The sequence below is a fragment of the Scardinius erythrophthalmus genome, assembly GCF_964197995.2.
Source record: "Scardinius erythrophthalmus genome assembly, chromosome: 1".
Taxonomy (NCBI): Eukaryota; Metazoa; Chordata; class Actinopteri; order Cypriniformes; family Leuciscidae; genus Scardinius; species Scardinius erythrophthalmus.
Genome location: NC_138221.1, coordinates 79,736,425 through 79,808,513, shown reverse-complemented (window position 1 = coordinate 79,808,513; position 72,089 = coordinate 79,736,425).

The following is a 72,089-nucleotide window of genomic DNA, read 5'->3' as shown; positions in this document are numbered from 1 at the left end:
GCCTCCATGAAGACTGAAAGAAACCGTTCTGGGTCTCTGGTTGGAGGGGGTGTATGTGTAGTTACTGCTGAAATATGATCTGGTATGTTGGTACTCAGGGCGTTGTGGGCGAGGAAAGTCATCCTCGTTCTGGGTCTCTGGACCTACCTGAAAATAATCACACCGAGCGCGTTTATGTGCTACCATACCACCCTGGTAGGGACGTGATTCTCTAACTTTCCTCTTTCCCTCTGTGTTCTGACCAGGAGGCCTGTGTGGGCCTGCAACTGCTCCAACATGATCCTTATGATAGGGAGATCTGTATGGATCTACTACCTTGTCGTAACGGTCATTTTGTGGAGCAGGGAAGTGTTGGGAGGGTCCAGGCCTGGACACCGCCCTGTAAGTGGCTCTATTAAACTCCCTGTTTTGATGTCTCTGCATGTTTGTGTTCCTCTGTTTAACAGGGCGGAAGTGTGGAGCTGCATTCCTCTGTCTCCTGTCTGGGAAACTCTGCTCCTTATCACGGGGGCGTGCTGAAGTGTTACTCGCTGTGACATTAAAATATCTGTAATCTGGTGTAACACTTGTGTGTCTAATTTTTGGACGTGGTGTGGTTCTCTGTCTTGGTCTACCATGGGAATTGTCCATGATGCCAGAAGTGTGTGTGTGTATATTTGTTTGAAACTTTTTTTTTTTAATGATTTTTTTTTTTTTGTTAACTTATGGATTTTTTTTTATGAACAAAAACTGACCAAGAAATAACAAAAGAAATGGTAAAAAGTTCAAAAAATGGTTCAAGTCCTTCGCGACGTTTCGGTAAATAATATTACCTTCTTCAGGCTGACTTGAACTTTAAGGAAAAAACTTTTTAAGGAACAGTAGAAAAATATCAATAAACTATAATATGTATAGAGTACAATATATGTATATTTATATATAGAGATATATCTTCTACAATGAGATTAACAAGGTAAATGAGCTCTTTGTTAAGACGTGGAGGAGCGAAAAGGCTGCGACCAGTTGCTGTCTGATGAGAACATGAGATGAGAGAGCGCGCTTGAATGCGCGCCCCCTTATATAGTCTAGCTCTAGAAAAAAGACTAGTTTTCAATATGTGGATTTACAGTCCTTCTCAGTGAAATAGCTTCAAAACTGGACAGCGAAAGGTAAGTAGAAGTTCATATAGTAAAGTGTATAGTTGTGTTAGTATGTTTATTTCCTGATTTAAGTAAGAAATTAGTTAGTTTCGTTCGTGCGTGTGCGTCGATCCCTGATGACGTCACGCCCACTGAGAATGGTAAGAAACTATAAACCTGTTAAATATAGTCTTAGATATGAGTAAAAATTCCGTAAATGAAAATTTATGACTAAAATATAAAGTTGAAAACTTTCATAAAAAGAGTTGGGACAGAAAATGCTGTTAAGTATGTGTTTGGGATTTGTTTACACGACGACATCGTTTCGCCCGGGACGACATCGTTTTATCCACAAAGCGTTTTTAAGGTAAAATAATGCGTTTTAATTTTACCCATATGTGAATTTAATCCCAATACATCTCAAATGGTATAGGAAAAATATAAGTTGAGGCAGAAAATGCCGTTTGATATGTGTTTGGGAATTATTCCCGCGACGACATCGTTTTGTCAGGGACGACATCGTTTTGTGTTTTTAAGGTAAAATAAATGAATTTGAATATTTTCCATATGTATATATGGTCCTATTACATCCCAAAGGGTATCAGAAAAATATATAAAGATTAACTATGCATTTGCAAATTATAAAATAGGTGTATAAACATACCTATGTATATATCCATTATTTATCTTTTTCACTATCCAATATAGGGCTCTTAAATCCCAATGCTCTTCCAATAGGATAAAATATCCATAAGTGTCCATATATAATGTTTGGTGCATTATTTCATAAGGTTGATCAAATAGGGACATAAGAGACAAAAGACACACGTAACGACCCCCATCTCAACCCAGGGCTATCCAAAAGCTCAGAGTCAGTGGCTCGGGCTCGGTTAGGGGAATGAAATGATCCAAGATCCAGGACCCTAAGGTCCCAGAAATGGCTATGCACTGGCCCACTTTCTGCTGACCACTAACGGTCACCCAAGGTCAAGAGGGGAACGATACCATGCTCCAACGTCCCATAACCATGTCCACTTGATGATGAACGTAGATATGTATATAATAATCTCAGTGATAATAATAATAATAATAATAATGTTGACACCAATAATCCGTCTCATAACATCTGTTTTATATGTAGTGAATTGAATGACTGCTATTGTTTGTTTTTTATTACAATTTTCTTCCAGGGGTCGACCAGAGAGGGCTGTCCACGGCCGGGGTGCACCAAGGAGGGCTGTCCAGACCGGATTAAAGAGCATCTTGCAGGTTAGAAGACCCAACAAGTCAATGTATAGAAAAATAATGTAGGAACTAGATTTTCTTTAAAAAAAAATTATAAATACGCTACAGTGGCTTCTGGAGTCGTTTTTGTGAGAAAATTTTACTTCTGCATCTGAAAATGGGCGTGACGGGCGTGACGTAGCACGAGGGAGAGCGGTCGATTCAAACAACAGGGAAAAATGGTTCGCAATGACGTTTCGGACACTGAGGAAATTGTTGACGGACCACAGCCATACAATTATGAGCCTGCTAGGCTGCCCAGAGAGCAGGGACAGGCCAGGATCAATGTTAGACAGAACATATTGGAACTTACAATAACAGAAACTAAGCTTTGATCAGGCGTTTGTCATGCTCATTAATATCCGCCCAGACTAACGTTACGTGATATAACTTAGCGGTTTCTCATCGAGAGACAGAGAGATATTTATTCCTGATACATATTTTGTTCCATAGGTGCTTGTGTGGGAAATGCGAGGCAATGTTTACAGCTGAGGAAAGTCAGTGTTGCAGGGAGGTGGATGCATACTGGGCATACTTAGTGGAAAATGCCAAACTTCCATGGTTGCAGTTAGTGTTACTACAGTAGAGCCATGGTGAATGTTGCTGATCTGTGGACACTGGATAGTTCGTTCATTCATTGCACAATGTTTATTCCTGGTTTCCACGTCAGCGCTGTTTGATCCGTTAATAACGGAGAAATGTGAATATTTCTCACTAGATCTCGCAGCGATGTTATTACTTCAGTGGCGAATACAAATGCTTTATTTACTGGATCTCGCAGTTACAGTGTTGCTTGATCAGGCTCGCGCTGCACTGGTCCAAACTGATAAACAGTCCACACAAACACAATAACGAGTAGCTCAGTTTCGTTCCGCTTACATTGCGTTTGCCAGTAGATGTTGTGCTCGCGCCTACATCCGGCGGGAGAACCCGAAGATGCGTGCACTGAAGGAACCGCACCAGCTCTGAGTCTCACCCGGTTCTTACTTCGGTATCCCATGTTGAGCTCCATCATATCGCCGGGACGATAATCCTCCGATCTGAAGTGAACGCTACACACGACCGCGTTTTCCGAAGCCGACGCGGAAGAGAAATCCCGTCTCTTCACCTGCACAACCCGCACCCAGGCACGAAAGATAGCACCGTCCTTTTTCTTGTTAGGAAACCGGTGGACTCGATGTCCTGACAGGCTGGAGTTATTGCAAGCTCCACAAACACATACATTTACCATGACGATGATAAACTGAAATACAAAAACTACTGAAAACACACTGACTCACGACCGCTCTTATGAATACCAGCCTACTCTGCACTGAGCTGCGGCAGAGCACAGCACACGTCTCCCTCGTGTGACGTAACATGAGGCGATGTTGAAAAAAAGCGGTTTGTACGAGCAGGCAAAGAAACGCTCACTTTATCTACTAAATTGGTGTCCTTATGTCGTTTTAAAACATTTTAAATCCTGCATTATCTTTTCATATGGTATTTTCATACACGGTTATATATTCATTTAGATTTTTTTTTTACATGCAAGATGCTCTTTAAAGGGGCCTCTCCTACATCCCCACCCCATCGAGCTGCAGAAAAAAAGAGTTGTTAGCAGACATGCAGGCATACCACCGCAGACTCAAACTAGAGACATTCTTTGAGGACAAGAAAAAACTAAAAACCAAAGTACCGCTCACTCACCCCTCTGACTGGGAGCACGCGTTATCTAGCTTGCCTAAAGAAATTGACAAAATCATCAGAGCTGACAATTTTGCCTTAGTGCAGCAGATTAGTCAAAAAATCGTTCACTTTGGTATAGAAGCATGAAATTTGGCACAGATACTCTCTAAGGGCCACTATTTTGGAAAAAGGCGTTGGCCACTCAAAAATTCAATATGGCGGCCATTTTTCAAAATGGCCGCCATTGCTATTCAATGCTTATTATATCAATTATTCAAACAGTGATCCAAGCATAAAATTTGATACAAATATACTCTCTAAAGGACATGTTAATAGAAAAAGATGCTTGTCCCTCAAAAATTCAAGATGGCCGCCATTTTTAAAGATGGCCACTGTTCCTGTCGAATATTAAGGTGAGACATGGCAGGCAAAAACATTGTTTGTTTTTTTTACTGGTCAATTTTGAGATTTTTGGATATTTGTCTTCAATAACATGTCTTCTTTCAGACTGTGGTGAAAAAAAGTCCAAAAAACACATTTATATCTTTATTTTACTACACTTTGTCTGTTTGCGTCTGTACATTTCGCGTAAATTCAACAAAAGTTGTCGTTGTAAATCCTCCCGCCGATCCGCGATCTCTGTCTGCTCTCTGTCTTCACAGGCACCGCTGGAAAGCTCTCTCTTCACTGTACAATGCTGTCGGATCCAAATATGGTCATTTCCTTTTTATCAGCAACCAATCGCGAAAGTAAAAGGGCTGAATGCGCGATCTCATTGGCTGATGATAAATCTTTAAAACCCGTTTTCTCAAAATGACCTTTCTCTCATACTCCAAGTCTGAAATCTCCACTTCAGTAGCACCTATAGACACCAATCTTTCCAGTCTTGTACCTAGTTATATTATGAAGACATTTACAGAGGGATCTGTAAATATATTATTCCTAGCCTGATTTATATAACATTTTATTCCAAAAAACATGGCGAAAATCATTTTTAAGGCTATTGACAGTATATTATGATTTACAGGATAACAAAAGTAGATATCCATAAATGCCTCTGTATTTTTTCCCCATCTAATATGTGAACACAATGAAAAAATAATTTTTAATCTGGCTTTATCCAATACTCAGATTTCGTTTTTTTAAATATATACAAATTAGCGCATATTTAATTAGATATTGCCTAATTTGCTAATTTAAACATTAAATTACAGAAAACTTTTAATACATTTTTTTCTCATCTTAATGTAGGTAATCAACTGGGAAAGTTTCATGGTGATATCTGCTAGTTTTTTTATTTTTACCCTATTCACCCGTAGTGTCTCGCCTTAATTATTTAAATTGTTAAAATGGTGATGCAAGCATACAATTAGGCAGAAATACTCTTCAAGGAACACTCTTTTGGAAAAAGGTATGTGCCACTCAAAAATTCAGGATGGCCACCATTTTCAAGATGGCCACCATTTCTGTCAAATAGTTATAATGTCTGCTTTGTCTGCCTCCTCTTCTTTGACCTGTCCAGCTTAGTTAAACTTGCCAGGGATATAAAATCCCCGCCGGCATAGCTCTCAGGTTCATTGGAGTTCATACACAAGCCTCTCCACCACGGCAAGGTGTAGTCCACAGAGAGGAAGGGCCACTGTTAGAAAAAAGGATACGCTACTGGTACAGGTTGCACATACAATGGGGAGAACAAGTATTGGATACACTGCTGATTTTGAAGGTTTTCCTACTTACAAAGCCTGTAGAGGTCTGTAATTTTTATCATAGGTACACTTCAACTGTGAGAGACGGAAATCCAGAAAATCACATTGTATGATTTTTAAATAATTAATTTGCATTTTATTGCATGACATAAGTATTTGATCACCTACCAACCAGTAAGAATTCCGGCTCTCACAGACCTGTTAGTTTTTCTTTAAGAAGCCCTCCGGTTCTCCACTCATTATATATAAAATTGTAGACCTGCTCAAGGCTGGGATGGGCTACAGGACAATAGGCAAGCAGCTTGGTGAGAAGGCAACAACTGTTGGCGCAATTATTAGAAAATGGAAGAAGTTCAAGATGACGGTCAATCTCCCTCCATCTGGGGCACCATGCAAAATCTCACCACGTGGGGCATCAATGATCATGAGGAAGGTGAGGGATCAGCCCAGAACTACACGGCAGAACCTGGTCAATGACCTGAAGAGAGCAGGGACGACAGTCTCAAAGAAAACCATTAGTAGTAACACACTACGCCGTCATGGATTAAAATCCTGCAGTGCACGCAAGGTCCCCCTGCTCAAGCCAAAGCATGTCCAGGCCCGTCTGAAGTTTGCCAATGACCATCTGATGATCCAGAGGAGGAATGGGAGAAGGTCATGTGGTCTGATGAGACAAAAATAGAGCTTTTTGGTCTAAACTCCACTCGCCGTGTTTGGAGGAAGAAGAAGGATGAGTACAACCCCAAGAACACCATCCCAACCGTGAAGCATGGAGGTGGAAACATCATTCTTTGGGGATGCTTTTCTGCAAAGGGGACAGGCCGACTGCACCGTATTGAGGGGAGGATGGATGGGGCCATGTATTGCGAGATCTTGGCCAACAACATCCTTCCCTTAGTAAGAGCATTGAAGATGGACATGACCCGAAACACACAGCCAGGGCAACTAAGGAGTGGCTCCGTAAGAAGCATCTCAAGGTCCTGGAGTGGCCTAGCCAGTCTCCAGACTTGAACCCAATAGATGGAGCTGAAAGTCCGTGTTGCCCAGCGACAGCCACGACACCTGCAGGATCTGGAGAAGGTCTGTATGGAGGAGTGGGCCAGAACCCCTGCTGCAGTGTGTGCAAACCTGGTCAAGAACTACAGGAAACGTATGATCTCTGTAATTGCAAACAAAGGTTTCTGTACCAAATATTAAGTTCTGCTTTTCTGATGTATCAAATACTTATGTCTTGCAATAAAATGCAAATTAATTACTTAAAAATCATACAATGTGATTTTCTGGATTTTTGTTTTAGATTCCGTCACTCACAGTTGAAGAGTACCTATGATAAAAATTACAGACTTCTACATGCTTTGTAAGTGGGAAAACCTGCAAAATCAGCAGTGTATCAAATACTTGTTCTCCCCACTGTATCTGCGAGAGGGAAGGCGGAAGGACCATCAGAATTAAGACTGGTTTCAACAATATAGGTGACCAGTTCAGAAAGAGCCATAAGAAAGATGGCTGGTTGAATCGTTTCACTCTGTGACTCTTTCTCAAGCCTTCTGAGGTGGAGTTTCTCTCTGTTGTAAAGATGAATGAGACACAAATGATGGTATTTCAGCTCCTGCGCAATGGCATCAGCACCACTTAGTTGAGACAATAATTTAGCATCATTCAGTGTTTGTGCACATTCATGTAGTCTGTCATTCAGTTGCAGTGTCATTACCTGACGTAGGTCAGATTCAGGAGATATGTTATCACAAAAAAGCAAACCTGATCATCTAGACTTTTCTGCATCATGGTTCTGCGATGCTTTGTTTGGCCTTCATCTGTCTCACTACATTGAGCATCGGATTGTTGCTTCTGGGCACGAAGTAACTTTGTGTTGTTGAACCGAAGTCGACAATTGTAGTGATACTTCGCTTGGTTCCTTCTCAAAGTAGCTTCTATACCACCACCTTCATCCAGTCGTTCCAGGTCCAGGGCCATTGGCATTTTGTTCATCTTGTGAAAGAGTGGAATGTTGGTGGCAATCATTATATAGCCATCATGTTGAGAAACATGATGGGTAGGTGGTGATTGGAGGGGTTCCTTTGTGTCTGTCTGACCAAGACAACATTTCATCCAATCAGTTGGCCTCTTGGCTGACATGGGATTTTCATTTGCCATTTTGGAGGTTTGTTGTCTGATTAAGGCCGAGGGGTTATCCTTTTACCACCTCAATCATAGACATAGTACACATTCAGGTATGGGATACAACTAGGTACGGGTCACCTACACCTAGCCCGATCATTCATCCAGTGCCATTTAAGTCATGTGTGATCTGTACACCTTCCAGGTAAGCACACATGAACAAGTCATGTATTGCCCCGCTTACCCTTGGCTCGACTCGCCCACGCTGGCACAACCTGTCAATTCGGGTGCAGTTTAGGGACACTAAACTTAGCTATACTATTACTACTAGTCAAGAACTACAGTGAAAGTAAAACTAGATTAGCTGACACTGAATCCCATGCTGAGTTCCACAGCAGTGAAGTCACCAGTGTGCCCTGGTTGTGTAATGACGTTCACTCTATTAAACAAAACCTTCCTTAACACATTAAATTGAGCTCTGACAGAAATGGTGGCCATCTTGAAAATGGTCGCCATCTTGAATTTTTGAGTGGCACACATCTTTTTCCATGATAATGTTCCTTTAAGAATATTTGTACCAAATTTCATGATAGCATCACCATTTGAAAAAAAAAAATTAAGGATTCAAGAAAAATGGCGGCCATCTTGAAAAATGGTTGCCATCTTGAATTTTTGAGGGACAAGCACCGTTTTCCAAAAAAAACATTCTGAAGAGAGTATTTTCACAAAATGTTATGCCTACATCACTGTTTGAACGATTGACATAATGAGCATTTGACAGAAATAGCGGCCATCTTGAAAAAATGGCCGCCATGTTGAATTTTTGGATGGCCAGCGCCTTTTTCCCAAAGAGTGACCCTTAGAGAGTATCTGTGCCAAATTTCATGCTTCTATACCAATTTGAACGATTCTCTTGAAATATGCCATTAATCTGCTGCACTACCTTCAAAAAATTACACTGGGGTTTGAGTGCGACCCCGAATTTGCCCCCGGGCGAAAGAAAAGCCCTTAAAGAATAATATCACAATACTGAGACAGTGATCAAGCCAGCCGATAAAGGTAATGCTACGGAACATTATCGTCCACTCGAAGAGCCCATTTACACCGACAATATTAAAGAAGTAGAGGAAATTTTAGAGGATATGTGCTAACGGGTCAATGACGTATAAGGATTTTCGACAGGCCAATTTTAAAATACTAAAAATAATAATATCTGTTGCAATTGTTCAAACATTAAGGATGTTGTGTACACCTAAATTCATTTTTAAAATTTAATTTAAGTGATTTTAGTGTTTTTTCATCTAGATGAATTGTCTGTAGCCTTAAAAAATGTCATGTGGTGCGACCGTGATTTATCTTAAAATTAATTAACATCCTTAACATGCTTAAACATTATTTTGCAAGTTCTTAGTAATTAAAGTGTTTAGAAACCAAGTATTTGCATTTCTTTTGAGTTTTGATAAATAATGATCTCATTTTTTGTTCTATAATTTCTGAGTTGCCTTCTTAAATCTAGTTAACAGACTTATTTTTCCTGTAAATCACATAAAACTGATAGAAATGTTTTAAAAATATAATTTACTAAAGCATACTGTATCTGTGATTCATATTTCAGCCACAGAAATAAGATATTTTATTTTACATTTAATACAGTGATTGCTTTTATTGGTCGCACCACATGATAAGTGGTCGCTCCGAATGACACGAAGGCCTTATATAGTTAAAAATCTATTTAAAGAGATCATTGAACAATACATTTTATACAAAAAAAAAATTGATTTAAGCCAGATTTTATACAAATTTCACAGAATTTTCCTGAACATAAACATTTAATAAACTTTTTTTTATAAAAATCACATCACAAACACAAGTGCACCATTTAATTTAACTTGACTTAGAATTTCTTTCTAACAAATAATGTTATAGATATAAATTATTTCATAAAAGTATTGTATACAGTTAACATTTGGGGTCAATAGTTTTTTTTAAGTAATTAATACTTTATTAATCAAGCACACATTCAGTGTCACATTCAGGCGCAGGCTATAATGTTGCGAAAGATTCTATTTCAAATAAATGCTGTTCTTTTGAACTTTCTATTCATCAAATAATCCTGACATATAAAATGTATCACAGTTTCCACAAAAATATGAACATTGATAATAATCAGAAATGTTTCTTGAGCAGCAAATCATTAGTGACTCTGGATCACAAAACCAGTCACAAGTCGCACAGGGTATTTGTGGCAATAGCCAACAATACATTGTATGGGTCAAAATTATCGATTTTTATTTTATTCCAAAAATCATTAGGATATTAAATAAAGATGTTTTATATTTTGTAAATGTCCTACCATAAATTTATAAACATTTATTTTTGTGAGTGAATATAGCAATATCGCAAACATAACTTTAACCCTCTGGGGACCAAAAACGCGCCCGCGCGTTTTGCTCGTTTTTTTTTTTAGCAATGAAAATAAACACTAAATGCTCTGTTAATTTTGATCTTTCATTTTCGTGTAATACATCAATCGATCCTGTTCAGTTTCTATTTTTTTTTCTGTATACTCACAATAAAAATAAAGTGTTTTGCTTTTTGACAAATAAAGAAAAATTAACATGATGCGATTTCTGCCTTCTCTCTGTCAGTAAACTCCCATTTGAAACGCGTTCGAAAATGATCTATAACTCCGCGAAAATTCAGTCAAACAGGCAAACAGACCCACGGGCATAAAGCTTGAGATCGCATCTTTTAAATGAAGTAATTTATATAAAAAACAAATATTCTCAGCTTCTGTAATCTGTACAAAAAGAGAGCGACTCCAGTCGAGCTCATTACGAGCCATTCAAAAGTAATTTGACCACTCCCCGGAGAGCGCGTGCTATTCAAACGCAAATTCTGAGAACCATTTCAGTCTGTGAAACGCCCACATCAGCTGTAAACAAAGCGCGTCGCAATCGAGTGAGGCATAATATAGCCTAAGTTAACTTATGGAGAAAAGATTCCTCAGAACAGTGCTGATATGAGGAGCAGATCCCACTGAGGAGTGAGGTAGGCTGTTTTCTTTTCTCAAGTGTTGATGTGGAATAACGTTATGGAATAACCTTAGTGTAGGCCTATGCAAACCGCAAAAAGATTAATCGCATTTCTATAATATGACTCGCCTTTCTGTGAGATGAATGAAGGGTACATATTTGTAAAGACTGTTTAGCCTAAATATAAATCGCGCGTCTGTGTGTGAAAGAATAAACTGCTTTGCTATAGCCTACTGAGATGAGTAAAAATCGACTGGAATATGTTGAAATAAAATGTATTTGTATAAGCAACGTATTAAACTGCAAATTAGCATTTATATGCCCTAATATTTCATAAAAACAACGTTACAGTCAGTCACTTGTTGACTAGATTTGGGTACAGTTTTTAGGCTACTGTAGAATATACTGCCACATCAAATAAGCTTTTGTTTAGCAATTTCTGCTCATATCTAACGTTTTATATATATATATATATATATATATATATATATATATATATATATATATATATATATATATATATATATACACTCACCTAAAGGATTATTAGGAACACCATACTAATACTGTGTTTGACCCCCTTTCGCCTTCAGAACTGCCTTAATTCTACGTGGCATTGATTCAACAAGGTGCTGAAAGCATTCTTTAGAAATGTTGGCCCATATTGATAGGATAGCATCTTGCAGTTGATGGAGATTTGTGGGATGCACATCCAGGGCACGAAGCTCCCGTTCCACCACATCCCAAAGATGCTCTATTGGGTTGAGATCTGGTGACTGTGGGGGCCATTTTAGTACAGTGAACTCATTGTCATGTTCAAGAAACCAATTTGAAATGATTCGAGCTTTGTGACATGGTGCATTATCCTGCTGGAAGTAGCCATCAGAGGATGGGTACATGGTGGTCATAAAGGGATGGACATGGTCAGAAACAATGCTCAGGTAGGCCGTGGCATTTAAACGATGCCCAATTGGCACTAAGGGGCCTAAAGTGTGCCAAGAAAACATCCCCCACACCATTACACCACCACCACCAGCCTGCACAGTGGTAACAAGGCATGATGGATCCATGTTCTCATTCTGTTTACGCCAAATTCTGACTCTACCATCTGAATGTCTCAACAGAAATCGAGACTCATCAGACCAGGCAACATTTTTCCAGTCTTCAACTGTCCAATTTTGGTGAGCTCGTGCAAATTGTAGCCTCTTTTTCCTATTTGTAGTGGAGATGAGTGGTACCCGGTGGGGTCTTCTGCTGTTGTAGCCCATCCGCCTCAAGGTTGTGCGTGTTGTGGCTTCACAAATGCTTTGCTGCATACCTCGGTTGTAACGAGTGGTTATTTCAGTCAAAGTTGCTCTTCTATCAGCTTGAATCAGTCGGCCCATTCTCCTCTGACCTCGAGCATCAACAAGGCATTTTCGCCCACAGGACTGCCGCATACTGGATGTTCTTCCCTTTTCACACCATTCTTTGTAAACCCTAGAAATGGTTGTGCGTGAAAATCCCAGTAACTGAGCAGATTGTGAAATACTCAGACCGGTCCGTCTGGCACCAACAACCATGCCACGCTCAAAATTGCTTAAATCACCTTTCTTTCCCATTCTGACATTCAGTTTGGAGTTCAGGAGATTGTCTTGACCAGGACCACACCCCTAAATGCATTGAAGCAACTGCCATGTGATTGGTTGATTAGATAATTGCATTAATGATAAATTGAACAGGTGTTCCTAATAATCCTTTAGGTGAGTGTATATATATATATATATATATATATATATATATATATATATAACTATATTATATATATATATATATATATATATATATATATATATATATATATATATATTTGCTATATTCAAACTAATGAATACATATGATAAAATGTAGGCCTATAATCTTTTTTCTTTTTCTTTTTTACAAAGAAAGAGTACACTTGGAATATTGTTGAAATTGTAATTATTGTTGTAATTGTAACATTAATAAAATAGCAAAACATATTTACAAGATAGATGTAAGCGAAATCTTAAATGGTCAATATAAGTCTTCTTCTAAATACATCTTTTGTCCTTGCATTGTGGCTCAGTCAGTGTCACACCTAAATGAATGGCTAATTATGCAGAGTCATTATGCAGAGTGGGTGGGACATTGTAATCTAAGGTGTAAACTACTCCTCCCCCTCGCATATTGGCTTTCCAAGCAAAACCTGTTTTACACTATTTAAATCAATCAATTTTTTTTTGTGAACGATAAAGCAAGACTATTTTCACATAATTTTGAAGCTAGAACTGAAAGGGACAACATCCATTAGTCAAAAGTCTTGTGGACACATATTTTGTGGTCTTAATTCAGCAACTTTCATTTTAATTTTTTCCAATAACCACGCATAAATATTATTCTCTTAAAAATACAAATTTGTGTTTGTGTTGTTTCTATTTTTTACAGGGCGGAGCTGTGGAGCTGTATTTCTTTGTCTCCTGTACGGGAAACTCTGCTCCTTAACACGGTGGCGTGCTGAAGTGTTACTCGGTGTGAAATTAAAATATCTATAATCTGGTGTAACACTTGTGTGTCTAATTTTTGGACTTGGTGTGGTTCTCTGTCTCGGTCTACCACGGAAATTGACCATAATGTCAGAACTGTATGTGTATTTTTTGGAACTTTTCTGGTATTTTTATTTTTTTTTTTTGTTAGATTTTTATGGATTTTTTTGAGGAAAAAAAAAAAAAAAAAAAAACTTTCGGTAAATAAATATTACCTTCTTCAGGCTGACTTGAACTTCAGAAAAAACTTTGTGTACAGAATACAATATATACAGATATACTTTCTACAATGAAATTAACAAGGTAAATTAACTCTTTGTTAAGACGTGGAGGAGCGAAAAGGCTGCGACCAGTTGCTTTTTTTTTATTGAATTCAAAATTATACATACAACCAAGGCAAATGTAATCATACTACAGTGCGTAAAAAATTCGAATGAAAGGCTCAACACAATTTAACCAAAAAATTACTTAAAAAAGACAAAGAAAATAGACATATTTGAAATCATATCTTACATCTCACTTAGGGTAAAATAAATAAAAATACAATAAATACAAATAAATTAAATTAAGGGGCAATATCACACCAAATCATATGAAATCAAAAGATCAATCAGCTTCATCGCACTCCTACCTCTCATTCTCTCAAGGGCTTTAGAAAAACACTTCAGATCATTTTTGAACACAAGTAGTGGGAGGGATTTTTTTTTTAAATCTACATTTGCGAATGAAATATTTTGCCATTATTACAATGTTATTGATCAAATAAAAATGAGCACAGCAGTCTTTGGGAATTCCAAATAAGATATGTTGTAAAGTAAAAGCAAAACCATCAACAACCACCTCCTTTTCTATCAACCAGTCCTGAACTGATATCCAGAAGACTGTGGAAAAATTGCATGTAAAGAAGATATGGTCAGTGTCTTCAGAATGGCTATTACAGAAAGAACAGGGGACAATATCTATATTACATTTTTGATTTAAGAGTTTGTTAGAAGGATAGATTTCATTTAAAATTTTAAGTGCGTTTCTTTTGCTTTAGTTGGAATAGGAAAACTCAATCTGTTCTAAGATATTTTACAGTATTCTTATTAAACATGTGATCTAGTTTATTTCTTTTAATTTGACAGGGATAACATGTCATTAAGACGACCTGTCTTATATACTTGTTAGTATAATGAACACTTTTAAAATTAATATCTCCAATGAATAAAGTGGGAAGAACTGGTTTAACTTTAGCATAAGAAAGGGAGCATCTCATCAGCATCTTTATGCCAGAAGGTATTGCATTAATGACAGTGAAGAACTCTTTCGGGTGACAGGTAAATCCATGCTTCAATGTAAAAGCATTATAGTCTAAAAGGTTTCCCTTTTCATCCATTAGATCTTTCACCGAACATATACTTCTGCTTAGCCAATTCTTAAAACATAAAGATTTGTTCCTGTGCAATATATATTTGTTGTTATAAAAATGTAAAATTGTGTGTATGTGCCAATTTCCAAAATAAGAGAACTTGTTGATGGAATGTTGATAGTTTCACCGGGAGTTTCGATAAATCAAAGTCACAATTGAGCAAATATTGAATTCCACCAAATTCTTGAAACAAAGCTGAAGGAACTGTAAACCAAAAACTATCTTCATTACATACAAACATTTTTAGCCATTTGAGTTTGGATTCATGTTTTCAAATTCAATCACATTTAAACCACCTTGTTCGTAAGATTTAACAATGTCAGCTTTTTTAATATAATGAGCTTTTTGCCTCCAAATAAAATTATACATTTTCCGGGAACATGTTTTAGTAAAATTTGCGGGGGGAGCTAAAGAAAGAGCTGGATAAATCAATCTGGACAAGTATTCGACTTTAGTTAATAAAATTCGACCAAAAATTGAAAAGTCTCTTTGTAACCAGCAATTTAAGATTCGGTTTGCTTTTTGTCGATTATTTTCTAAATTATCTTTCGTACAAATTTTCTGATCTTTGGTAATTGTAATGCCTAAATATTTCACCTTATTTTTTACCGGAATATTATGTAGACAAGTGATATATCACTCTGATGTAGGGCAAGAAGTTCACATTTGCTTAAATTTAGTTGGAGTCCTGATATCTTAGAAAAGGTATTAACTAAGGAAATAGCCAGAGGAATTTGATCCTTGTTTTTTAAGAATAACGTAGTATCGTCTGCCAATTGACTGATTGCTATACTTTTATCAAATACATTTAATTTCTGTACCGTTTGATCATGAATAACTAAAGTAGACAACATGTCTGCAGCCAAAATGAATAAAAGAGGGGATAGGGGGCAGCCCTGTCTTATTCCACGACTAATAGGAAATCTTTGCGAAGTACCGTAAGGAAGAGAAATGGAACTGTTCATATCTTTATAAATAATTTTTATAATATTGATGAAGTGCTGACCAAAACCAAAGTGCTCTAAAGCTTTAAATAAACACCTATGTTCTAACGTGTCGAAGGCTTTCTTAAAGTCAAAGAAAAGAATATATCCATCATCCTTTATCAAATGATTGTATTCAACCATATCCATTACCCGATTGAACCTCATTAATTACCCCATTAATACCCTCTTTCAATTGATTGACAAGTATATTATAAAAATGTTATAATCATTGTTAAGCAAAGTGATTGGGCGGAGATTATCTAAATATCTATGATCTTTATCTGGTTTTCTGCGACCAGTTGCTGTCTGGAGAGAGCATGAAATGAGCGCGCGCTTGAATGCGCGCCCCCTTTATATGGTCTGGCTCTAGAAAAAAGATTGGTTTTCAATATGTGAATTTAAGGCTTTTCTAAACGAAATAGCTTCCAATCTGGACAGCTAAAGGTAAGTAGAACTTCATATAATACAGTGCATAATTATGTTAGTAGTTTTAATTCTTGATTAAGTAAGAAAGTAGTTAAATTCGTTCGTGGATGCAAGTCGATTCCGGATGACGTCATACCCGCCATGCGGGAAAAAAAAACATATACAATCGTGAAAAATGGTTATAGACATGAAAGAAAATTCTGAAAACGGAAATTTATGACTAAAATATTTAATAAGACACTTCTATAAAAAGAGTTGTAGTGGAGAATGTTTTAAAGTAGGTGGAATTAAATCCGTTGACCTCGGATGACGTCACGCCCGCTTGGAACGGTAAGAAACTATAAAGCTGTTAAACATAGTCATGGATATGAGTAAAAATTCCGCAAATTAAAGTTTTATGAGTAAAATATAAAGTCAACAACCTTCATAAAGAGAGTTGGGGCAGAAAATGTTGTGTAATATGCGTTTGGAATTTATTTCCAGGGACGACATCGTTTTGGAGATCCCGCGTCGACCTGGCGCCGATATCGTCCCCGTCTATGAGACGTTTTTAAGGTCAAATAATATATATTTTTAATATTGTCCATATGTATATATGGTCCTAATACATCCCAAAGGGTATACTAAAAATATTTAGCTTAACTATATGTTTGAAAAATATGAAATAGGTGTATAAACATTTATCATAAATATGTGTGTACATATATTATATCTTTTTACTACCCAATATAGGCTATCTATATCCCAGTGCTCTTCTAGTAAAATAAAATAGGATCAATATGTGTCAATATATAAAGTTTAGTGTATTATTACAATAAGTTGATCAAATAGAGTCAACACAGAATCAACATCAATAATAGAGTCAACATCAATAAAAGACACACCGAACGCAAACCAATCCCGACCCCGGGCTATCCCAAAGCTCAGAGGCAGTGGCATGGGCTTGGTTAGGGCAGGGGGTACGCTCCACTTTTCTGGCTCTTTATGTATTTTTGGCAACAGGTAAAATCTTCTGGCTCGGGGTGGCCCTTCACCCGTGAGGTACTCTTTCTGTCTTGCACTGATAATTTTCATATTAGCACATATCCTCTAAAATTTCCTCTACTTCTTTAATAGTGTCGGTGTAAATGGGCTCTTCGGGGATTGCCGCCTCGACAGGCACCGGAGACCTTACGGCCACAGCTCCGAGCGGCCGCTTCGACAATGGAGGTGGAGAACATGGTCCACTCGGACTCAATATCTCCAGACTCCCTCGGGGAGAGATTGGTCCTTTGAGGAGGAAGCACCTCCCCAGGACCTGCCAGAGACCCTCCAGCCCATACAGGCGGAAGCGCCTCAGCCCTGTGAACAGAGGAAGAGAACACATAAGAGCCGCCACCTAAAACCAGAAGCGGAACCCTTTTTAACGGTCCCTCCACCCCAGAGCCGCCCTGAGACACAGAGGCCGGCAACCTCTGTCGTGGCCCCTTTAGCTCAGAGCCGCCCTGTGACACCGAGGCCGGAAACCTCTGTCGTGGCCCCTTTAGCTCAGAGCCGCCCGAGACACCAAGGCCGGAAACCTCTGTCGTGGCCCCTTTAGCTCAGAGCCGCCCCGAGACACCAAGGCCGGAAACCTCTGTCGTGGCCCCTTTAGCTCAGAGCCGCCCGAGACACCAAGGCCGGAAACTTCTGTCGTGGCCCCTTTAGCTCAGAGCCGCTCGAGACACAGAGGCTGGAAACCTCTGTCGTGGCCCCTTTAGCTCAGAGCCGCTCGAGACACCGAGGCTGGAAACCTCTGTCGTGGCCCCTTTAGCTCAGAGCCGCCCGAGACACCGAGGCCGGAAACTTCTGTCGTGGCCCCTTTAGCTCAGAGCCGCTCGAGACACCGAGGCCGGAAACCTCTGTCGTGGCCCCTTTAGCTCAGAGCCGCTCGAGACACCAAGGCCGGAAACTTCTGTTGTGGCCCCTTTAGCTCAGAGCCGCTCGAGACACCGAGGCCGGAAACTTCTGTCGTGGCCCCTTTAGCTCAGAGCCGCTCGAGACACCGAGGCCGGAAACCTCTGTCGTGGCCCCTTTAGCTCAGAGCCGCCCCGAGACACCAAGGCCGGAAACCTCTGTCGTGGCCCCTTTAGCTCAGAGCCGCCCGAGACACCAAGGCCGGAAACTTCTGTCGTGGCCCCTTTAGCCCAGAGCCACCCGAGACACCGAGGCCGGAAACCTCTGTCGTGGCCCCTTTAGCTCAGAGCCGCCCGAGACACCGAGGCCGGAAACTTCTGTCGTGGCCCCTTTAGCTCAGAGCCGCCCCGAGACACCAAGGCCGGAAACCTCTGTCGTGGCCCCTTTAGCTCAGAGCCGCCCCGAGACACCGAGGCTGGAAACCTCTGTCGTGGCCCCTTTAGCTCAGAGCCGCCCGAGACACCGAGGCTGGAAACTTCTGTCGTGGCCCCTTTAGCTCAGAGCCGCTCGAGACACCGAGGCTGGAAACCTCTGTCGTGGCCCCTTTAGCTCAGAGCCGCTCGAGACACCGAGGCCGGAAACTTCTGTCGTGGCCCCTTTAGCTCAGAGCCGCTCGAGACACCGAGGCCGGAAACTTCTGTCGTGGCCCCTTTAGCTCAGAGCCGCTCGAGACACCGAGGCCGGAAACCTCTGTCGTGGCCCCTTTAGCTCAGAGCCGCCCGAGACACCAAGGCCGGAAACTTCTGTCGTGGCCCCTTTAGCCCAGAGCCGCCCGAGACACCGAGGCCGGAAACTTCTGTCGTGGCCCCTTTAGCCCAGAGCCGCCCGAGACACCGAGGCCGGAAACCTCTGTCGTGGCCCCTTTAGCTCAGAGCCGCCCGAGACACCGAGGCCGGAAACTTCTGTCGTGGCCCCTTTAGCTCAGAGCCGCCCCGAGACACCAAGGCCGGAAACCTCTGTCGTGGCCCCTTTAGCTCAGAGCCGCCCCGAGACACCGAGGCTGGAAACCTCTGTCGTGGCCCCTTTAGCTCAGAGCCGCCCGAGACACCGAGGCCGGAAACTTCTGTCGTGGCCCCTTTAGCTCAGAGCCGCTCGAGACACCGAGGCTGGAAACCTCTGTCGTGGCCCCTTTAGCTCAGAGCCGCTCGAGACACCAAGGCCGGAAACTTCTGTCGTGGCCCCTTTAGCTCAGAGCCGCCCGAGACACAGAGGCCGGAAACCTCTGTCGTGGCCCCTTTAGCTCAGAGCCGCCCGAGACACCGAGGCCGGAAACTTCTGTCGTGGCCCCTTTAGCTCAGAGCCGCTCGAGACACCGAGGCTGGAAACCTCTGTCGTGGCCCCTTTACCTCAGAGCCGCCCCGAGACACCGAGGCTGGAAACTTCTGTTGTGGCCCCTTTAGCTCAGAGCCGCTCGAGACACCAAGGCCGGAAACTTCTGTTGTGGCCCCTTTAGCTCAGAGCCGCTCGAGACACCAAGGCTGGAAACCTCTGTCGTGGCCCCTTTAGCTCAGAGCCGCCCGAGACACCGAGGCTGGAAACTTCTGTCGTGGCCCCTTTAGCTCAGAGCCGCTCGAGACACCGAGGCCGGAAACCTCTGTCGTGGCCCCTTTAGCTCAGAGCCGCTCGAGACACCGAGGCCGGAAACTTCTGTCGTGGCCCCTTTAGCTCAGAGCCGCTCGAGACACCGAGGCCGGAAACTTCTGTCGTGGCCCCTTTAGCTCAGAGCCGCTCGAGACACCGAGGCCGGAAACCTCTGTCGTGGCCCCTTTAGCTCAGAGCCGCCCGAGACACCAAGGCCGGAAACTTCTGTCGTGGCCCCTTTAGCCCAGAGCCGCCCGAGACACCGAGGCCGGAAACTTCTGTCGTGGCCCCTTTAGCCCAGAGCCGCCCGAGACACCGAGGCCGGAAACCTCTGTCATGGCCCCTTTAGCTCAGAGCCGCCCGAGACACCGAGGCCGGAAACTTCTGTCGTGGCCCCTTTAGCTCAGAGCCGCCCCGAGACACCAAGGCCGGAAACCTCTGTCGTGGCCCCTTTAGCTCAGAGCCGCCCCGAGACACCGAGGCTGGAAACCTCTGTCGTGGCCCCTTTAGCTCAGAGCCGCCCGAGACACCGAGGCCGGAAACTTCTGTCGTGGCCCCTTTAGCTCAGAGCCGCCCGAGACACCGAGGCCGGAAACTTCTGTCGTGGCCCCTTTAGCTCAGAGCCGCTCGAGACACCGAGGCTGGAAACCTCTGTCGTGGCCCCTTTAGCTCAGAGCCGCTCGAGACACCAAGGCCGGAAACTTCTGTCGTGGCCCCTTTAGCTCAGAGCCGCCCGAGACACAGAGGCCGGAAACCTCTGTCGTGGCCCCTTTAGCTCAGAGCCGCCCGAGACACCGAGGCCGGAAACTTCTGTCGTGGCCCCTTTAGCTCAGAGCCGCTCGAGACACCGAGGCTGGAAACCTCTGTCGTGGCCCCTTTAGCTCAGAGCCGCCCCGAGACACCGAGGCCGGAAACTTCTGTCGTGGCCCCTTTAGCTCAGAGCCGCCCGAGACACAGAGGCCGGAAACCTCTGTCGTGGCCCCTTTAGCTCAGAGCCGCCCGAGACACCGAGGCCGGAAACTTCTGTCGTGGCCCCTTTAGCTCAGAGCCGCTCGAGACACCGAGGCTGGAAACCTCTGTCGTGGCCCCTTTACCTCAGAGCCGCCCCGAGACACCGAGGCTGGAAACTTCTGTTGTGGCCCCTTTAGCTCAGAGCCGCTCGAGACACCAAGGCCGGAAACTTCTGTTGTGGCCCCTTTAGCTCAGAGCCGCTCGAGACACCAAGGCTGGAAACCTCTGTCGTGGCCCCTTTAGCTCAGAGCCGCCCGAGACACCGAGGCTGGAAACTTCTGTCGTGGCCCCTTTAGCTCAGAGCCGCTCGAGACACCGAGGCCGGAAACCTCTGTCGTGGCCCCTTTAGCTCAGAGCCGCTCGAGACACCGAGGCCGGAAACTTCTGTCGTGGCCCCTTTAGCTCAGAGCCGCTCGAGACACCGAGGCCGGAAACTTCTGTCGTGGCCCCTTTAGCTCAGAGCCGCTCGAGACACCGAGGCCGGAAACCTCTGTCGTGGCCCCTTTAGCTCAGAGCCGCCCGAGACACCAAGGCCGGAAACTTCTGTCGTGGCCCCTTTAGCCCAGAGCCGCCCGAGACACCGAGGCCGGAAACTTCTGTCGTGGCCCCTTTAGCCCAGAGCCGCCCGAGACACCGAGGCCGGAAACCTCTGTCATGGCCCCTTTAGCTCAGAGCCGCCCGAGACACCGAGGCCGGAAACTTCTGTCGTGGCCCCTTTAGCTCAGAGCCGCCCCGAGACACCAAGGCCGGAAACCTCTGTCGTGGCCCCTTTAGCTCAGAGCCGCCCCGAGACACCGAGGCTGGAAACCTCTGTCGTGGCCCCTTTAGCTCAGAGCCGCCCGAGACACCGAGGCCGGAAACTTCTGTCGTGGCCCCTTTAGCTCAGAGCCGCTCGAGACACCGAGGCTGGAAACCTCTGTCGTGGCCCCTTTAGCTCAGAGCCGCTCGAGACACCAAGGCCGGAAACTTCTGTCGTGGCCCCTTTAGCTCAGAGCCGCCCGAGACACAGAGGCCGGAAACCTCTGTCGTGGCCCCTTTAGCTCAGAGCCGCCCGAGACACCGAGGCCGGAAACTTCTGTCGTGGCCCCTTTAGCTCAGAGCCGCTCGAGACACCGAGGCTGGAAACCTCTGTCGTGGCCCCTTTAGCTCAGAGCCGCCCCGAGACACCGAGGCTGGAAACTTCTGTTGTGGCCCCTTTAGCTCAGAGCCGCTCGAGACACCAAGGCCGGAAACTTCTGTTGTGGCCCCTTTAGCTCAGAGCCGCTCGAGACACCAAGGCTGGAAACCTCTGTCGTGGCCCCTTTAGCTCAGAGCCGCCCGAGACACCGAGGCTGGAAACTTCTGTCGTGGCCCCTTTAGCTCAGAGCCGCTCGAGACACCGAGGCCGGAAACCTCTGTCGTGGCCCCTGAGACACCAAGGCCGGAAACTTCTGTCGTGGCCCCTTTAGCCCAGAGCCGCCCGAGACACCGAGGCCGGAAACTTCTGTCGTGGCCCCTTTAGCCCAGAGCCGCCCGAGACACCGAGGCCGGAAACCTCTGTCGTGGCCCCTTTAGCTCAGAGCCGCCCGAGACACCGAGGCCGGAAACTTCTGTCGTGGCCCCTTTAGCTCAGAGCCGCCCCGAGACACCAAGGCCGGAAACCTCTGTCGTGGCCCCTTTAGCTCAGAGCCGCCCCGAGACACCGAGGCTGGAAACCTCTGTCGTGGCCCCTTTAGCTCAGAGCCGCCCGAGACACCGAGGCCGGAAACTTCTGTCGTGGCCCCTTTAGCTCAGAGCCGCTCGAGACACCGAGGCTGGAAACCTCTGTCGTGGCCCCTTTAGCTCAGAGCCGCTCGAGACACCAAGGCCGGAAACTTCTGTCGTGGCCCCTTTAGCTCAGAGCCGCCCGAGACACAGAGGCCGGAAACCTCTGTCGTGGCCCCTTTAGCTCAGAGCCGCCCGAGACACCGAGGCCGGAAACTTCTGTCGTGGCCCCTTTAGCTCAGAGCCGCCCGAGACACCGAGGCCGGAAACTTCTGTCGTGGCCCCTTTAGCTCAGAGCCGCTCGAGACACCGAGGCTGGAAACCTCTGTCGTGGCCCCTTTAGCTCAGAGCCGCCCCGAGACACCGAGGCTGGAAACTTCTGTTGTGGCCCCTTTAGCTCAGAGCCGCTCGAGACACCGAGGCTGGAAACTTCTGTTGTGGCCCCTTTAGCTCAGAGCCGCTCGAGACACCAAGGCCGGAAACCTCTGTCGTGGCCCCTTTAGCTCAGAGCCGCCCGAGACACCGAGGCCGGAAACTTCTGTCGTGGCCCCTTTAGCTCAGAGCCGCTCGAGACACCGAGGCTGGAAACCTCTGTCGTGGCCCCTTTAGCTCAGAGCCGCTCGAGACACCAAGGCCGGAAACTTCTGTCGTGGCCCCTTTAGCTCAGAGCCGCTCGAGACACCGAGGCCGGAAACCTCTGTCGTGGCCCCTTTAGCTCAGAGCCGCCCCGAGACACCGAGGCCGGAAACCTCTGTCGTGGCCCCTTTAGCTCAGAGCCGCCCCGAGACACCAAGGCCGGAAACCTCTGTCGTGGCCCCTTTAGCTCAGAGCCGCCCCGAGACACCGAGGCCGGAAACCTCTGTCGTGGCCCCTTTAGCTCAGAGCCGCCCCGAGACACCAAGGCCGGAAACTTCTTCTACTTTATTCGTAAGGAGGTATTTGTAAGGAAGGTTCCATGTATTCCCCCAATTCAGGTTGTCAACAAAGTTAGACCAATAGGGAACAACATTAGGGGTGCTGGTGATATCTCTCTGGTTAAAGAGCGAATATTACGATTATGTAACGCAAAGAAGAGGGTCAGATTACCAGCTCTCTCTCTATATATATTTAAAATTACTGAAATTACCAACAAACGGACTCTGTCCTTCTTGAACTGTCTACAAACAACAGATGGCATCTATCAGCTCAAGTAACTCATTGATGGCTGTCTATAGACACCTCTTTTATGAGTTTACACGGGAAGCCACGAGCGCAAGGCGCCACAATGTCTGAGATTACGCAGATCCCCTAGGGATATTCTCGGACACTGATTTATACGTCAGAAAACAACAAGACTTTGTCCGGCCAGATGTGCTGGCTAATGATCTCATCAAACCAAACACACACACACATAGGCAAGAGAGCAAAAGTTCAGCGGCAACATGAACTCTCAGTCCTGGTCACACACACGCACACACACACAGAAACACACATTTATCCTACCACGCGTGATCAAAATCATTTGGTACAATGTTTAAAATGTATTTTCTTGATGTATGCATGATCCCTTGTCCCAAATATTATGCCTATATAACTTTATTGGTTTGTAATCAATGTGATGTGACTATAATCGTGTATTTGTGTGTAATTATGTCATAGTAGTGCCATTCATGGTATCGTCTTGTTCCAGATATCCCAACGGTCTCGAATGTTTAACGCAACATATCAGAGGATGCATTGTTTTATTAATAACAGTGATATTAATGTTATGAACGAATCTATCGTTCCAATTTCTAAGAGGAAGGGGGGTATAGATCTCGAAACGTCAGGAGGTGTGCCGATCCGTTGTTAAAGACGGTTGGCCCACGTCCGTGAGAGGGCGTGAGTTTTGGCCCCTTCAAAATATCATGCTTCCCTTCTCTCTCGCTCTTATCTCTTCTCCTCTCATCGATCCCGCTGATCTCTCCTCTTCTTCCTCCGGTCCCTGGACCTCCTCCTCCTTCTCCACGTGCAGCGCTGCTCCAGCTGAACGGGCCTGGACTTGGCCTCTGGGACACATGGCCCGCGTCATGTAAAAGCCTGCCGTCGCTGCAACAAAGACTTTAAACCTCTTCCATCCCGGGAGATGAATATTATTTTCCGGTAACGTTAAATTCAAGTGCGCCTTTACATCGTCTTGCGAAACGACCCAGAAGATGAAGCCAGACGCAAACCAGCCGGACCCGCGCACGCGCGCGTCCCCTTTTCCAGCATCGCACTGAAAGAGTACAACAGCTCGCAAGTACTATCTATCAACCTAAAAGTTGATTTCCTGGTCTCTCTCTCTTAGGTCTGCGAATTAAGTTACCCTTCTTCCTCTTCTCTTCTCTTTTTTCCCTTTTTCTTTCTTTCATTTCATGTTACTTCTGATCACGTATTTTTATTGTTTGGTTATCTGTTTGTTTGTTTATTGTGTGCATTTTTACGTACGTTTATGTTCGTAGATCATATAATCATAGTTTTGCATTTATTAAAATTCATAAATACTTTTCACTGCCTCTGTGTTTGAAAAATCCACCTTTTAAGTCAATGAATCTAAAAAGATCTTAAGCTACAAGCTCGATATTAGACTACATTCAGACTATGTTAGACTACGTTTTAGATCTGGTGTTGTCACATGGTTTTCCCGTAACAAATCTGAGAGTAGTTGATGCTGCTATCTCAGACCATATGCCAATTGTGTTTGAATCTGCTTGTGTTGTTCCCACCTCAACTCGCTCAAAGTCTTTGAACTACTCTCGTTTTATCCAACCTTCTACTGCCAGCTTATTTTCTGAGTACTATCAGGCCAACCTTGCGAATGTCATTCCATTTGACGAATTAAATACTGAAGAGATGGTGGAGGTTTTTACTAAAGCCTGCTCCATTTCTTTAGACGTTGTTGCCCCCCTTAAGCCCAGGAAAGCTAAGGGAAAGGGCCCCTCACAGCCTTGGTTAAATGATTTTACTCGCTCTCTTAGACAAGAGTGTCGTAAGGCAGAGCGTAAGTGGAAGAAAGATAAACTTCAAATTTCATATGAATGTTTAACTGCATGCTTAATCACTTACCAAAAATCAGTGAAAGAGGAAAAATCCAAATTCCTCTCAAAACTCATCACAGAAAATGCAAACCGGCCGAGAATGCTGTTTAAGACAATTGATTCTGTGCTAAAACCATTACCAGCCCCTACTCTTGTTCTATCTCGAGAAACATGTGAGAACTTTTCACAGTTTTTTAATGAAAAAGTTTTGACGATCAAGGGTTCCATTAAGCCAGTAATATATACTCCACCTCTGACCTGCTCACCAATCGATTCACTAACGTGTTTTCACCCTGTTTCCTCTTCTCAGCTGGCTGATATTGTTTCTAGGGCAAAATGTTCCAGTTGTGAGTCTGATGTTGTTCCTACTCGTCTCTTTAAGGAAGTGTTCGAAACTTTGTGCCCAGCTGTAACAGATATTATTAATAGTTCTCTAGCGACCGGAATTGTCCCTGCTAGTTTTAAACATGCTGTAGTTCACCCTCTGCTTAAGAAACCCCATTTGGATCCATCTCTCCTCAATAATTTTAGACCTATATCTAAGTTGCCTTTTATTTCTAAACTTTTAGAGAGAGTTGTGCATAGCCAGTTGAATGCCTATCTCAGTACATCCAATATTTCTGATACTTTTCAGTCTGGTTTTAGATCTATGCACAGTACAGAAACTGCTTTGTTGAAGGTCAACAATGACCTTTTGCAAATCCTCGACACCGGATCGCACGCAGTGCTTGTCTTATTAGATTTAAGTGCTGCTTTTGATACGATCGACCATAGTATCTTGCTGCATCGTTTGGAAAAAGTGGTGGGCATTCAGGGTGTTGCCTTGCAGTGGTTAGCCTCGTATCTCAAAGACAGAACCTTCTCAGTAAATATGGGGAAATTTACTTCTACATCTGTTCCCCTCCTTTGTGGTGTGCCCCAAGGGTCCATTTTAAGCCCGCTCCTCTTTTCACTCTATATGTTGCCACTGGGTGCCATTTTTGAGAAACATAGGATATCCTATCACTGTTACGCTGACGATACACAGTTTTATCTACCGGCAAAAACTGATATGTCTTATCCCCTGGAAGCACTGTGTGACTGTTTTGAGGAGATCAAATGTTGGATGGCAAATAATTTCTTACAATTAAATGAAAGTAAGAGCGAAATTTTGACTTTAGGCCCCTCTAGCTTCTCATCTACTTCTAATTCTGGTTCGATCCCTGTCAGTGCTCGACCTCATGTAAGGAATCTCGGATTTACATTTGATTCGGCACTTAACTTTGATAAACAAGTCAGCTCAGTGGTAAAAGGCAGTTTCTTTCACTTGAGATCGATTGCAAAGGTAAAACATTTCTTGTCTCAGAAAGATTTAGAGATTGTAATCCACGCCTTCATTACATCACGGCTGGACTACTGTAATTCCCTGTACTGTGGTCTGCCTCAAACTACAATCTCTCGCCTGCAAATTGTTCAAAAGGCTGCAGCGAGACTTCTGACCGGTACAAAAAAGAGAGATCACATTTCACCTATCCTAGAAACTTTACATTGGCTTCCGGTGAAGTTCAGAATCGATTTTAAAATAGCAGTTTTTGTTTACAAGGCGTTATCCGGTGTTGCACCAAAATACCTATCTGACCTTCTTACTCTGTACACTCCCCAAAGAACTCTCAGGTCTTGTAATCAGCTTCTTTTAACTGTCCCGCGCTTTCGCTGCAAAACCAAGGGTGGTCGGGCCTTCTCTGCTGCGGCACCTAAACTCTGGAACAGTTTGCCCTTCGCTGTGAGGTCTGCCCCGTCATTATCCAGTTTTAAATCGGCTCTTAAAACTTATTTATTCTCTCTGGCTTTTAATTAAGTCTATTTTGATTGATTTTATATGATCTATTAAATGGATTATATTGGGTGTAATCGTGTCTATAATTGTATTTTGTCTTGTCTATTCTAATGCTTTTTATTTGCACACTGTAGCTCTGTACAGCACTTTGGCGCAACTCTGTTGTTTTTAAATGTGCTATAGAAATAAAATTTGACTTGACTTGACTTGACTTGAGTTTTAATTAATAAACTCAGAAGGGTTTGATGTCCGTGGCCAGGAGATCAAACTTTCTTGGAGTTTGTAAAGAGATAACCCTTCTTAACTGTGATAATCTCACCTTTATTCGCTGGACGAATAACGATTAGATCAGTTACAGAACCAGTTAATCTCTATAATTGATAAAATAAATGTACATGCGACTTATGAATTATGACCATGAGTCATAATTATTAATATTTCCAAAATTCCCTATATTCTTGAGCTAATTCAAATTTACCCCGAGTCGCAAACGCTACAATTATTATTCCTCGTTGTGGTTGCGAAACAAATATTACCAACTGAGGTCAACTTAGGGTCCAAATCTGGTAGGCAATCTGGTTTTCCAGCCCCTTTTAAGAGAGTTAAAATACCAGATGGGATGGCATCCATAACAATTGCAAACTCTCTTGGGGTGATTGGAATGCCAAAAGTGTGAAGGAATTCAGAATAATTCAGCAATGATCCATTATCATTTAATAGTTGGGATACTAGAATTATGTTATTATTGAACCAAGTTTTATAAAATAAGGATTTGTTCTTGAATTTCCGGTTAGAAATGTGTCCGAGTGCGGTCCGCCTGACTCTGATGACAACTTTATAATTTATCCGATTTTTGTAGTCGGTTTTTACTCATCTCAGTATAGCAATAGAGTTTGGTAAAAGCTGTTCATTTATTCACACACAGAAACGCGGTTCATATTTAAACAGTCTTTTTGCATGTACAGACACTATTGCGATTAGAACAAAGCAAATATAGAACTGACCTATTCCTCAGCTGGATCCGCTGCTCCTCGAAATGAAACTTCCAGCACTTCTGAGGTAAATTTTCCAGGATTATTATTAAGATAGTATTATTCCTCACAGCGACGTAAAGTACATGACTCTGAAAGTGAACTCGCGGCGTGTGTTATCCAGCTGATGTGGGCGTTCACAGGTTTGCATGGATCGCCTCAGATCATTTGCGTTTGAATAGCGCGCGCTCTCCGTGGGCGGGGTCACATTAAAACATAATGAGCTGAAAGAGAACGACTGACATCTCTCTCTTTTCATACATATTACATAAACTGAGAATATTTGTTTTTTATAAAAATTACTTCATTTAAAAGAAGAGAATTCAAGCTTCATGCCTGTGTCTGTATGCCTGTTTGACTGAGTATTCGCTGAGTTACAGTTCATTTTCGGACTTCATCATGTTTATTTTTCTTTATTTGGCAAAAAGCACAACACTTTGTTTTTATTGTGAGTATACACACAAAAAAATACACACTTAACAGGATCGGTTGATGTATGACACTTGTATGTAAGATCAAAGTCAACAGAATATTTTGAGTCTCTTTTGCACTGATAAGAAAAAAAACGAGCAGATCACGCCGGCGTGATTGCCGAAATCAGGGGGTTAAGAAGTATATCGTCGCTGGGGATGACACCGGAATGTGACTGAAGATTTTTCCCTCTACTATATAAACCCGGTGGGAAGTCTATAGCTTAGTTACCTTTTGTGATGCAGTTATGTTCAATTCGTGATTTTGTCTTGCGGTGTGTGGCTAAGATGCTAGGGAGGGTTTGCTTTATTGCCCAAAGACTATTGTAGCGTTTATTGGTAACAATCGTAATTAGGTCACATATGAAATATTAGCTCGAGCAATATTCAAATTTGGGGAAATATTAAAATCATAACTCATAGTCATAATTCATAAATTTCACATATGCTATTACATTATCTGCTAATTATCAAAAATATTTCGTTCTATAACTGGTCTCTCATCAGTCATTCGACCAGCGAATGCTTTGATTATACCAGTTAAGAAGGAATATTTATATTATCAAACCTCAGACAAATTCTCTCCTGGCCGTGGATGCAAATTGCTGGGTTTATGAATTAAAATAAAGAGCTAGTAGCCAGATCTTATCGCAATTTCATTGACAATTACATTGGTGGGATTGTAGCACAGAGTCAGTCAAAGTATAAAAGATTTATTTATTCAAAAATGACACACAAAGGATTATATGCATATAGGAAGTAATATAGGCTAATCTACGTACGTAAAATTACACAAGACACACGAACGTTTAAACAAACAAACATAAACATGACTTGATCAGAATGAAAATAGGAAGAAAGTGAGGGAGATGGTAATTTACAAACAGAACCTTTTAAGAGACAACTGTGAAAGCAGCTTCGAGAGAGATCATTTTATACGTTACTTGCGATTCTGTTCCTTTGTCTGTGTGAAGCTGGGCTTCGGGACCACGTGCGTATCTTGGCTGGACCGTGTCTCATCGATTTGTAGGCTGGCGTTTCGCGTGAAGTTCTTAAAAACTCACTGAATGTAACATTACCGAGGTACGGAAGTCTCTTCCCGGTGTGGGAAGGGCGAGAAAACTTGGTTACAAGACGAGAATGGATTTTTACATTCGCTTTGTTTGGATGAAGGCCCTGTGCCTTCTCTCGCTCCGCTGCACGTGGAGCAGGGAGGGGTGAGAGTGCAGAGTTCAGAGTTCGGAGTCACGAGGGTGAGAGCGTGTGAGAGCAGAGAGAGAGAGACGTCTGCTTGTGTTGTGGTTTTTAAAGCAGCGCGGGGTAACGCCCTGTTTGATGACGGTACCCAATGAAATCTTTCGGTTCTGAGGCGGGAAAATTCTCTTTGTGTGAAGAAAACGCCTCCTTTCACCATATGTCTCCTGAACGAAATAATTCATATTTCCTCTTAAGATTATACATACTGAACTAAAGATGTTACTTATATAACTTAGGTGGGACTGATCGAATTAAAACAGGACGGTCAGACAGATACCAAGAATTACAGGTAGATTTTGGACACACATAACGTTACGTTCATATGCATCATTACACACAAATAAAGCTTGATTAAACGTACAATAAAATTGTCAGTGTTTCCGTAATGGCAAACGATGACACTTTAAAGAAACATAGGAATACATATCAACATTTAGTGACTTGTTCTGTGTGGGAATGTCTGTTTCAAAGTCCACGAGTGTGTTTTGTGTGTGTGTGTGTGTGTGTGTGTGTGTGTGTAACATTTCAAAGAATGTCTTTGAAGCTCACACTGTGGAAAGGGGGAAGTGGGTCGTAAAAGGGATTCAGTTACAGAGTCTGCCAAGTCTGTGGGACTTAGAAAGTGTTTTCACTTTTAATTAGTATATAAATTAAAAGTCCATTTTTACCCATCGAGCCATAGTCGTTACACTATAGTACTGACATGCCCATCTGGTATCTGACAGACGTTTTAATTCCACAGCTCTTTTAGTGGGCTCAAGTTCTGTTTGTTTCTCCATGAACGTAGCTGAACTGTGGCAAAGCAGTCAGCAACTGGTTTTACATTATGGACAAAGTCAACTAAAACCAAGTTTAATCTGTGTGCATGGCAGTGGATGTACACTGCATGTGGGACTTCTCTGCGAAATTTTTCCTGAACTGACATTTTTTTTCTTTTTTTTCAGAATGTTTTTTCCTGAACTGACATTACAGATGCCCCGTCGTAACATTGTCCAACGCATGCATTTTTGTCTATACTGAATTTAGCCAATGCCCCTTTCACTGTCACAAGTAAAGACTCTGCATCCAAACCATCAGTTGGAACAAAATCAAGAAACTCTTCATGAATGTCATAATTGTGTATGTAGCGCAGAACAATAGATATCTGCTCTTTTTTGCTCACATCTTTTGTTTCATCCACCATTAAAGTAAAGTGCTCTCCTAGTTTAACTTCGTTACTAACCTGTTCTCTCAAAATGCAGGCCATAATATCAATTAACTCGTTCTGAATGTCATGATGGACATATTTTGCATTACCTGGCCCACTGGATAATTTTTTGGATACAGTGCTATCAAACTTCCCCAGCAGATGTAACATTTCAAGGAAATTACCTCTGTTGGTGGACTGTTCATTCTCTCGATGGCCTCTCTGACCAATGGTTTGACAAGCTGTAAAGCGCAGTGACTCAACAACTGCTCGCATGTAGATCCTGTTTTCTTTAACAATTTTCTTATGTCCATCGTCATGAAGCTGCGTCAAAATCCTCGATCCGTTTTTCTCTCTCTCCTTAAATTCACACCACCCTTCCATTGCCACTTTGTGAAAAGCGCTGGTGTTATGTTGCGCCAGTTTCTCTCCTCCTTTTCTCCAGTTTTTAAACCCTTCCTGGGTAAGGCACTTTTCTGAGTGACCACCAGATCCATGCACACTGTGAAAAAATTACGACAGGCAAAACAAAAAGCCGCGTCTTTTGACACAGAATATTCAAGCCACTGGTACTGTTTGAACCACGAGTAACTAAAACCCCTGGATGCTAGCTGCCCCTGCAATCCAAAAGAACGACGCGGGTATGATTTTAGTTGAGGCTGTCTTGGTTTCTCGGCTGGGCCATGGCTTAAATCCCCCGTTAAATCCACTCCGCCGTCAGGATTCCCACCATCCGTGCCCGCTGTAGCGCTCGATGAGGCGCCATTTCTTTCCATCTGCTCACCTGTCTCCTCTGCCTCGGGGGCTGCGAGTTGCTCCGGTTGCACCTCCTCATCCTCCAACTCCTCTGTGTCCTCTGTTTCTAGGATCAAGCAGGGCTCGCCCTCCACTGCAACGGGTATATTTTCACTCCTATTGCTATAATTTCCGTCTGCTCTCAATTTTTTTTGAGGTATGACAAAGCGATCCATTTTTAGCTTCAAGCTATAGCTGTAGCGTAGCAGCTTTTGTGGGCTCACGGCAGCGGCTTGAACGCAATGACGCAAGGCACAGCGACGTTCATGGGGCGTCGCAGTGATTCTTATGTTTATATTTTTTTTATATATGTTGAATAAATTAATTATTATTGTTCTGCATAGTTTGAAGAGAAACATTTTTAAATCTTTATCCCAGATATATATTTTTTTTAATCAGGAAGGGGGTGGGGGGTCAAATGGGGGGTCAAGGCGTTTTTTTTGGGAGGGTCTTGAGACCCCCCAAGACCCCCCCTGGCGCCGCCGGTGTTAACAACCTTCCGCTTGCCTCACCTGTCGTACAGAACCACATATTTACTCCTATGACAGATGCAGCGTTTGATATACGGTTAAAAAATGGCATTAGGTCATTGCATGACTTGTATTTGAATGACACATTTGCCTCCTTCAAACAGTTAGTCCAAAAATGTGCTATTCCTAATACACACTTTTTTAGGTATAGAAGCTTTGTGTCATCAAATTCAAGCTGCTTCCCTCGTTGTCCCGCTCCATCTCTCATTGATTCTATTCTTGAGTACAGGTGTGGAGTAAAACAATCCATAAGTAAAGTCTATGGACTACTCAATCTACACAATCTGACTGCCTTAGAATCTTTAAAACAAAAATGGGAAAAATAAATTGAGGATCAAATATGAGACGATGTTTGGCAGGAAGCAATTCGGAGAATACACTCATCCTCTATAAGTCTCAGGCACACGATTGTCCAGTTTAAAATTGTACATCGTCTCCATTGGTCTAAGGACAGATTGGCTAAATTTAAAAGTGATGTAGACCCTACTTGTGATCGATGTAAACAAGCTCCTGCTACTTTATATCACATGTTTTGATCATGTCCGAAATTGCTAGAATACTGGGGCCCAATTTTTGAGACCTTTTCTAAAATGTTTGGTAAATGTATCGCTCCAGCCATGTCGACAGCAATATTTGGAGTTGTTAGTCAAGATAATAATCTAAGCAGATCCCAGTCTGATGTTATTGCTTTCTGTTCACTTCTTGCCAGAAGGCTAATTTTGTACAAATGTAAAGACTCTTCACCTCCAACATATGGACATTGGATTAAAGACGTGATGTATAACATACAATTGGAAAAGCTACGATGTTCTATAAATGGGTCAAATAAGAGATTTTTTATCACTTGGCAACCTTTGCTGACCTTTGTGGAAAACACTTCTGCTAAAGAATTATTCTGCATGTACATGTGTGTATATTATTATTATTATTATTGTGCTTTTATTTATTATTTTGTATTTATTTATTTCAAATTATTATTTTTTATTTTCTCTGGTCTGACTGTTACATGGGGTTGGGTGGTGGGGGGGGGTGTATAATGTATATTTTTCATAATCATTTAGTTAAATTAAAAATAAACATTGAGAAAAAAAATACTCAACAGATGTTTACTTCATCCCAATTACAAGCAATATAAACAGCATATATGGTTAATATTACCTCTTTAGCTTTGTTAGATCACATTTAGGAATTGCAACCTTGTGTGGGAACAGCAGGGGTAGAAACAAAACTCACTTTTGGACTCACACTCTCTTACACTTACAATGTTTTTTAAACTGTTTTGAGGACACAGATGTGCCTGGTGGCGCTATGGACACGTGACCAAGTCCAATCGAACAGCTGCGGCCCAATTGCTATGCCCACAAGACTTGAGGTCGATAGGGGCAAAAATAAGGGTGGTGCACTACCATATCTCGGCGCCTGGTGGTGCTAGAGAGACGAGACCGACTCCATTCGACTGCGCGTGGCCCAGTTAGTACACGTACCCAGTTAGTTACACAAAACAAAAAACAAACACACAAAAAACAAACACAAGTCCCATAGCTTCCCATCGTACTTTTGCCCATAGCTCTGCCCCAAAAGCTCAGAACGACATAAGTATTGTGTCAGGTTAAGGGCCTCACCAAGGCTGCGTCCGAAACCGCATACTCAATGAGTAAGTACTAATTTCAAATAGTACTTACTTAACGAGCGCTAAAAGAGTAGGTACTTTATAGCCAGATCTCGTTGAGTATGAATGCGAACCGGACATCTGCCATGTTGACGTTATCATGTGACCTACGACGCGTTATCACCATGGTTATCACACGCGAAACAACTTAAAAGTTTTGAACGACACGTTTAATTCATCTATCCGTAAATATCTTGATATTGATTAAACTTGTTCATTTTGTGGTCTTTTTTGAAGAAACTGCTGCCCATTTATTTATTTTTTAAATGTATTATAATTAACTATTTAAGAAAATATATATTAAGATATTCAACCTTGTAGGTTCTTTTTTCCTGTGTAAATACTCTCATATTATGTATGCAAACCCATGATATATATATATATATATATATATATATATATATATATATATATATATATATATATATATATATAGGCTATATACCTTATAACATCAGTAACTCGACAGCCCTACCTAGAATGGTTTTCCTCAGCGTTTGTAATGTCTGCACAAAGGGCAGCTGTGCGAAAATTCACCTTTGGAGAAAACTGTTGATTTTATATTATTACCCCAGAATTAATTGCATTGCTATCCCACCCCAAAATATACAATAATAACAATGATAAATGCTGACCAATACTTAATTATATTACTTTTTAATGAAAATGATATAATTCAATAAAACAAAATGTAATGTATGTCATATGACATAGCTATGCATAATTGAATACACTCTAGATGTGTATATAGTGAACATATCTACATTTTCATTCAAACAATTAAATAAAGCATTAATTAAATTATTATATTTTATTTACCTGACAACAATGAGAAATATTAATAAATTAATAAAAGAATGAATGAAAGTCACCATCACACAATAAACAAATGCATACAAGTCAACACATGAAACAAAGCTTTATTCAAACTACAATCATGTATGTATGTAGGCTACAGGCGCTGAACCCCACATCCTTCTGCCATCTCAACACAGCGGTTCCCATTCTGCGGCTCTGATGAATCAGCTGACCGCCAGAGGTGAGCCGTGCTTTCATGCCGGAGGTTGTTGCGTGATGTGTTGTGCTTCACAATCTGAGGCAATAAGGGCAGATGGAGTGATGGAGGGTCTCATAAGGACAGGTGGAGGGTCTCATAAGGACAGGTGGAGTGATGGAGGGTCTCAAGAATAGGTGCAGTGATGGAGGGTCTCGTAAGGGCTGGTGGAGTGATGGAGGGTCTCAAGAACAGGTGGAGTGATGGAGGGTCTCGTAAGGGCAGGTGGAGTGATGGAGGGTCTCGTAAGGGCTAGTGGAGTGATGGAGGGTCTCGTAAGGGGTGCAGTGATGGAGGGTCTCGTAAGGGCTGGTGCAGTGATGGAGGGTCTCGTAAGGGCTGGTGGAGTGATGGAGGGTCTCGTAAGGGCAGGTGGAGTGATGGAGGGTCTCAAGAACAGGTGGAGTGATGGAGGGTCTCGTAAGGGCAGGTGGAGTGATGGAGGGTCTCAAGAACAGGTGGAGTGATGGAGGGTCTCGTAAGGGCAGGTGGAGTGATGGAGGGTCTCGTAAGGGCTAGTGGAGTGATGGAGGGTCTCGTAAGGGGTGCAGTGATGGAGGGTCTCGTAAGGGCTGGTGCAGTGATGGAGGGTCTCGTAAGGGCAGGTGGAGTGATGGAGGGTCTCAAGAACAGGTGGAGTGATGGAGGGTCTCGTAAGGGCAGGTGGAGTGATGGAGGGACTAGTAAGGGCAGGTGGAGTGATGGAGGGTCTCGTAAGGGCAGGTGCAGTGATGGAGGGTCTCGTAAGGGCTGGTGCAGTGATGGAGGGTCTCAAGAACAGGTGGAGTGATGGAGGGTCTCGTAAGGGCAGGTGGAGTGATGGAGGGTCTCAAGAACAGGTGGAGTGATGGAGGGTCTCGTAAGGGCAGGTGGAGTGATGGAGGGTCTCGTAAGGGCTAGTGGAGTGATGGAGGGTCTCGTAAGGGGTGCAGTGATGGAGGGTCTCGTAAGGGCTGGTGCAGTGATGGAGGGTCTCGTAAGGGCTGGTGGAGTGATGGAGGGTCTCGTAAGGGCAGGTGGAGTGATGGAGGGTCTCAAGAACAGGTGGAGTGATGGAGGGTCTCGTAAGGGCAGGTGGAGTGATGGAGGGTCTCAAGAACAGGTGGAGTGATGGAGGGTCTCGTAAGGGCAGGTGGAGTGATGGAGGGTCTCAAGAACAGGTGGAGTGATGGAGGGTCTCGTAAGGGCAGGTGGAGTGATGGAGGGTCTCGTAAGGGCTAGTGGAGTGATGGAGGGTCTCGTAAGGGGTGCAGTGATGGAGGGTCTCGTAAGGGCTGGTGCAGTGATGGAGGGTCTCGTAAGGGCTGGTGGAGTGATGGAGGGTCTCGTAAGGGCAGGTGGAGTGATGGAGGGTCTCGTAAGGGCAGGTGGAGTGATGGAGGGTCTCGTAAGGGCAGGTGGAGTGATGGAGGGTCTCGTAAGAGCAGGTGGAGTGATGGAGGGTCTCGTAAGGGCAGGTGGAGTGATGGAGGGTCTCGTAAGGGCTGGTGCAGTGATGGAGGGTCTCGTAAGGGCTGGTGGAGTGATGGAGGGTCTCGTAAGGGCAGGTGGAGTGATGGAGGGTCTCGTAAGGGCTGGTGGAGTGATGGAGGGTCTCGTAAGGGCTGGTGGAGTGATGGAGGGTCTCGTAAGGGGTGCAGTGATGGAGGGTCTCGTAAGGGCAGGTGGAGTGATGGAGGGTCTCGTAAGGGCAGGTGGAGTGATGGAGGGTCTCGTAAGGGCTGGTGGAGTGATGGAGGGTCTCGTGAGGACAGGTGGAGTGATGGAGGGTCTCGTAAGGGCTGGTGGAGTGATGGAGGGTCTCGTAAGGGGTGCAGTGATGGAGGGTCTCGTAAGGGCAGGTGGAGTGATGGAGGGTCTCGTAAGGGCAGGTGGAGTGATGGAGGGTCTCGTAAGGGCTGGTGGAGTGATGGAGGGTCTCGTAAGGGGTGCAGTGATGGAGGGTCTCGTAAGGGCTGGTGCAGTGATGGAGGGTCTCAAGAACAGGTGGAGTGATGGAGGGTCTCGTAAGGGCTGGTGCAGTGATGGAGGGTCTCAAGAACAGGTGGAGTGATGGAGGGTCTCGTAAGGGCAGGTGGAGTGATGGAGGGTCTCGTAAGGGCAGGTGGAGTGATGGAGGGTCTCGTAAGGGCTACTGGAGTGATGGAGGGTCTCGTAAGGGCAGGTGGAGTGATGGAGGGTCTCGTCCATGGCACCATCTCCAGGATTCAGCTCTGGGCTCCTCATCCTCAGTGCTGACATTTCAGATCCTACAAAAATGCACAAACATAACACAAAAGCAGTCATTTTAACAGCACAATGTCATTTGATTTCAGTATTATTTAGAAGACAAAAACGCTTTTTTTCACAAATGCCGCCATCATCTTCCCTTGCAGGTCCTGCTCCACCACAAAAGATCTGCAGCAAATGCAAAGAAATCAAGAATCAGAAAAGTGCTGTAATAGCTCTGTTTGAAATTACAATAATTAAAATAAACTACAACTTAATATTGAAATAGTTGTTGTTATTCATTTCTGTAGTGTCACTCAAAGCCTTTGATGGCAGCATTCAGCTTCATGAGCCACTCTCCACCGGATAAACACACATCTGTTCATCTGTCTCTGTAACACCCAGACAAGATTCACATTACCATTTATGAACTCAACAACATTTACATGTTGAGGTTGTTTTAACTTTTTATTCAACATAAATGTTCCTCACTTTATCAACAGTAATGGACAAATAAAATAGATAACTTATGTTTATTACTTTATAGATTTGTTCTACATAATAGCACACATTCATCACTCAGATGTCTATTTCATGTTGTGATATTTCAAGATTTTCCTGTCAGATGTAAATAGATATTTAAAATAAGCATCTTTAAGATGTATATGGTTTATGTAAATCCACTTTAGAGACGTAACTTATGTGTCCTTACTGGAGCTCCCCTGTTAGCTAACGTTATACATAATAAAACGTGTTTTTACAGCAAAATCACAACTATACTATACTGTGTAACATCTTTACACCTTCAACAATTCAACAGTTTACTCTACAGTTGTTCAACACTTGCAATTTTAACACAAGAAACCGTGTTTACTCACATTTGAAAGCACCCGCGTCGCTGATCTCTGCAATGTTTTATAATGACGTATCCTCTCGCGTGGCCTCCTGGGATAGAAGAGTAGCCATCGGTCGAGCACTCGAAAATCTAGCCGAAAGCAGTAAGCCATCCGGGAACTTCTCGCCTACTCTTTCATGAATACTGATGTTTCGAACGTACTGCTTCCGTCATGTACTGTTTTCACCTACTATATAGTAGGAAAGTAGGCATATTCGGACGCACTTAAGTCCGAATCTCGCGATAATTAGTACGTCATCCAGGTAATTCTCGCCTACTCTTTTGGATTCGTACATACTTTTTTGCTCGCCTACTCTTTTTCCCATACTAAATAGTAGGTAGTATGAAGTATTTCGAACGCAGCCCAAGACTTTCCAATGATACCTAGTTTATGTCGCTGACAGCTTCCTGGGCGGAGGTATATGTTCACTTCCGGTTAGATTTAGAGTGTCAATATCTCATGACCCCTACATCACAGAGGCATCAGAGGAAAGGTCTGAGAAAACCCTTTCGAATGATACCTAGTTTATGTTGCTGACAGCTTCCTGGGCGGAGCTATGGGATAAAATATATTCATGTTTCAAAAATGTATCTCGGTCTAGGAAGGTTCCAGCGGTACAACCAAGGTGTCATTGGAAAGCACTCCCAGAGACCTTTCCAATGACACCAATCACCTAGTTACCTAGTTTATGTCACTGACAGCTTCCTGGGCGGAGCTATATGTTCACAAAAAACACACATGTCCCACCCAACTCAAACACAAGTCCCAGCCCAAAAAAAACCACAAGTCCCACCCAAGTCAAACACAAGTCCCACACAAAACAAAAACCCCTAAAACCTAACCCAAACCACCCAAAACCAGGACCAAACCTCTCTTTCATTCCCCTAATCTTTGTATAAGTGTTTTATCCCCATTTATCCAGGCTTGGGACCGGCACTGACATTACACTGCTTTTTATTGCATGATCGAACCATTTGTTCATCTACTTGCGTTAGAAAAAAAAGGGAAAATAAAATAAAATACTTTCAAAAAACAACAAAAAAAATCTTCAGTTTGAGGTAGATTATTCTCCAAAACAGGAAATGTAAAATAATTTCAAAAACCTAACAAAAAATCTTCACTTTGAAGTAGATTGTTTAGCAAAAACGGAACCATTTGGAACATGAAAAAAAAAAGATGTGTGTGAATCACACATCTGACATCAGACGCTGGCGTTTTCTTTTGAACGCACTGAACGTTCGGACAGTGACGGAATTTTCTTTGCAGCGACTCAGGTACTCCTCATAGGCTCTGATGTGGCTCATATCACGGCTCACATTGATGTAGCCAGTCTCCAGGTCTGTCCACCTGGCATTCACGCTGGCAGGAACTGTGGATGGCTGGATCCTTTCGATCAACTCCTCTTCAGGTTCCTCATCAACCTCGAAGTCAGCCACTTCTCTTCTTTCCTGGGCTACAGGAGGACGTGGATGAGCCACAACTGGAGGCAGGACCAGCTTTGTAGGTAGTGAATCATGAAATCTCCAGACTGCAGGAGACTGCACCAAGAGAAGTTGGGACAGGATCCGCAACTCCTTCATGTGCCTCTGGGTTACGGGAAGCTGCCGCTCCAACTCTCCAAGTTTTTGGAAGGAAACGAAGCCACCATTGTGGATCATTCCAACAGAGCCCAGGAAGGCCAGAACCATCATTAGTCGGTCTTTTGGCAAACACTTTGGTAGCCTCTCAAGACACATCTCCATCCATGGCATCCCATGCTCCCGATACTTTACTTTACTAAGTTCCTTGAGTAGGAAAGATCCAACTCTTCAATCTTGGTGCACACATCTCCAAGGTAAGCTGCTGCGTGCGATGCAGCAGATGGAACTTGAGTAGGACGGTAGAGTTCGATGAAGTCCTTGAAGTTCCAGCGTGCCTTCTTGTTCCGGTTCTCATCCCAATACTTAATTTTTGGGAAGAACTTCAGCTTCGACAACCCGAACTCTAAACAACGGACTGGATTTAAGCTAAAGGACGTCACCATTTCCACGGCCCTGCCAAAGGTGTGTGGATAGCCGAACACTTTACTTTCGCAGACCTCCCTTGACAACTCACCAACCATCTGGCAGTCGGTCAAACGCCCGGTTGGACGGTCAGGCCCTTTCCAAGAGTCCATCGGAATCCGGTCATTCCTCTCATATAGGTTGGTCTGAGAGAAGGATCCTCACCAACTCTTCACCCACCACTTGTGGGCCGGCCAGAAGGCAATCTGACAGCGGAAAGAGGTGCAGAACTCTTAGCCTCTGGAGTTCCTCCTTAATCCATGTCTCCAGGGGAGGAGGACCTTCACCCTTACTTGCTGATCCGATCGGATTGAGGCCTAGAAATCCCCTCATGCGTGACAAGCTGTTGGAATTAGTGGAACAGACACCAAGGGGGGAGGCATACTGCCTCGATGTTGCACACATGGGCCATCCAAAAAAAAAAAACCTCAACGGCCAGTTCCAGCTGGAAGGCCTTCTATGAACTTTCAAATCCACCGAGCCCCTTCTGGTTGTGGAGAAGATCGAAGAGTGTGCTACTCAGGTAGGTAGTAGGGGTGTGACGAGACGCTTACTCCACGAGACGAGACGAGACACGAGATTGGGTTCACGAGAACGAGACAAGACGAGATTTTTACACAATTTTTAAGAAATCCTTAATGATGAAATATATGAATGGAAAATAGTCTTTTATTCAACTGAAAATCACAAAATGCAAAACAAGTTAGGTGCATTTTGAAATCAACTTGTAATGAATGCTATTTTTCTTCTATTTTAAAGAATTCTATGCAGTAAAGGACATGCAAACACAGCAAAATGTTTTGCTATAACCTCTACCGTCTGGCTTCTCCCCTGTACGATTTCACATGAGAAATCTAACTCCTTTCCACAAATCGAAAATAAAAAAAATAAAACAGTATAAATAAAATAAATATAAATAACTGAAATAACACTTTAAATGCAAACAGTAAGTGTGTATCCATAATCAAAGTACTGCTCTCTCAAAACTTCAAAACTTTTTCTTCAAGCATGAAAAAGAGATAAATTAACTACACAGAGCAGCCTAAGATTATGGTCATGTTCTTTTTCAAGAAAGCATGTCGACGATTTCTGGCAGCATTTGAGACCTTTGGGCAGTAAGGCTGCACGATATGAGGAAAAGCTGCGATGTGCGATATGACTTGTGATATGTGAATGTTAGATACTGTTCCCACGTCTTAGTGCTTTAATAGGTTCTTTGCGTGATAGGTCAAATGTTTATTACCTGCCTGGTTCAGATTACACTATTTTAGCGCGATTTTGGCATGATCCGTTTCGTGGAGATTCGTAAAGGACAACGGGCATCGGGACGCAAGATTCGATCGTTTTATTTTGTATAGTGTGTCAAAGTGGGCGACAACCTACGCGTCTGCGATGCTTCAGGACATCACGACAGAAAGACTAGCATGTTTAATTTTAACGGTCCTCCACGACGGGTTGAGTGTGTGCGAGAGTGAGTGTGCGCGAATGAGTGAGAGTGCGAGCAACAGTGAGTGTGCGTGTGTGCGCGCGGGAGTGAGCGAGTGACTGAGTGAGCGAGGGACAGTGAGTGTGTGTGTGTGATTGGCACGGCACACAAATGATTTAAAAGTGGCAGGGGCATCTTCAATACTAATTTCACCCTCATGCTCAATCACGCTGACATCACAACAACTCACGAGACAAAGTTTCACCTCGACGAGAAATCTCGTCGCGTTTTAATCTCGCGAGATCTCGTAACACGAGATCTCGTCACACCCCTAGTAGGTAGCAATTGGCTTTACAATATGCCTTAAACCTAAGCCATCCTCGTTGTGTTGTATGAGCATCGGCACCGTCTCAAATAAATTGTCCAACATCATTTGGTCAAAAAAACTGATAGCATCCACAACCTCAGGAAAGCCAGGACGAACAAGGAAAACACCCTCCAGCCTCACGAAGGTCCTTGCATTGTTTTTGAGTGCCAGATCATCCATGTGGTCCACATACGTTTTGGCATCCTTGAGAAGCATCCGCCGATGCTTCTCGATATGAAGATCACATGTCGTGATCACCCTACTGACAGGGTGCTTAGCGGGGGTGGCCTGGTGACAGTGTGGAGTAACTGCATACAATTGCAAGAAATTAACCTTGCAGTTGTCATGACGCACAACCTGGTCAAGAATTTCACTAACATCAAGTGGCATCTGGTCAAGGTTAGATTGAAAATTGGCACTTTCAGCCATGGAGTAGACAGGGAAGAGAGTTCCACGTTGTCCAACCACCTCCTGGAGACCACACCTAGACCACAAGAGGTCAACACTTGCGTCCTGTGAATGTATGTTGCAGGCAACATGATATGACACGTTGATGATGCCATGTTGATGAACCAGCTAAAAACGCCCTTCAGATGATTCTGGACAGTGAAGAAGAATGCACCTTTTCCTCAGAGGAAGATTGTGAACGGCAGCATTTTGAAGAGCGAATTGATCCCGCCGAGGACACAATTTCAGAGTAAGTTTTACTGTTATATAATTATTTTTCTGATAATATAGAACTCATATGAATTTTCAGACTATATATTGCTTAGTTTTGGCTAGCTTTTGACATCTTACATGAAAGATTGCCTTACAATATCCCTAACATTCGTGTATATGCTCAAGTGTAAACTTTTTTAATGTGATTACTTTTACTTTTACTTTTAATGGCTATTACTCTCTAAACATATTTGTATATTAAATATATTTCACTCAGTTTTGATTAGCTTATAACACTGATTATCATGCTAAAATACTGCCTTATGTTTAATGTAGCTTATTTGCGAATATCTGCTTAAGTGTAATGTGATTTAGTCTAAATATATTTCAGCCTCCGGTAAAATATGTGATAGCCTAGGCCTACTGTCTAAATACTAGACATTTTATATATATATATATATATATATATATATATATATATATATATATATATATATATATATATATATATAATGTATGGTTTTGGTTAGACTATGACACTGCTTATCATGCTTCCATACTGCCTTATGCACAGATGTTTGTGAATACAGGTGTAAATGTTTGAAATGTATTGATGTGTCGTTCGCGAACGATCCGTTCATTGCGTGCATCACTAAATACGTGCGGTCATGGCCCATAAACAGATACTCGCAGTGATATTTCTCTGTCCTATGGACCATCAACAGATATATACATACATTGTGCGTCCATAACAATTAATTGCCCATCAGTTTGCTTTGGATAATGTATGCTAACAGTTTTTTTTGTTGTTGTTTTTTAGGAATGTGGCTGCAGCTAGCTCTCCTTCTCCAGCACCTCGCAAAGGGGCACGCAGGTGTCGTTCAGTTCTCAGTGTGATGGAGAATCTTCCCGAGTAAGTCCACAGACGGAATATTTACAGATGAAATATAATTGTTTACATCGTCATAATATAAAAGTACATATTCTTGTTTATTTTGCTCACATTTGATTTGCTTAGAGCCCGCATCAACGGGGCATAAGCATTTACTGTGAGATACCTGCCTTTACTTTTGTTTATCGCTCACAATTGCTTTGTTTATAGCAGACAGATTTTTTTTATTTTGCTCACATTTGATTTGCTTAGAGCAAATTTAGAACATTATGTTCCTCCACATAGAGGAATTACAATAAAACAGATTGAAAAACAAAACCTTTGAATCTCCTCTACTTTGTTCAGGCTGCCTCACTTGATGGCCCATTAGCCACTGGGGGAGTGTCTGTCACACCCCTGGTCTGAATCTCATTCATATTGATAGGCCACCCCTCCCATGCATAAACCTCTTCTGACAAAAAAAACTGTTTTACAAAGTGTAAATCAATGTATTGTGTTATGTGAACGATTAGGCAGGATGATTTTCACATCATTTTGAAGCCTGTGTCAATAAGACTTTTGACTAATGAATGTTGTCGCTTCGAGTTCTGGGTGAATCTGACTGCAGTAGATGTGAAAGATATGAATAAAAGTGATGTTAATTCAGCCAGCGCACATACCTGTATTTACTTCCTGTTTTCGGTCGAAGTCCACAGTAGTCGATTGTCGAGTTCACGCGCGTGATCATAGGTAACTAAACCTATGCGCGTGAACTCGACAATCGACGACTGTGGACTTCGACCGAAAACACAGTGTAGACAACACCGATTTTTGTCGTTGTTCTCTGTACTGACTAGGGTTGGGAACCGAGAACCGGTTCTTATCCAGAACCAGTAGTGTTTTTGAAAAAATACCGGAACCGTACGAAATTACAACGTTTCGGTTCTGAAAACGGTTCTGCTGCGCTGTTTGGGTGAAGTGCTTGGAGTTTATCCTTTTAATAGCGAAGTCTGACCTCATATTAAAATAGTAATGAATGCACTGAAAAGCCCTCGCGCTACTCAAATACATTTTGCGTCAGATATCAACGCAAAGAGAGAGAGAGAGAGCTGCACGATTAAGTTCATCTTTAAAAGATCTCGATTCAAACACCCACGCGATCTTATTCCTAAATTACAAAAACCTCACCCCTGAACATTCAAATCTGTTTGCTCTGTTGTTGACCCAGAGAGAGCAGTTGTCAGCTTTACAATCACACAGTATCGATATTTCTGTTACAAATATTCAAATGATCACAGAAGTACTGAGATAAAAGTTTATAATTCGAGTATAAACACTGATGTCTACGGCAGCAACCAAAATAAATCACCTTTTGAAAGTCGTTGCCTTCAAATAGCGAGTGTATCGATTACATCTGATGCTTCAAAACATTCATAAAGACGCAGTCCGTAACTTTTTTGTGTTCAGAATTTACAAAATGTATACAATGAGCGAGTGCATCATGAATGCCTTTTTTTCCAAAACGTGTTTTTTTTCTTATCCTGAATTACTACGTTAAGCCTGCAATAAGCGTTTTTACTCGGACTATACTTTAGACTGGCGGATCGCAGCCGCTGCGGAGTAGCCCAGTGCCTGCGTGACTCGTTATAGACATAAATAGAGAGAAGTAGCTCCGGCAACAATGTTCTTCCGCAAGACGCATGTAGTTCTGTTTATTAACTGCTAGAGCGCTCCAGTAATGAAACAAGTAAAGTCTTTATGAATAATCATTCAAAACGATTTTAAAAATAATCACTTTCAAAAGTCTTATTGACACATATTTAGAATGAGTTTTGTGGTCTTATTTCAGCAACTTTCATTAAAAAAAAATTCCAATAACCACGCATAAACATTATTCTCTTAAAAATACAAACATCTACATTCATGTTGCTCACATATTATGGTAGCCCTGTTTGTGCTATAGAGTGAATTTACACCTTTGCCATTATCATGTTTATAAATAACTGAAAAAAGCACAAATGTCAGGGCATGTCAAAACATCCCAAGGGCCCCAAAAACACCTTAGACCCCAGAGGGTTAACAATATTGAATTTGTTGACATTACCAGTCTGTTAAACTCATTTGACAAGTATAAGAAATAAACACAAAAAGGATTGTGGATTTTTCCCTTAGGCCTACTACTATTTTTTATTAGTTGTTTGTTCTAATATTTTTTTATTGAATGGGAACCGTAACCGTAACTGGAACCGTTTGGCGGAACCGGAATCGGAACCGGAACCGGAAAATTTCTTACGATTCCCAACCCTAGTACTGACAGCACTCCAAATTTACAAAAAAATGAGCTCAATGTTAAAATTGACCGGAGTTCTCCTTTAAGCCTTGTATTTAAAAAAAAAGTTGTATTAATAAAGTAAAGGCATAGAACCAGTTTATTTGTAGTGCATTGACAATAGTTTTATATAATTAGTTTATTAATTAAATTAATAAAAAGACAAAAAGATCTTGAGATGTGTTTTGTAATTGTACCTGAATGAATTTAAAATAAATTTGCTAGGCTACATTTCAGATCAATATATTTGTTTTCCTTAAAATTTTAATTAATACTAACTTTATTCTCATGTTAATTATACATAATTTATTTCTGTATAAAAGAATTCTTTTTTAATCAATGTAGAATGTGTAACTTAAAAATAAACAGATTAGTGCTCTGTTTATTTTTAGGACAAGAAATGAAAACCAATGCAATATGATGAATGTCCAAAAGATGGCACCCACAGATTGTTTTTAAATGGGGTTGGATAAATATTTTTTGCTTTTAAACATTGTGTGTGTGTGTGTGTGTGTGTGTGTGTGTGTGTGTGTGTGTGTGTGTGTGAGAGAGAGAGAGAGAGAGAGAGAGAGAGAGAGAGAGAGAAAGAGAGAGAGAGAGAGAGAGAGAGATTTTGGTTGGGTGACAGTTGTAGGTTACAGTTTGACAAGAGTTTACAGTTTGACAAAAGCACAATGTTGTGTTTTATTGCGAGTGTATACAAATATAAGTAAACACTTTGCAGTTTGAATGATGTCCTGTATGAACAAAATGACGGAGTATGTTTTTATGTTTCCACTGTTAGATCGCGCCCGCGCCTCGATCTCTCTCTCTCACACACGCACGCACACAACATATTCCAGCATTGCAATCTTGACATCGCAGCCTGTTCATTATAGACACAGAGCTTCAGAGCTAAGGCGGAGCTACAGATTAGGTGTCCCTAAAGAACAACACCTGCGTATTTAACACTAGTTCCGCATTACATTAATTAATTTGCACACAAGTTTTATTTATTTTTATACCGTGTATTCTCTGTGTATATTCATGCACCAAACTGGTTCAATACGAATACATGTACCGTTCCATCCCTAATAAATACTGTAGAAGAATTGTTCATGCCACATGTTAACTAAAGTAGTTAACTAATGTTAACTTGTAAAGTGTTACAAATGGCTACACCTTGCAGCCAATCAAAATAAAGTATTCAGACAGACCATGGTATGTACATCTAACAAAAACACAATGTAACTGACTTACTGGTGTCTTGGACCCTCCTCCATTTCTCTCTTTCTCTTCTCTAAAATTTAACTCCAGCATATTCAGTTGTCAGACACGACTGGAACTTCAAAAGGGACCAGATTCTATGGTCAGATGAAACAAAAAAAGGGGCTTTTTGGCAGCAAACACACTAGATGTGTTTTAAACTGTAGGCTATTTTATTCCCACCAGCAGTTTTCTGTAGCAAATCACATTGACACATGTTATTAAGGTGAAAACATCCTGACTCAAAACAGTAAATGAAAAAAAAAAAAAAAACATAAAGCAGGCCAACTAACGTTAATTTTATAATTACTAGGGTATAATAAAAATGTGAAATACATAGAGGAATAGCCTAATACCTGACCCAACTTTTAAATAGTCTACCTGAACCCAAAACATCTATTATTGTTACTTTGTAAACATCTCATAAAAGCTTTTATTGTAAGAAAAAGCATGTAGTTTTTTTGTTTGTTTGTTTGTTTGTTTTTTTATTTGTGCATTATTCCTAGGGTTAATGTCACAAAGTAATACAACTAGTGCAGTATTATGTCCAATGTAAACATAAATGTCAAATTACACTATATTATATATTTATTTTTTCATTGTTGTGCCAAAATAAGACGAGTTAATAACCGTGCAGAACTGACTAAAGGTTGGGAGAGTGATAGGGAGCAACATGAGCAAATCTAAATGTAACGTTTATGGCGTGCTGAGCAATCGATACTTGTTCATTTCGCATTCGTGACAACCATAATAGATCTAGCTTAGAGTTGAACTGCCAAAATAATGTAACTTCAAATAGAAATGATTCCATCGACTCTATATAACACAACATGCAGACTCCAACTTGATATAACGAAGCAATCGCTAACAAAAAGAAATATTTATCGATTATGTCTTACTTTGACTTTTTGCAGTACCGGTATCCGTCCTCCGTCCTCCTGACAATCCTCTGACGTTTTGGTTTTGAGCACATTTTTCGCGCTTTCCGGCAACGTTTAAATTTAAAGGGCCGTGAACTGGAAAAAAGTGGGAACATTTTGTCATGACTGCAGGGCTTTGAAAAAGTATTCAAGAAAAAATATCAAAATAATATTTTCTCATAGCAGGTTCTGCTGATTTGTCATCTTCATTTAATTGTATTTCATCAATTATAGTGTCAATTAGTATTATAATTTTTTTAATCTTTAATAAAGATTGTTTATAGCCTAAAGATGACAGTTGTATAAATGTAAATTATATTTAGCCAGAAATGTAAGAAAAATGTAAGGTTTATTTAGAATAAAATATTTTATATATTTAAATATTTTAAGGGAGTTTAAAATATTACCGTTTGTGGGGTCACTTTGACACACCTAGGAACAGTGAATCGCAAACTTTTTGACTTCAATGTCCCCTTATATTCTCCACAACAAATGCTGTACATTTGTTATAAAAATAGCCAAATAATGAGAAATATCTTGATTTTTGGTGGATTTAGTTTTGTCATAATTTTAAGTCATCTAGAGGCCCCAGTGGAAGTTTGTCCGGGTCTGCTCTAGAAGTTAGATGACACTGCTAGCAAGATAAGCAAGGTTACACCAAGTAACAACATGTTCCTGGCTCAACATCTTTGTTGAACCTGGAACAGCATTCGACCAATTAGATTTGAAGTTTGCAGTTATGTCAAGTTTAGGCTTACAACCATGCTTTTAGATCAATGTTATTATCATTTCCCTCTGATTTTAGGTTTAGGGTTAGGGTTAGGGTTAGGACTATTTTTATGGACAGGAATGTTGGAATGTCCATGGATTTTATGGACAGGAATGTCCATACAGGAGCATGTACTTGGCAAAATCATTGTGCCCCAAGCGTTGCACAAACAACAACTAAAGTATCTTCTTGCACATCCCAAAACCATAAAAAGTCTTCATAAGTTTGAACCTAGACACTTCGCTTTTCTAGACACTGTACCTACAAAACATATGTTAGCAATAGCATATATGTCATAGATGTAAGTACATGTAGCCTCACATCCAGCCTAAGTGTCTGCTCCATCCATACCAAAAAAATATTGTTAAATGTTGTCAATTTTTTTTTTTACAAATATTCAGGCCATTACAGTTTCAATCTTTGTCCCTTTTAAGCTAAATTAGCCATTTTCAGAAGTGTTGCATCCAATCCAGAAATGGACTTACCACGTAGGTTTTAATTTTTGGGAAACACAACGAATATTTGCCACGTCGAATGTGAGCCAAGTTAGACTTACACCCTGCAATGCTAACTGTGCCGTATATTTCCCAAACGTGGCCCAAATTGTAATTAATTATTTGGGCAATATTTGCCATGTCAAATGGGGGCCACTTTTGCCTCACATCGAGATGAGATAGTGCTCACTGAGCCATATCTTTGCCAAAACTGACCCAGATATGTTTTAAGATAAATGGGTCACATTTGCAGCATTATATGTGGGCCACTTTTGGCTCACACCCAGATGAGCCAGTGCTCACTGAGCCATATCTTTGCCAAATCTGGCCCAGATAAGTTTTACAATAACTGGGCCACATTTTCAGCATTATATGTGGGCCACTTTTGGCTCACATCCAGATGAGACAGTGCCACTGTGCCATATCTTTGCCAAAACTGGCCCAGATATGTTTTAAGAAAACTGGGCCACATTTGCTGAAACATATGTGGGCCAATTTTGGTTTACATCCAGATCAGTCATTGTCGATTGTGCCACGTTTTTGCCATAGGTGGCCCACATTTGGCTTGTGATATTTGGGCCACATTCATTATTTATCAAATGGGCTACTTTAGGCTCACATCCATATGAGCCAGTGCTACTGAACCATATCTTAGCCAAAACTGGCCCAGATATGTTTTGAGATAACTGGGCCACATTTGCAGCATTTTATGTGGGCCACTTTTGGCTCACACCCAGATGAGCCAGTGCTCACTGAGCCATATCTCTACCAAAACTGGCCCAGATATGTTTTAAGATGTTTATGTTTTAAGCAGCCATGTCACCCTGTAGCCCAAGACTGGTTGCCCACTGAAGCTAAGCAGGGCTGAGCCTGGTTAGTACCTGGATGGGAGACCTCCTGAGAAAACCAGGTTGCTGCTGGAAGAGGTGTTAGTGAGGCCAGCAGGGGGTGCTCACCCTGTGGTCTGTGTGGGTCCTAATGCCCCAGTATAGTGACGGGGACACTATACTGTCAAAGAGCACCGTCTTTCGGATGAGACGTAAAACCGAGGTCCTGACTCTCTGTGGTCATTAAAAATCCCAGGATGTCCTTCGAAAAAGAGTAGGGGTGTAACCCCGGCATCCTGGCCAAATTTGCCCCTTGGCCTCTGTCCATCATGGCCTCCTAATCATCCTCATATACAAATTGGCTTCATCACTGTCTCCTCTCCACCAGTAAGCTGGTGTGTGGTGAGCGTTCTGGCGCAATATGGCTGCCGTCGCATCATCCAAGTGGATGCTGCACATTGGTGGTGGTTGAGGAGATCCCCCCCTTCTATGTAAAGCGCTTTGAGTGCTGAGAAAAGCGCTATATAAATGTAATGAATTATTATTATTATTATTATTAAGATAACTGGGCCACATTTGGATCATCATATGTGGGCCACTTTTGGTTCACACCCAGATGAGCCAGTGCTCACTGAACCATATCATTGCCAAAACTGGCCCAGATATGTTTTAAGAAAACTGGGCCACATTTGCTGAAACATATGTGGGCCATTTTTGGTTTACATCCAGATTAGTCATTGTCGATTGTGCCATGTTTTTGCCATAGGTGGCCCACATTTGGTTTGTGATATTTGGGCCATATTCATTATTTATCATATGGGCCACTTTAGGCTCACATTCAGATTACACATCGCCATCAGTGCCGCATCTTTGCCTAAAAAGGCCCACATGTGATTTAAAATATTTGGGCCATATTTGCCATTTTACATGTGGGCCACTTCAGGCTCAGACACATTTGGTCCGGGCCATAAGTAGGCCTGAAGTGCCGCATCATTGCCTGAAGTGGCCCACATCCGTCTGCTATCGATGAAAAGCAAAGATGACAATTTCGGACCCCTCCATGATTTCCAAGTGGGAGAACTTGCAAAATAGCAGGGTGTTCAAATACTTATTTTCCTCACTGTATGGTATGATTAATATCATATTTTTGTGATTAAATTATGATTAATATCATAATATGGTTTCATTATAAATATGGTGATTATCTCTAAGATGGACACCCAACTGAATATATGATATTTACCATCTGAATCTAACCATGTTATATAACGAGTACAGTTCATGAGTCATAGTTTTGAAAATAGTAGGGTACAATGGGGTTAAAGGCTCTGCAGGGTAAAAGGTGCCTTTGATTTTATTTTCCTCTAAATGGCACAAAAACTTGCCACAGCACTTTCCAAAACATCCACTTTTCAAGGATGCACGTGGAAATTTGTCTGACCCTTGACATGATCGCGGGCAGCAGCGCAAAGTTGATTCTGCGCACCAACGTTTAAATGCATTATTATATTCAAATTGCAAACACATGAGGACAGTCTCCATGAAAGACCCACTGGCAGATGAACGTGCTACTACATTTCTTTCCGAAACGGTAGGAAATTAAATTAGATTTAATAGAGGATTTTAACTGTGACAAGATGATTGACAGGGCAGTTTACGTGACGGGACGCACACGACAGATCCGTCCGATAAAGATGACGAAGTAGTATGTCCCAAAGTTGCCTACTTTTTTGCTACACATTCAAAAGTAAATACATTTTCTTCACAAAAAGATTACATACTTTTATGGCGTAGTGTAACATAGGCGAATTGGGACGCAGCATATAGCTTTACACATGACAATCGCTCTGATTGGTTTTAGGACTTTTAGGTCTATCCAATTGCGCCCAGAGGCATTTGAGCGACGTCCTTTAGTGACGCCCCTTTGGAAATGAGTTATTAATGAAGCTTTGCCAGACTATAACTCAGTTACTACTGAGAATGGTCTGGTTTTAACCAGGCTACATGTAAAGTAAAGTAAACTACAAAAATATTCAATAAAAAAAAGTGCAACTCAATATATAGTCTCCACGGCTCCCACCGCGTTACTGAACCGCACGCGGAGATAGCCCGCCACTCACCACGCCGCCTTCCAGCTGATCAGGAACCCCGGTCCGACAGCTGCCTCCATAGAGTTACTTGACAGACGGCGCGGGGAGAAACTAGGATCAGCACCCAGCAGATCCTAGTTTACAAACCACACAATAATCCACACAGTAATCCACACAGTAGTTCACACAGTAGTTCACACAGTCTGACGCGAGCCGCCCAGGAAAAGTAAAAGACTCGAGAGCACTTCACTGGCTCAACTTATACACCCCACTAATTGCCACTGATCCGCTTCAGCTCGCGGGATTCTCACCGGGTTAGACTCAAGACAGGGGACACCTGCCAGAGAGAGACAGAAAGCACCCACAGCAACACAAAAAAACACACACAGACCTCACGGGTCGTAACACCCCCACCCATAAGAACAAACCTATCACATAGTTTGTATACCACTGTAAAAGTTAAACATTATTATATGTTATCACGGGCCCACCATAATCAAAAATAACAATCTTACCCACGGGACAGGGCATCAGCCAAGATGTTGTCGACTCCCCTCTTATGTTTGATATGGAGGTTGTGGCCTTGGGCCAGGAGGGCCCAACGCATAAAACGTTGGTTACTGTTGTACATGCGGGCAAGAAAAACAAGAAGGTTATGATCTGTGTAAACAGTAATCGACAAGAAACTTGAACCCACATACACTTCAAAGTAGGGCTGAACGATATTCTGTTTTAACATCGACATCGCGATGTGCGAATGAGCGATAGTCACATCGCCGGAACATGCGATGTGAAGGGTAACGTTAGTAGCACCCATAGTGTAAGAGAACGGTAGCACCAGGGTAGCACACAGTAGGCTAAACACGAGTTTGTTGTATGGCTTTTTGCTGTGGTGACAAACGCGTTCCGCGTGCCTGCACAGTGATTGGTTCGCTGTGCCGCGCTCACCGCTCACAGCCAACATTCACTGGAAATGCGCGACGAAGAGGATCCACCGCAAAAAAGTAAAAATCAGCTATTTGGGACTAGCCTATTTTGTCTACAAAAAGGAGGATGTTGACCAAAAAGAGGTAGGCTACTTTGCTGGAGTGTTATTAAGTTGTGGATGGTTATCTTTTTTAAAAAAGTCATTTCGTGTTCGCATTTATGAGGAAAAAACAATGTTATGTGACATTACGGATGCGTCACGCGACCGTTATGAAAGCGGCACTAAGAGACTGCTTTAAAACTTTCACAGAGACCTCAAACAGAAAGAACAAAGCCTTTCTTTAAAACGAATTTCGTTTTGTATTAATTGTATCTTAATTTTAATCAGTATTTCATTATCCAATTTCCTGGATTTAATAAATAGCCTAAAAATTAAATATAGCAGCCAGCACCTGAACTGGAGATTAAGCTATCATCCATGAACCGAAACTCAGCATAAAAGGTAGCCTACTCGCCTCACACACCTAAAAATAACAATAATAATAAAAAAATAGAAATATAACTATTATCTACAGAAGAACCATTAAAAAAAAATCTGTATGAAAAGTGCATTTCTCCCGATCACTGCTGCGAAGATCGCGAGTCAGTATTGTCAACTTCATCTTTACAGAAAACACTTGTTTATTAATAAACAATTAAAATGTCTCATTGTAATATTTTACATATTATTAATCATTACTTTTGTTGGTTCTAGGTGCCGTTTACATGAACGCGTCACTGAATCAGCACAGAAAACATAATTTTTCGGGTCCTAGAACCTGAAGAACATTAGGTCCTGTGTAGAACGTTCACCGAATTCTGAGAGAAATATGTTTCTGGAATAAAATATTAAGTGGCCTTTTTGTCACTTGTAATGAAGCTTGCTTATTAGTGAAATTATTAATAACATGGAATGGTAATTATTGACTTTAGCCTGGATTGATGGCTCGCAATATCGCGATATATATCGTTGGGAAAAAAATATCTCAATGCATTTTTTTTTCCAATATCGTGCAGCCCTACTTCAAAGTGTTGTAGAGCCAGAAGCATGGCCAGTGTCTCCTTCTCTATGGTGGAATAGTTCAGCTGGTGTTTCTTGAATTTAGTTGAGAAATAACACACAGGTTTACACGTCTCCATCCCCTCTCTGCATCAGCACCGCCCCAGCCCCAGTGGCACTAGCATCGACTTCCAGGTAAAAAGACTGGGAAAAATTGGGCGCCGCCAACACAGGTGCACTGCAAAGAAGAGACTTGGCAGCCTCAAAAGCCTGATTACACACATCATCCCACACAAAGGATACCAAAGGACTACACAATCTGGTAAGTGGAGCAACTACCACTGAAAAGTTTTGGCAGAAACTCCTATAATATCCAGCCATACCTAGAAATCTCCTAAGCTTACGTCTAGTAGTGGGAATCGGTAAAGTCAGTATAGCAGCCACCTTGGCATCTAGAGGACGGACCTGCCCCTGACCAACCTGTTTACCAAGGTAGGTAACCGTGGGTTTACCAAATTCACACTTCACCAAGTTCAGTGTAAGAGAGACGTCGGTCAACTGCTGGCACACAGTCCCCAAACTGGGCTATCCCAGTCCTTCGAGTACACGACCACCTCATCAAGATAGACGCTACAGTTGGGTACTTCCCTAGTACAAGTTGCATCAGGCGTTGGAAAGTGGCAGGAGCATTTTTCACCCCAAAGGGCATTACAGTGTACTGCAAAAATGTCACACTGGCTACAAAAATATGAGGATGGATTTTCCCCAACTCATCCTGCTCAGACTCAGGGATAGGATTGCTGACCACCCTAGGAACAGGAAACACCTTTCCCCCAGCAATATCGTTCCCAATTATTACCTCAATGCCCTTTATTTGAAACCCTGCACGTACACCCACCGTGAAAAATCCAGTCACCAGATCAGAATGGACAAAAATCCAGTGCAGTGGCACTGGTACAATACCCATCTCAATACCTCTCACCACTGCACTTACATCAGAACTGTCACACACAGGGAGAGTGCCAGACAGCATTAGTGACTGCAAACAGGCTGTGTCCTGCAGTATTCTCACTCTTCGCTGGTCCTCTGCTTTCCCTGTCAAAGAAACAAAACCTTCAAAAATAAAAGAGTTAAAACAATCATCAGTCTCACACATCTCCGGCTCTAGCCCCTAGGGCCGGGGAGACATTTTAATCAACCCCACCCCCTTTGGTTTAGATGTCCCGCCTTACGACAAAAAAAAACATACTCTGTCTGCCTTTTGAATGGAAGCTACACTGGGACGACTGTCAAGGGGCTTATGAACCAACTGTTCAGTTTTTTGAAAACCTACTCATGAAGGAGCATCACGCTTAATAAAGGTGGCTTTATGCAGAAGCGCAAACTCGTCTGCGAATATGGCTGCCTGCTGTAGGGAAACAATCTTTTGTTCACCCAGATTCCAGTTGTCTCATTTTAAGTGTTGTATCTGATTCTAATTTCTTTAATTCCAGCTCTCGACGGAGTTGAAAATCTCTCTCCCTCTTTTCCTTCTCTATCTGTAGCCGCAACAACCGAACTTTTAACCGGCCATCCTGCTTAGAGCCAGGAGATGACTCAACTGAGAACGTCACAAATTGGGGCATTGTTACGGTCTTCCCTCTCTGTATCCCCCGTTTACCAGCAGGAGTCCCATTATCAAGTTGGTCCCCCCCACACTCTGCTCTGGGTCAGCATTGCTCATAATTACCGGTAATGTGATAACCCCTTTACTGATAAGTCCATTTAAAACTATCGCTTTAAGTTCAGCTTTCCCTAGGGAAGTGGACACAGAGATGTTATAATGTTCTGCAATGTCATGGAGTTCAGTTTTCTTGCATTTATCTAGCTGGTTCAAATCTGGACTCAACACAAAAGCATTTAAGTCAAAACCTGCCATGACAAAAAACACCTAAAATAAGCTAACCCAACGCTACAAACCACACAGTAATCCACACAGTAGTTCACACAGTAGTTCACACAGTCTGACGCGAGCCGCCCAGGAAAAGTAAACTGATCCGCTTCAGCTGCGGGATTCTCACCGGGTTAGACTCAAGACACGGGACACCTGCCGGAGAGAGACAGAAAACACCCACAGCAACACAAAAAAACACACACAGACCTCACAAGTCGTAACATGTACCCATAGCTTGAATCTGCCAGAACGAAAGATTTATATATCCCTAGCGAACAGGCTTTTTTTTTAAAGGCCTATTTTTTTAAGGGGCACCTATTATGCCCCTTTTCACAAGATGTAAAATAAGTCTCTGATGTCCCCAGAGTGTGTATGTAAAGTTTTAGCACAAAATATCCAACAGATAATTTTTTTCTGCAAGTTTAAATTGTCACTTTTTGGTGCTCAGAAAAACGTGCCGTTTAAGTGTATGCCCTTTACCCCTTTATCCCTTCACAAGCTCGCTCTCAGAGCCAGGACAATCTCATCTGATAATATCAAAACAGAAACTCTCAGTAACGGTGTTCATTTCGACCCGGAGTCAGACAATAATGCCCACAAAGCCAGAGAATATTTGCTGCATGGAGATAGAATAGGTATAGTTTAGTTGAATCTTTTTTCATCTTGCTTTTATCCACTATTACCAGTCTGCTGTAGCGGACCACGTCCGAATGATGGCCAAAAAAAGACTGATGAGTTTAATGAAGTTTATTGTACATCACAAAAAAGTTCTCAGTTCTCTTACGAGAGGTTCTCTCGTTTTGCGTAAGTTGCGGCAGCCAGCAGACCAAAGCAGGCTGTATAAGCGTGCTCATTGGCTGACCTGCGGCAACTGCAGCAGCCTATCGGTGAGCCCCGCGTGACATAACGTCCAATGAGGGCGCTTCGCACCCTCCACGCACCACAGCCTGCCAGAATGGGTGTGGCTAACGTGTAAAAGGAAGGGCTCACAGGCTGGAATTCTTATTTTCTTGTCTTCAGCGAAGCCCTACGCATCGCTGGATATAGAGAGATAGCTGCCACCGTCGAATCTAGAGACCAGCAAGCCTAGGAAGCGTCTGAGGAAGCCGGCCGCCTTCAGCCATCCGTGCCTGCTACGCCATCCGGCGACATATCCTTTTCTGCTGTGTGTGTTCGCCGCAGCGACACACTCTCTCTCTCCTCTTCTAAAAGAGTAAATTTCTACGAGGCGTTGTTTCAAATGCCTCGCACGACTTCCCGCTCTCTCTCCCTCTGTTCGAGCCGCGCAAACTGCGGTGTTCACAAAGGATGCCAGAAGCGGACGGTCTCGGAGCTCGCTCTCTCTCCCTCTGTTCGAGCCGCGCAAACTGCGCCGCTCACAAGGGATGCAGAAGCGGACGGGCTCGGAGCGAGCTTCCCCGCTCTCTCTCTTCGAGCCGCGCAAACTGCGCTGCTCACAAGGGATGGCAGAAGTGGATGGTCTTGGAGCTCTCTTTACGTTACAAGAAAGCTACCTTATCCTCGCGCCCATTCGCGCGCGTCACTCACCGGCGAAGGAGAACAGAGAGTGTTTTAGTCCCGCTGTGGCCGGACCAACCTCCATTTCTCACACATTCTCAGTCCCCTCCTAAATTCAGGCGACTGGAAATATCAATATTGCAGTAAACGAGCCTGTTATTTTACATGCATGCCTGCAAACAAACGCCGTCACAAGCTCTGGCTTTTCACCTATTACTCTTCCCGCTCTCTCCCTTTGTTGAGCTGCGCAGATTACGCCGTTCACAAGGGATGACAGAGCGGACGGTCACGAGCAATGTTCAGCGCGTGCGCCCCACTCACCGACGAAAAGAGGAGAGAGAGTGTTTTTAGTCCCGCCGAGGCCGGACCAACCTCCAATTCTCTCACATTTCTCAGTCCCCTCTTAAGCTCAGGCAGCTGGAAATATTACTATTGCAGTAAACGAGCCTGTTATAATGCATGCACGCCTGCAAACAAACGCCGACACAAAACATGATAACGCTCTCTTATATGCTCGCGCTGACCAAAAGCTTATGTGTTTTCCCCCTGTGGCTCAGTGGCAAAATCTTAGGCTTCCGCACCAGAGACCCGTGTTCAATCCCGGCACTTGCGGCAGATAAGAATTATGCTGTCCGCTTCCCCGAGCTCGCGGCCAGCTTTTCTTACATACAGAAAGCGAACCCGCCTCTCGCACCCTCCCGCTCACATGATGGTGCTCGAGTATTTGCTGAGCGTCTAACTATATGAGCCTTCAAGCATTTCACTCTGTTAGTCCCCTTTAAAAGGCGACTGCAGATGTGTATTCCTCAGCCACGAGCACGTTGTACAACCCGCTCGCCTGCACCAAAACACTGTTTTTACGGCGCCGATGGTGTGTAGTAAATGTGCCCGCCTCCCAGCGTTCACCCCTACACACAAGCACGGTTCCCCCTGTGTCATTCACTCATGCAGTGCCCACTCTAGAGCTGGCATATGCACGAGCGCTAACACATACTGACAGACATTTTACCCCCGGCGCCGCTCTCGCGCACCGCTCCTCGCACGATATGTTCCCCATCCCATGCCACCGGGACATTTTGTGTAAAACGGCCAGCCATCACTGTTTGCGAGCCGCCGTATTCAAGCACCAAGAGCGCGCGCACTGCGCCCGCGCCTCCGAATCAGGTTCTCAAGCTCACGGAATGCGGCAATCGAAGCCCGGAGGTCATTCTGCCCCTAGCCGTGCATGCGAAAGCATGGGAGGCTATTCCAGGCGCGTCAGAATGGCTGCTGAGCAAAGTAAAACAGGGCTATTCATTGCAGTTCGCTCGCCGCGAACAAGCGCGAGTCAAGACGAGAGTGAATGGGGAAGTAGCACATCTACTTCGTGCGGAAATAGCAAAACTTCTGTGCAAAGGGGCCATAGAACCGGTACCCCCTTCTCTGAGCGAGTCAGGCTTTCACAGCCGTTACTTCCTCGTGCCCAAGAAGGACGGAGCTCTCAGACCGATTCAGATCTGAGATATTTGAACAAAGCTCTTATGAGAAGACCATTCAAAATGCTCACAACCAGGCAGATCCTCGCGCAGATTCGCCCGAGAGACTGGTTTATTTCCCTCGATCTGAAAGACGCTTACTTTCAGATTCAGATAATACCCCGTCACAGGCCATTTTTGAGATTCGCCTTCGACGGCCAGGTATATCAGTACACCGTCCTGCCGTTCGGCCTGTCTTTGGCACCCCGTACATTCACGAAGTGCATGGACACGGCTCTCGCTCCCCTGAGAGGTCAGGGGATGCAAATTTTGAACTATTTGGCTGATTCTAGCACAGTCAGAGGAAGAACTTATCTCCCGCAGAACAGTGCTTCTCAGCCACCTGGAAAGCCTGGGTCTCACGGTCAACTGGACCAAGAGCTCATTACTGCCCAGTCAGTCAGCCTCTTTTCTGGGTTTGGAACTGGACTCTGTGGCAATGACGGCCCGGCTGTCGACACAGCGCGCGCGCAGTGTTCAATGCCTGGCCGCGTCTTCCCAGACGGGCAGCGCCGCGCCTCTGGAAGCATTTCAGAGGATGCTGTTTTTTTTTATGGCATCAGCTGCAGCAGTGCTTCAGCTGGGTCTACTGTGTATGCGCCCGCTACAATTCTGGTTAAACGCTCGAGTGCCTCACCGAGCCTGGGCTTCCGGCGGCATACGAATCAGAGTGACTCAGAGCTGGGTTTCAGCACTGAGACCCTGGTTATAGGCCGACTGGTACCAGTGGGGAGTGACAATGGCCACCATGTGCTAGTCCGCTCGGACAAAATGTCCGTGGTGTCCTACGTGAACCACCAGGGCGGTGTCAGATCCGGGAGTCTCCTCAAACTGACAAAACGTCTTCTCGTGTGGGCTCATCACTCGTTGCGCTCGCTGAGAGCCGCGCACCTGCCAGGCCACATGAACGTCGGCCCAGACAGACTGTCCAGAGACAACATTCCCCTGGGAGAATGGTCCCTGCACCCCCAGACAGTCCAGCTACTGTGGCGCCGTTTCGGCAGAGCAGAAGTCGACCTTTTTGCGTCAAGAAGACAACGCTTACTGCCCGAGATTCCTCTCGAAGAGCGAGGACGCGCTGGCCCAAACCTGGCCAGCCGCTCGCTGTATGCTTTCCCTCCGATCTCGCTGTTACCACAGGTAATCAAGAGGATCAGGGAAACGTGCCACTCAGTGCTCCTCATAGCTCCGCGATGGGAGAACCAGATTTGGTACCCAGAGCTAGTGAGGCTGTCGCACGTAGCCCCATGGCCGATCCCGGTGAGGAGAGATCTTCTCTCTCAGGCCGGTGGATCGATTTGGCATCCCCATCCGGAGCGCTGGTCTCTGCATGCGTGGATAATCAACGGATACCCGTTGATCTGCCAGAAGGGGTCGTGAACACGATCACGCAGTCTAGAGCTCTTTCTACTAGAAGACTCTACACGTCTAAATGGTCGGTGTTCTCCAAATGGTGCGCTACTAAGAGGTTCCACGGGATCCACGCACGTGTGGGGTTTCGTGGGTGCTCTCCTTCCTGCAAGAGCTGTTGGACAAGGGCAGGTCCCCTTCCACTCTCAAAGTGTATGTCGCGGCTATTGCAGCGTTCGCGGAGACGACGTGCTGCCGTGCGATAGGAAGGACGAGTTTATCTTCCGCTTCCTTAGAAGAGCCAGGAGAATGAACCCCCCGCGGCCACCTTCGGTTCCTATTTGGGATCTTTCTTTGGTCCTAGAGGCCCCTGAAAGCTTTTCCCTTTGAGCCGTTAGAATCCGTGGATCTGAAATACCTCTCGCTCAAAACCGTCTTTCTGATTGCTCTGTCATCAGTAAAACGTGTGGGGATCTACACGCGCTATCCGTTAGCCCCGCATGTCCCGAGTTCGGACCAAATGACTCCAAGACATGGTTGCCTCGCAAAAGCAATTGGTACTCCCTTTAGGGCACAGATCATCTCCCTATCGGCTCTGCTAGCATCCGATGGCGATGACAGTGATAAACTCTTATGCCCCGTCAGGACGCTGAGAGTTTACATCACACGCTCCGCCGCCTTCAGGACGCTGAGAGTTTACATCACACGCTCCGCCGCCTTCAGGCGTTCTGAGCAGCTCGTTGTTTCGTTTGGTGGGCACACTAAAGGTCTTGCTGCCTCGAAACAGAGCCTGTCCAGGTGGATAGTGGACGCGATCGCAGCAGCTTATGCGTCCAAACACCTGCAGTGCCCTATGGGCATTAGAGCCCACTCCACTAGAAGCATGGCCTCATCGTGGGCTTGGTCCAGCGGGATTTCTATTCACGACACTGTTCTTTTCCCCGCTATGCGTCTGTGCAAACTTGTGCCGGCCCGCGTTGCTGGCCGCCTATTCTCCACACAGCTGCGCTAAGGGTTTATACTCTCTATATATAGACCGGCGGAGCCGCTCTTTTATTCTCCCTATGATGTGCTTAGGTACTGTGCTGGCCCGCGCTGCTGGCCGCCTTTCCCACACACTATACCTAAGACCGGCAGAGCTGCTCTGTATTCCTATGAAGTGCTTATTACATGTGCTGGCCCGCATTGCTGGCCGCCTGTTCCAGCATGTTGTGTTCCCCGGGCTTCCCCTGGGACTCATGCAGTCGATGCTCGGCGCGCACGGCGTTGACAAGGGTGTTCCCGTAGCGTAAGCAACTTACGCAATACGAGAGAACCTCTCGTAAGAGAACGTACTCGGTTACCTAATGTAACCTCGGTTCTCTCTAGAAGAGGGAACGAGTATTGCGTAACCTGCCGTGTCGCGCCACAAGATTATTCGCTTCAGTCTACGATAACCAGAATTCCAGCCTGTGAGCCCTTCCTTTATACACGTTAGCCACACCCATTCTGGCGGGCTGTGGTGCGTGGAGGGCGCAAAGCGCCCTCATTGGACGTTACGTCACACGGGGCTCACCGATAGGCTGCTGCAGTTGCCGCAGGTCAGCCAATGAGCACGCTTATACAGCCTGCTTTGGTCTGCTGGCTGCCGCACTGCATTGACAATAAATACAAAATTAAGGATAATTTTTGGCTTCAGATCTCGAGAAAAGACAACTTTACCCGTAGCGTAAGCAACTTACGCAATACTCGTTCCCTCTTCTAGAGAGAACCGAGGTTACATTAGGTAACCGAGTACGTTTTACTCCAGAAAATCACTGTAAGAGCTGAATAAACACAGTATAAGAAGTGCGCATTAAAGTCTTATCCATAAACTCTCTCTCTCTCTCTCTCTCTCTCTCTCTCTCTTTCCCTTTCATTATCATGGATCATACACAGCGAAGTACACAAAACACTCGTTTTGTTAACAGTAAACAAATATATACACACCTTTACAGTGGGTACTTAACCCTCTGAGGTCGACAAACGCGCCGGCGCGTTTTGCTGGATTTTCTCCACATTGTAGCACTTTAAACTTAAATTTCTCCGTCATTTATGGTCATACAGAAAAAATAAATATAAAAAAAGAATCTGTGGTATTTCTACTTTTGTATGTGTCCACTTCCAATCAAATCAAAACATTGTGCTTTTGTAAAATAAAGAAAATAAACAGTGTGTGCGTTCTGCCTCTCCGTCGCGGTGAACTTTTTTTTCTTGAGCACGTCTATAAACTGAAACAAAACTCAGCGAATACTTGTTACACATTTATGAGCCATACACCTTTATAAACATTTAAGTGTGTACTTTTAAATGATCGGATTCAAAACGAAAACAAATATTCTCTGTTTAAGTAATTTGTATAAAACCAACAAGATTTCCAGCTTCTCAAACGCTTCCTAATTATTTTTAATTCGGCCACGCCCACTCGCGCAAAAGATATTCACATGCAAATCTCCACATGGAACGCGATCGCCCTCATTACCTCAACAACAAAACACTTCACTTCACTTTTCGTCGAGTTTGAAAGACGTGCCTGAGCTTACATTGGATTTACATCAGAAGAAGAAGAACGATATTTGAAGACAAGAAAGATAAGGTAAGAAATTCTTACATATTAGTTTGCTATTGTTGCATAAATTTCACATTGCAGTTGAACTGTTGCTAGATATATGGTGAATATTATAATATTTAGACCCGTGTTTAATGTTACTGTGTTTGTGGATATCTGCTCAAACGTAGATAGGCTATGTATATGGTAGGCCTAACCATAATGTTTTATATTTGATCGCAATCGCGTTTTAATGTATCATATTTTTGATCGCGATCGCGTTTTAATGTATCATATTTTTGATCGCGATCGCGTTTGAATGTATCATATTTTGGAAAAGCAAAACGCTCCAAACGGCTTCATGTTTTTACTATTATCTCATTTCATATCATCATAACGAATGGAAACATTTGAAGTAACATGATAATCAATATATTTTTCTCTAGCTTAGTTGTTACTGAAATCTTTTTGAAAATATATATAGGCTGCTATATTGTTATTATTTTATGCAGCACTGCGCATAGCCTATACCTACAAGGCACAACAAACCTGGTGTTCATTATATATTGTTGGAAACATTTGTGTGAGTGTGTGTGTGTATTCTGTGAATTTTAAAAAGCAATTTTAACAAGAAAAATCTAAAATGTATTCCCAAAATCGTGCAGGCCTTTCTCTTGATATCAGTATGTTCACTTTTTTTTTCAGGGCCCAGATGCCACTGAGTCCTGCTGACTTCAACATTCACAGTACATGTCTCTGTACATGAACATGGTAAAGTGAAAATCAAACACCTTAGAAAATGAAAGGTATGTACAATGTTTTTAGGAATGGCACAAAGGTCTCTTTCTTCAATAAGTGCTTTTTTGTTGTGTATCTTTAGATTATGTTGTGTTGTAAATAAATCCAAACAATTTTAAAAGCCATTCTTTTTTAAATCTCCTCATTCTTTGTGCAAGGTTGGTCAGAATGATGGGCCCTGATAAGCTCCTAATAGGGCTATTAGGGAGGTTCTTTGTCTTTCTCAGGTGTGGAAAGCTTTCATATTAATGAGGTGATCCGCCCCTTCGCATATTGCTTTCTAACACAAAACACGTCGTAAAAATTTTAAATCAATATATTGTCTTCTCTGAATGAGCAGTCAGGGTGATTCTCACATAGTTTTAGAGCAAATATTCTAGGCTACGTGATACAATTTTCAAAAGTCTTGTGAAGAAATAATCAGTATGGGTTTCATGACCTTATTTCAGTGAGAATTTATTTTTGTATTTTCACAAACCACGCATAAATGTCATTATCTCAAAACTACAAACTTTTACATACATGCTGCTGATATATTATTGTAGCAGAGTTTGTGCTGAATACAGTGTAATTAGACTTTAGCCATGAAAATGTCACAAGTAACAGAAATAACCACAAATGTCAGAGCATGTCAGAACACCTCCAGGGCCCAGAAAACAGCTCAGACCTCAGAGGGTTAATACACTAGTAAACTGTATATCTGTACAACGACTCGATGAGCTGTGATAAAGTGTGCGCTCTCACTGTCATCTCTGCTGTGATCAGGAACGTTAGGCCTGTCGCTCCGGAGACTGTAAGCTTGATCACGAACAGTTGGTACAGATCCATCCTCGAATAACAACGGGAATAAATGAAGAATGCTACGTTCATTCTTACATCCAACAATAAAACACCTCAATCGCTTAGGAGATATTCTTGTCTACAGCTGCTCTGGCGTAGAAACACTGGCGGCCTGTGTCTAGCTCACTCAGGGCGGGGCTATGCTCAAACTGTAGTGTTAATCAACAGTCGTAGGAGAGGCCTGTGCAAATCTACGTCCCCGAATCTAAAAACGACTTGTTCTAAGACAGTGCTTATAGTTTTATGGGGATTTTAAAAAAGCACTGGGTGGATTTTTATCATTATTAGGTGGTTGTGTATACACACTGCCAACACACATTTATGTTCAAACGCCATGTAAAAGTGAATTTTGTATAATAGGTGCCTTTAATATTTCTGTTTTAGGCCGATACGTGCTTTAGAGGCATCCATCCACTCATCAGTTGAAATTTCCTGGCCAGGGTGATGGTTCATTTTGCAGAGACGATAAAATTCTGCTGTACATCTTCTCTGCATATTAGCAGCATCGTCCACCAAGCTACTGAGGTGAAGGGAGCTGCAGATCCTAAGAAACTTATTTCCGCTGTTAAGATTTTAGGGAACGGCAAGCTGTACACATTACCTCCTTCCCAGAAATCAGTTAATGCAGGGAGTTTTACTAGACCCATATAAATTACAATGGCCTTGAATGCAAACGTATCCTTGTCACGTCAATCCACGGGCTGGAGGGCTTTGAGTGGTGAGTTGAGCCAAAGTCATTGGTGTATTGAATTATTGTCTGTGACATGGAGTTTGTGAAAAAAGGTTGGTAAAGCAGTAAAACTAGGTAGGTAGCTGAGCTGGCGTCCTGGTGAATTGGTGGGTCTGAATGCTGTGGTGGTGTCACGTCTGGAACGTCAACATCATCCCATCTCTATCCAGATGTGCTGGTTGACATCTCAGCTTGACTGCTGCTGCTGTCAGTTCTCCCTCTGCCTCTTGGTCTTCTGCTGGCAGAACCTCTGGGAAGGTGTGGGATGGGGCTTCTCTCCTGATGAGCTGCTGATTTAAATAAAAAGATAATTTACTAACCCTCATGTCTTTCCAAACCTGTATGACTGACTTTCTTCTGTGGAAAACTAAAGTAGATATTTTGAAGAATGTTGGTAAGATATAATCTGAGATCATCATCTAATAAATGTTAGATTACTGTACTTTCCTTCTACTGCTGTCTTGATGCCAATCCATTTCTTATACAGCCTCACATTTACCGGAACACAAAAGTGAATCATAATGGAAAACAATAATTTGTTCCACTCAGTGGAAGTAGCACTTAATTTCATTATGATTCACTTTTGTGTTCCAGTAAATGTGAGGCTGTATAAGAAATGGCTTGCAATCCACTATTTCCAGTATTCATGGATCACATGATTGCAGATGCTCATATTTCATATGTCAATAGCAGAAAGAAACTTCCTGTACAAAATGCATCATGTGTATTTGCACAAAAATGCAGTCGATATGTGTGGCTTCAATCTCTCACTCCTTGCATGTGCTCCTGTACAGTGTTATACAGTATATACTTTATATATAGTATGCATGTGTTTATACTGTTATATTGTGCAATTTTCAGGTTCGGTAAAGTTAGTAAAATTTGGCCTAAATTATAAGAATTTAAAAATACTTCAAAAGTTATAAAAGTTAGACTGTCCCTGTGTGCAAAATTGTATAACTTTCCCACAAGCGGTTCTATGGGCTGCCATTGGAAACATATACAAAATAATAATAATGCAAGTAGCAATTCCGGAGCCAAGCACTCTAACTGCAAAAATGTGACTGCCAAAAATCATCGCTTGAATGTTGTAATCAAAGTATTTATAATTATTCTTTAAAATTATTCATGATTTAAGAGCACACTACTAAGTAGTTATGGGCAAAACATGCACGTTTAATTTGTCTGGATCAATAGGTGGCGCTGTTCTAATAATATCTGTGCATATGTGGATTTTAAAAGGCCAAAACATTGCCAAGATACAACATTGAGACCTATTTGTGTGCTTTCAGTTGAATTGATAGCACATTGGCCAATGACGGCCATGTTTCTCAATATACAATATTGTTCTCATGGTTATAGATTTGTCAAGTCTGACAAAGACACTGCATGCAAATTTTTAAGTTAATCAGACCAACAGATCTATAGTAAGAGCCACTTTCAAGTTGTTTCTCATGATAGAGCCACCAAGTGGCCAAACAGCACAATGTGTGTGCTCAGATCGAGGCCTTATAATATCTCTTTTTGTTTGAGTTATATCAATTTACTTAACAGAGGAGACATATTTTAATTAGTTGGCCTGTTTTTGGCAATCAAAATGTGGCCATGTTTCTCACTGACTTTGTAAATTCACTAGTCCCAAATCTTTTTTTGTAGTTTTGTTCTGATTGGATGAACGCCCTAGAAGCAATTTGCTAAGGTAGTTTCGAAATGAATGGTATGTAGTCATACAAATGTGGTATCATGAAATACAACATTTTGAATCAAAACTCAAAATGTACAGTAAGACACCCAAAATGCCGACATTGTAGAATCAGGTATAATACCACTCAATGTTGCTTTGAATTTAAAGAAGCAAAGTTTTGTGATTTTCAGCCAAAGCATTCAATAGTTATAAGCCAAAAAAACATTTTTCAATCTTCTGACCAGTAGGAGGCAGTGCGCCGAACTGCTCAAAACCTCAGGGCATGATAGTGATGACACATAGAACATTTTTGCAATTGAATCATCTTTAGTCTAGGAATCAGAGGAAAAAAGAATTTAGTTTTCTTACTAACACGTCACTACGTCAACACATTCCCCTGTGCCATGCCAGCAATTACATTGGCTTCCAGTCCATACACCTATTGATTTGAAAACTCTGGTCCTAACATATAAACCAGTTCATGGGATAGCTCCTCCTTATCTATAGCCACGTTTCCACTGTAGGAACTTTCCCCAGGAACTAAGGACTTTGGGGTGGTACTCTGTGTGTTTCGACCGCAGGGACCAGGGTCTAAATGAAGTTCCAGGTAAATATTTCCCCCTCTGAAAGTCCCTGCTTGCGAGGTAGTACTTTTTCAAAGTTCAGGCACTTTCAGGAGTGGGACTTGTGCGTTGAACATGCTAATTGGTCGAGTTCACGCCGCATTTTGATTGGTTTCCTCCACGCAGCAATTTATTTCAACCACCATTTTTTAAAGTCTGTTGCAGTAACAATTATCTGCTATTCGAATCAACAATGGAGTTATATATGACAGATGGACCGACGACAAGGTTCAGGCTTTATTATGACCGCCGCTAGCGTAGCTAGCGAAAGCGGTCATATAGGGATTGTCAAAGTATTTTTTTTTTTTTTTTCGTCATCTTACTGAATTTTCCGTCAACGATACCAGGGACACCGAAGCACCGGGGAACATGAAATTTGGTGGGCATGTAGCCCCACTAGACTTTTACGGAAAAATTTCGTTTGGTCCCCGGGGGCCACTTCCCCCCCCCGCGCTGGGGCCCCCGTAAATTTTTCGTCAACGATACCAGGGACACCGAAGCACCAGGGAACATGAAATTTGGTGGGCATGTAGCCCCACTAGACTTCTAAGAAAAAATTTCGTTTGGTCCCCGGGGGCCACTCCCCCCCCGCGCTGGGCCCCCCCAAACCCAAAAAAATGCAGTTTTTCCTAAATAACTACCTAAACCGTGGCACCGAGGATGAAGAAATTTTTATGGTATGTTGGTCTACTAGACTTTTACAGAAAAATTTCGTTTGGTCCCCGGGGGCCACTTCCCCCCCCGCGCTGGGGCCCCCGTAAATTCTTCGTCAACGATACCAGGGACACCGAGACACCGGGGAACATGAAATTTGGTGGGCATGTAGCCCCACTAGACTTTTACGGAAAAATTTCGTTTGGTCCCCGGGGGCCACTCCCCCCCCACGCTGGGCCCCCCCAAACCCAAAAAATGCAGTTTTTCCTAAATAACTACCTGAACCGTGGCACCGAGGATGAAGAAATTTTTATGGTATGTTGGTCTACTAGACTTTTACAGAAAAATTTCGTTTGGTCCCCGGGGGCCACTCCCCCCCCACGCTGGGCCCCCCGTGAATTTTTTCGTCAACGATACCAGGGACACCGAAACACGGGGAAACATGAAATTTGGTGGGCATGTAGCCCCACTAGACTTTTATGGAAAAATTTCGTTTGGTCCCCGGGGGCCACTCCCCCCCCGCGCTGGGCCCCCCGTGAATTTTTCGTCAACGATACCAGGGACACCGAAACACCGGGGAACATGAAATTTGGTGGGCATGTAGCCCCACTAGACTTTTACGGAAAAATTTCGTTTGGTCCCCGGGGGCCACTCCCCCCCCCCCGCGCTGGGCCCCCCGTGAATTTTTCGTCAACGATACCAGGGACACCGAAACACCGGGGAACATGACATTTGGTGGGCATGTAGCCCCACTAGACTTTTACGGAAAAATTTCGCTTGGTCCCCGGGGGCCACTCCCCCCCTGCGCTGGGCCCCCCGTGAATTTTTCGTCAACGATATCAGGGACACCGAAACACCGGGTAACATGAAATTTGGTGGGCATGTAGCCCCACTAGACTTTTACGGAAAAATTTCGTTTGGTCCCCGGGGGCCACTCCCCCCCTGCGCTGGGCCCCCCGTGAATTTTTCGTCAACGATATCAGGGACACCGAAACACCGGGTAACATGAAATTTGGTGGGCATGTAGCCCCACTAGACTTTTACGGAAAAATTTCGTTTGGTCCCCGGGGGCCACTCCCCCCCTGCGCTGGGCCCCCCGTGAATTTTTCGTCAACGATATCAGGGACACCGAAACACCGGGGAACATGAAATTTGGTGGGCATGTAGCCCCACTAGACTTTTACAGAAAAATTTCGTTTGGTCCCCGGGGGCCACTCCCCCCCCCACACTGGGCCCCCCCCCAAACCCAAAAAATGCAGTTTTTCCTAAATAACTACCTGAACCGTGGTACTGAGGATGAAGAAATTTTTATGGTATGTTGGTCTTAAGGGCCCACATCAACCTAGCCCATAATCGATTGTCAAAGTTTTTTTGTTTTTTTTTCCCGTCATCTTACTGAATTTTTCGTCAACGATACCAGGGACACCGAAACACCGGGGAACATGAAATTTGGTGGGCATGTAGCCCCACTAGACTTTTACGGAAAAATTTCGTTTGGTCCCCGGGGGCCACTCCCCCCCCCGCGCTGGGCCCCCCCAAACCCAAAAAATGCTGTTTTTCCTAAATAACTACCTGAACCGTGGCACAGAGGATGAAGAAATTTGTATGGTATGTTGGTCTTAAGGGCCCACATCAACCTAGCCCATAATCACTCATTTGTGATTTGCGCCCCTCCCATAAAAAATGAAAATGCAATATTATTCTGCTTTAATCGCCCCTATCTTCAGTTGAGATGTTCAGAACTGCACCATATTTCATGTGTATGATTAACTTGACATCCTCTGGGGGTATCCTCTGCTAAGTTTCGTAGAATTTCATCCATGGGGGGTATAAAATAAATTCATTTATGTGCACATTTAGTGACTGTACACTCATCGGCCTGTAGATGGTGGTGTTGAGCGAAGGGTTGCTGGTTTAGGATGATACTGTCACACACACACATGCAGGAATACAAACAAATGCAAGCATGCACACACACTGACATCCACACGCACAGACACACACCCATACACACACATACAAATCCACATGCACAGACATACACACACAAACACACACGCGCACACACATGTACTGTACGCACGCATACATACACGCACAGACACACAAACACATACACACACACACACACACACAGACAGACATGCACATACTACTACTTTTTTTAGGTATATATATAAACACGCAATACAGCCAAATTGCTCCACGTCATTTATTTTTGTGGAAAGCCAGTGCAGGCCTGAGCGGCGGTCATATTTTGTACCGCCATGCGGTACATCTAGTTAAGCTTAAATTCAGAGGATTTCATCCAGCCGGAACTGTAAAGTAGCGCACAGTCCTACGTCACCCGACTAATTTGCCTAATCTTCACGGTACTTTAGACCGCGGTGGAAACACAGACAGCAACAGGTCTGGGGGAAAAAAGTTCCTGGGACGAAACTCGGCTTCTGTGTGGTTTCGACCGCATGGACCAGGGTCTAAATGAAGTTCCCTATCAGAAAGTCACTGAACGCAAGGCAGTATTTCAGGAACTTTGGGGGTGGGATTTGGCCGCTGACCATGCTGATTGGATGTGGTCACGCAGCATTTTATTTCAGTCACCATTAGTGGTCGGCCGATATGGGATTTTTAATGGCCGATGCTGATACTGAGAAAGCTATCTGGCCGATATGAGGCTGATATAATACGCGTAATTACAGTAAACGAGAGACAAAGGAAATTGGTGAAGCCAAATTAACACTTATTGTGCATAATATGTGATGCAATATTCTCTGAAATACTTTTAAAAAACATTTGTACAAATAAAAATAAAGTTTTGCATTCCCTGGTGTTGGCTCTGTAAAGAATTCCCACAGGGATTTGTTTTCAGTCCAGATATTAATGTTTGGAAAATATGTGATGAAGACATATATTCTTCAAAGGCAGGGCCGGCCCGCGGCATAGGCGGTATAGGCAAATGCTAAGGGCGCCACTCATCCATATGGGGCGCCAGGATGAGTGAAATATTTTTTTTTTTTTTTACATATTTTTTTTTTTTATAATAGGCTAACTAACTATTTTATAATAGGCTACTATTTTAAAACCATTAATTCGAAATACTACCAAATAAAGCAAAAAAAAAAGCAAAAAAAAAACTTCAATCTTCCCCCGCCCATCGAGTGCTTGAAGTGCGTCAGAAAAAGAGCGCGCGCGCGATCAGTTGTTGGTAATTTGTTGTGTAGCGTGCCCGACGCCGCATCCAATGTAGACACTGCTTTTGTTAACACAAAGCGCGTAGAAACGGGCCTGGCAGCTCGCGCCAGTTCTAGACACGGTGAAAGTTTCCTTGTGACGGCCGAATTTACATGACACATTGTAA